This window comes from Euleptes europaea, chromosome 6 (genome assembly GCF_029931775.1).
Source record: "Euleptes europaea isolate rEulEur1 chromosome 6, rEulEur1.hap1, whole genome shotgun sequence".
NCBI lineage: Eukaryota > Metazoa > Chordata > Lepidosauria > Squamata > Sphaerodactylidae > Euleptes > Euleptes europaea.
In genome coordinates this window covers 64,895,320-64,967,408 of record NC_079317.1, presented here as the reverse complement: position 1 = coordinate 64,967,408, position 72,089 = coordinate 64,895,320, and positions in this window count along the sequence as shown.

Below are 72,089 nucleotides of genomic sequence, written 5' to 3'. Positions count from 1 at the left end.
ACTCAGTCTTCTATCCTTCCGAGGTCGGTAAAATGAGTACCCAGCTTGCTCGGGGTAAAGGGGAGATGACTGGGGAAGGCACTGGCAAACCACCCCACAAAACAAAGTCTGCCTAGGAAACGTCGGTATGTGATGTCACCCCATGGGTCAGGAATGACCCGGTGCTTGCACAGGGGAACTTTACCTTTTTAAGTTGCCAAACTAGATGCCCCAGCCATATTTTTCACTCTTAATAATATTTTCAGGGGGGGGGGGAGAGCTGTTTTTCAGCTCTGCAGCACTTCAGCACCATTACAAAATCTGGCAGAAATTATTGCAGCAACAATTATTGCAAAATTATTGCAGCAACAAGTTTTGCATGGAGCCCAAGGGGCCAAACTAACGTCAGTCTTTAGGACCAATAGTCCTATTTATTTAGGGTTTTTAAAAAAAATTCTGGACTAATGCCACACACGCTGTATCAGAAACCTGCACACTGTTTTTTGTTGATTTGTTTTGGGGGTTTTTTGCCATCAAGTTGCAGCAAACTTATAGTGACCCCACGGGGGTATTCAAAGCAAGAGACTTTCAGAGGAGGTTTGCCTTTGCCTGCCTCTGAGTAATAATTCTGGTATTACTTGGTGGTCTCCCATCCAAATATTAACCAGGGCTGACCCTGCTTAGCTTCTGAGATCTGATGAGTTTGGGCTAACATGGGCTATCCAGGCCAGGGTGTGTACTAGTATAAAAATGGGAATTGGCCTTTGTTCAGCACCCAAAGCCAGACTTCAAATAATGTGCAGTTATGCCTTGCATTACTGTTAGCTGGGGCTGTTCATCTTAGCTTGCTCCTGGGACATTTAACAGCCCAATCTGTCGTCCCCCCCCCCAATGAAGTAATATATATTACCATGTAAAGGGGAAGAGCTTAAAAAGTGGACTTACTGAGATGACATCTTCACCTAGATAAAGTATGTACATCCTAAAACAGTACTTTCATAAATATACTCAAGGAATCTTTCTAAACAAAAAAAAAAGTCTAAACTGTAAGCTGATGTTAAAAAGTATAACAGTGGGATTTATATGCACAGAGTACATTCACTCTGTGGAATTCATTTCAGAAAATGAGGTCATTGAACCAAATATGCTATAGGGATTTGTTTGTTGGTTAGAAAGTGGATAATGTAAATGGTTCACATGCATTCAAATATACACATATGATACAAAGAAGACAGGACAACATTCACAATTATTCCAAGTATTCATAGTGTGGAGAGCCAGTCAATGGGAACTAATTTCTGCTGTAATGATCAGAAAGTAATGTTATGGTTCTGTGCCATTTCTGCTTGTATCTATCTTTTTAAATCTCATAACATTATCACTAATTCGTATTACTTGTGCAATGGGAGATCATATTTCCCCTTGTGAGGAAATAATGATAACCTGCACAACATGAGTTGCAGAAAGAATGTGCTACCTTATTTAGCTGCAAGATTCATAATGCAATCCTCTTTTCTCTGTAAAAGTGTTGTGAATGGGGAAAGTTAGATGGCCAGCAGTCTAACTGAGTGGAGACACTGAGCTATGCCTAAGATGCACAATATTATTACAGACAAGTATAAAGGATGGCAAAAACCAAGGCAGATTATGAAGAGCTACAAGAGAATCTCTTAAAATTGTGTGAGTGACAATGTGACAAATAAAGTTCAGAGTGGCCAAATGTAAGGTGGTGCATGTTGGTGATTTGGAGATGCAAGATGCTTTGAAGCGTATGGGGGAGTTCCTGCGATCCTGACAGCTGTTTATTTTCCCAGGGAAGAGAGCTATCAAGTGTACAATAGGTCCGCAAGACAGGAGATATATTTTCACAGAGGGATAATCATTTGCTTACCTGCCGGGGGTGGGGGTGGGAGATGGATAGCTGTTGTAAAACATGATCTGGGTATAGAGATGTGTGGAACATGGGCTCTAGGATGATTGGAGGGAGATTGGGGTGAGCCTTCTAGATGATTGTGCACTGGACTCTAGGATAGTTAGGTGGATAGGGAACTGGATAGAGAACTGCACTCAAACAGTAGTTGTCAATGGCATTTCATCTGAATGGAGAGAGGTGTCCAGTGGGGTGCCATAGGGTTCGATTCTAGGCCCTGTTCTTTTCAATATTTTTATAAATGATCTGGATGAGGGTGAGGAGGGAATAATCATTAAATTTGCAGATGACAACAAATTGGGAGGAGCAGCAAACACCCCAGGAGATAGAGATAGAATTCAATGAGATCTGAACACACTGGAAAAGTGGGTGGATGTGAACAAGATTCAAGACTAGGCAGATCATAAGAGGGAGGGCAACTTGGCCATCTTCTGGGCATGAAGTAGGGGGTCACTGGGTGTGTGGGGGGAGGTAGTTGTGAATTTCCTGCATTGTGCAGGTGGTTGGACTAGATGGCCCTGATGGTCCCTTCCAACTCTATGATTCTATGATTCTATGACTACTAGCCATAGTGACTGAAGGGAGCCTCCATCTACAGAGGCAGCAAAACTCTGAATACCACTGCTGGGAAGAAGCCACAGGGGAGGGCCTTGGCCTCTATGACCTGTTTGGGTGGCCCTCTAACACAGCTGGTTGGCCACTGTGTGAAATAGTATGATGGACTATCACTGGTCTGATCTGATCTTCTGAGGACATCATTTGCTTTCACTTGCCCTCATTTTCAATGTCCCTCACTTGCCCACAGTGACACAGCGAATGATCTCTGTAGCCATTGTGGCCTCATTTTATTCACTGATCTGCCTGTGCTTGGAACAAATCATCCATATTACTAATCCAGAAATGATAAAGCATCTTCAGCAGTGCAAAATAAACAAATTAATAAATGGTGCTGAAGCACAAGCAGACAAGGAAAACGGTATCAAACAAGGTGTTTACAGACTGTAAGTATTTTTAAAGACAAAATTCCTGTTCTCATAAATTGCTACTTTGTCTCTTAAGACTGAAATTGAAGAATATTTGGAATTGTTTATTTCTTCAGCATCATAATAAAGCTATTCTCGTTTCTGTTTCTGAGTATCTGAATGTCCCTCAGCCAGAATGAAACTTTAACCTTTGATTTAAATCCAAGGTCATAGAGAGTAAGTGGTTCTAAATGGTCATTATAATTTCCATCATTGGACCAATTAACATATCTAGATGTCAGTATCTAATTTTGGTACTGTCCTTAAAAAATACATTGAGATGCATTGATCTGTGTCCTAACTACTTCACAGAAAGGAAAATGGAAAGAAATAATGATAATTTTCACCGAATGTCAATCTATTAAACAAAAATATGAAAGAAGGGGGGAAATGAAGAGCATTCCTGTGGTCAAAATTGCCCTTCTACTCCCCCAAACCTCATTAAATGCAAACATGCTAATAGTGTCTGCCAACCTTATTACCTTGACCTTTGACTATGTGACTCCACTTTGATCAGTAAAGTAACCCTTTGCAGAACTGCTGAAGAGCTTCCACATGCCCTTAAGGATTGTACTGGAGTCCAGGGGTATGACTGGTACTATTGTCATGTGCACCTTTTCACAGGTGGGTGAATTTGGTTGCTTTTCAAAAGAACAAACCATAGTAATTGAAAAACTGAAGGTCAGTACATGGCAGCTAATCTAAGCTGGTTAAAGATAAAAGCTGCAGAATTCTCTTTCAGTCTGTTAAACTGGTATTTCAATCTACAGTTTTGAACAGTTGCAATCAGTCTACTAAATGCCGATCTTTAAACATTTCCTCAGGCATCTGGTATTCATGACAAGTTAGCAAGCTAGAGTTATCATTGTGAGACAGTTACTAAGTTAACATAAGGACATAAGATGAGCCCTACTGTATCAGACCAGTGGTCCATCTAGTCCAGCATCTTCTCTTACATAGTAGTCTACCAGTTCCTCTGGAGGTCCAACAACAGGGCATAGAGGCCGAGGCCTGCCCCTGATGCTAGTATTCAGAGATTTACTGCCTCTGAATGTAGTGGTTCCCTTAAGTCATCATGGCTAGTAGCCACTGATAAACCTATCCTCCATGAATCTGTCTAATTCCATTTTAAAGTTGTCTATGCCTGTGGCCATCACTACATCCTCTGGCAGCTAATTCCACATTTTAATCACTTGTTCTATAAAGACATAGTTCCTTTTGTCCTTACTGAATCTATTGCCCATCAACTTCATTTGATGCATTTAAGTTCCAATATTTTTGGAGAGGAAGAAAAAGCTCTCCTTGTTAACTCTCTCCATTCTGTGCATAAATGTGTGTGTGTGTGTGTGAGTGTGTGTGTGTGAAATGCCATCCAGTCACAGCTGACTTATGGCAACCCCAGCAAGGGGCTTTCAAGGCAAGTGAGAAGCAGAGATGGTTTGTCATTGATTTCCTCTGCGGTTTCTTCCTTGGTGGTCTCCCCAAGTACTGACCCTGTTTAGCTTCCAAGATCTGACAAGATTGGGCTAGACCAGTGGTTCTCAACCTGGGGGTCGGGACCCCCAAGGGGGTTGCGAAGTGTTTTCTGGGGGCTCGCCACCACTGTCCTGGGACAGCCCCCATCCCGGGCTGTCCAGGACTAACCCAGATGCCCTGTAACCCTGATCCATCCGCGAGGGCAGGGAAGACCCCAAGCAGAGAGGTGAGGAACTGGCGGACCGACAGCCAAAAGGAGCTGGGATGCAGAGATGCGGCGGCATGCTGCCGCACACCAGCTGTAGCCCCGCTGCCCAGCTGAGAGGCGGGCGGGCCAGCCCTGGGCGCGGTCGCACCTGCGCCGGGCGGATGATGCGGCAGGATGTGTGGGAGGCCGAGGAAGCTCCCCTGGCTTGGGCAGGTCAGGTCTCGGAGGAGAAGAGGGCGGTCCCCCTTGAGGCCACTACAGCCACGTTGTTTTTACTTTTAGCCGCGCTCGGGTGGGGTGGGAGCTTCAGCCTGGAATCCAAGTGTGCATGTCTGTAGTGTGGCTTCGCTTTTCTGCCCTGAGTCATCAGTTCCGCTCTGCCCTGAGTCATCAGTTCCACTCTGGAAAGGTCAAGGGGGAGAGAGTCGAGGTGCGTGTGCAGTTCGGGATTTCCCCCTCGAGCGCGCAGGTTCGGTGAGGCGCAGAAGGAGCGGTGACTGGCGGAGGGGAGAAAAAGGCACGAAAAGTCCGAGCGGGATAAGTGGCCCTCAGCTCTTTCCTGGCCCTTTGCTCTCGTGAGGTGATTAAACGGAGCTCCGCTTTGAGGGATAACTGCAGTTCTGTGCACAAGCAGTGTCCCAGTCACAAGAGAGGGGGTTTCCTCGCGAGAGCCCGGGCCTGCTTGGAAGAGTTTTTGGGAAGAGAGGAGAGGACAAGGAACGCAGTGCATGCTCAGAGGCACTCTTTCCTCCGTGCCAGGAAAGGTTGCCGCGCCACACAGTCACAGCCGCTGCGCAAGGTGGTAGTACCGTTTGCTTGTTTGTTTTAAACTTTAAAATTTAAAGTAATTATATATATGGATACCCTGGACTGCCAAAAAAAAGTGTTTTCTTTATCCTATTGAAAATGTCATTTATGCAAATTTATGCAAATATATGCAAATGTGCCGAGGGTCGCAGGTTACTTGGCAATTGTAAAAGGGGGTCGCGAATCGAAAAAGGTTGAGAACCACTGGGCTAGACCGTGCCACCTTCCCTTCCCATAATTTTATAAACCTCTATAATCCCCCCACTCTTCTCTAAACTGAAAGGTCCTGAATGCTTCATCCTATCCTCAAAGGAAATGTGCTCCAACCCCCTAATCATCTTGGTTGCTCTTTTCTGTACTTTTTACAGCTCTTTGATGTCCTTGTTGAGATTCAGTGACCAGGGCTGCACACGGAATTCTAAATGTGGCCACACCATAGCTCTACACAGAGGCAATTTAATATTGGCCATTTTATTTTTAATCCTTTTCCTAATAATCCCTAACATAAAAAATGCCTTTTTCACCACAGCAGAACACTGGGTTGACACTATTACTGAGTTATTTGCTATGACCCCAAGATCTTTTTCTCTCAGTCTCAGTAAATTCAGACCTTATTAGCTTGTACTTGAAGTTCGGATTTTTTGTTCCAGTGTGCATCACGTTACACTTACCTACACTAAACTTCATTTGCCACATTGTTGCCTACACACCCAATTTGTGGAAATTCCTGGAGTTCTTCACAATCCTGAATAATTTTGTGTAATCTGCAAACTTGCCCACTATACTGCTCACCTCTAGTTCTAGATCATTTTGAATAAATTAACCAGTACTGGCCCCAATGCCAATCCTTGTGGGACCCCATTGCTTACTTTCCTCCATTGTGAAAACTGTCCATTTATTCCTATTCTTTGCTTTCTGTCATTTAACTAATTTTTAAAACATAAGATAACTCATCCCATGACTGCTAAGTTTACTCAGGAGTCTTTGGTGAGGTACCTTGTCAAAAGCCTTTTGAAAGTCCAAGTATATAATGTCTACTGGGTCACTGTTCCCTAGGTCATCGTTGCTCACCTTCTCAAAGAGGCAGGACTTCCCTTTGCAGAAGCCATGCTGATTTTTCCCTAGCAGGCTTTGTTCCTCTATATGCCTAATATTTTGTCTTTGATTATATTTTCTACGAATTTGCCTGGGACAGATGCTAGGCTAAACTGACCTGTAATTTCCTGGTTCCCCCCAAATAAATGTAACATTATTATCCAGTAAAGACTGGACTACTCTCCAGTCTTTTGATAATGTGGTTGAATTTAATGATAAATTAAACATACAGATTAGTAGATCAACAATCTCACATTTGGATTCCCTAAGAACTCTTGGGTGTATGCCATCAGGCCCTGGAGACTTATTAGTTTTTAATTTCACCAATAGATCCAGCACTTAGGGATGCCAGCCTTCAGGTGGGATCTGGGGACCCCCTGGAATTACAGCTAATGTCTAGACTATAGAAAAAATTGATGCTTTGGAGGGTGGGCTCTATGGCATTGCACCCCACTGAGGTCCCTGTCCTCTCAGGCTCCACCCCCAAATATCCATAAGTTTCCAAATCTGAAGCTGACAACTCAACTTCCTTCCCCCATGCCTGGCTAGTGGCCAGGGAGGACCTGGCAACCTTATTAGGACTTCATCTCTAGGGTTGCCAACCTCCAGGCACTAGCTGGAGATCTCTGCTATTACAACAGATCTCCAGCCTACAGAGATCAGTTCACCTAGAGAAAATGGCCACCTTTGGCAACTGGACTCTATGGCATTGACGTCCCTCCCCTCCCCAAACCCCACCTTCCTCAGGCTCCACCCCCAAAATATTTCACTGGTGGGGAAGAAGGACCTGGCAACCCTATTCATCTCTCATCACCTCAATTTGACTCAGTTCTTCAGATTCCCATCCTGAAAACAGTGGCTGTGGCATGAGTACATGCCCCATACTTTCCACAGTGAACACAGATGAAAAAGAAAGAAAGAAATTGAGCTCGTCTGCCATCTCTCCATATTCCTTAGTTCCTTAGCTTGAAGCAGGCCTGTGCAACTGACCCTCCAAGCAAAACCGAGGGCACTGAGGCAGCCACCTGAGTACAAACCGAAGAAGTTGAGCTAGAAAATGCTAAAATTACAAATATAGAAATTTTAATATGGTTCATAGTAAAGTTAAAAACATAAGGCCAATAACATAGGCAAGTCATTCACAGTCAATAAATACATGAAAACTCATACACATTTGATGTAAAATCTTCCAATGACCAGAGTAGGACCCAATAAGGACCAAATGCATTTCAGCCTCAAAAAGGCCTTCTTCAGTGGTCAGACATAGAATTGTAGTCTAATATACATCCTAACAATATAATAATATCATAATGCATGGTAGAAAATACATAAAAGCCCTTCTAGTTTAATGAGGCTTCTTGTAAAGTTATTTATTCCTTGTATAGTAGAACATGGCTCCCATGTTCCACTTTGTGTTTCATGTTGGACTTCTAAGGATGTGTATACATCACACAGTGTGTTAGGTAACCTGAGTACTTCGTAATGCATTTGCATTTCCATACAGGACGCAAAAAATGAGATTATGGTGGATTGTGGTTGGTTTCATTGGTCACTAGTTGCACAGCCTTGGTTTAAGAAGAATATTGAGTAAAGTTGAAATAAAAGTCACTTTGGTATATTTATGGATTTGATGCTTACTTTTCTTTCACCAATGTGTCTAGCCAAGTGTTCTCCTGGGATGTGATTTCATGTTGTAAGAGGCTTGTTACATCTAGGCCCCTGCGAACAAACAACAGATGTTTGGGCAGCTTGCTGTGTGATCAATTTGCAAAATAGGTTGTGGATAAAAATTGATCGTATCCAATCTGATTTAGGTTCCACATTAATTAAAGAGGTTCTGAATGTTTCTGGAGTGTCAGTCAAGTCTTCATGAATATATTTCAGCTAGCAGAGCCCACAATACTCTTCTTTGACCCTGCTAGTGTAATTAATGGAACTGAAGTGAAAGAGATCAGGTTCCAAGCCTTATTCTGGACCTAGCTCTGTTCAATAAAGCTTTCGTTGCAGGCCTCTGTCTTTATAAATTAAGCACGGCTGTGAGTTCCTCAAAATATATCAGATGTCCACAGCCCTGGATTTAGTCTGAAGCTTCCTGCCTCTTTCGATTTCACAGACCACAACCTTGCTCAGCAATGGAGCTGGTGGAAACAAAGGGCGAAAACGCACAGTCGCTTTAGGCTCCTTTATTCCCTGTTTCAGCTAGGATTCAGCATGTGTTTTCGCTGGACGTGTGTTCGATCCTGGCTGAATCCTGGCTGAAACAGGGAATAAAGGAGGCTAAAGCGACCATGCATCTTCGCCCAAAGTGTTCAAGCCACAAACAATACTGACCATGCATGAGCATGGCAACAACAGAAAGTAAAGTGAACAGTTCTTAAGAGAGAGGGGTAGAGAGGTTTGTGCCAGTCGAAAGCTAAGCACAGATTTTATCTTTACAGCAGTCCTGCGACTCCTGGGTCTTTTATGCATGGCTGTTTCACTTGCCTTCTCCCCTCTGATGACTTCAGGTCTTTGTGTTGATTATGCATACTATTTCCAACCATCAGAGATTGCCTTGCTCCCCCCCTTGCATTACACCGCATTTGCCTGCATTTTCGGAGACCGATTTTATCTCAATTTTGAAAACGCAGCAAAACAGTGTAAAGCAGGAGGAGAGTGAGGCAACCTCTGATGGTCAGAAATGGCATGCATAATCAACACAAAGACCCAAAGTCATTGGAGGGGTAGTGATGATTAAAACAGCCATGCATAAAAGACACTAGTTTCCCCTCAAATTAAATTGAACTGTTGAAAGATTCCAATTTTTTCACATTCCGATTTTTTTTAAACCAAATGTTTTTATCTACTATTTGTTTGCTTTGTATATTCAATTTCCACTAATCTATATGAGAAGCACTTAATCTGCTTATTTTTGTTGCTAAACTTTCCCCTGTTTTAGTAGTCTAGCATTACGAAGTGATTACCTCTAATGGTAAAGGCCAACAGCCTATGGACTTTTTGGACAGGTACTGAATAAAGTAAATAACATTTTCACTTAAAGCAATCTGAAATAGGAAAATATTGATTCATATGTCATTTGGTCCACACTAACAATCACTCAAAATTCTGGGCAACATAATAGATTGCTTTGTTGGGGACAGCGCAGTCCATGATACCCGGGAAACTCCATGCAAGAGTAGTTGTTCAAATAAGGGCATGCAGCAGAGCACACAGGTAATGGGCCCCAGGTTATCTCTGAACACTTTAATTCATCTCACCTTTCCTTCTCACATACCTACAAAGTAATAATAGGTGGAATTTATAGTAAGGTGGAATTAGCTGTGAAAATAGGGAAAAGATAATATGTGGCAATGTTATCAAAATGTTAGTCTTTTTGGTACTGTATTTTAGGATTGCCTGACTAGTCCAGTAATGACACTGATGAGCTGCAGGACCAAAAGAAGAGGAAGAGAAGAGTTGGTTTTTATATGCTGACTTTCTCTACCACTCTACCACTTAAGGAAGAATCAAACCGGCTTACAATCACCTTCCCTTCCCCTCCCCACAAGAGACACCCTGTGAGGTAGGTGGGGTTGAGAGAGCTCTAAGAGAGCTGTGACTAGCCCAAGGTCACCCAGCTGGCTTCATGTGCAGGAATGGGGAAACTACCTGGTTCACCAGATTAGCGTCTGCCACTCATGTGGAGGAATGAGGAACCAAGCCTGGTTCTCCAGATTAGAGTTCACTGCTCCAAACCACCACTCTTAACCACCACACCATGCTACAGCAAATATTAAGGGACAATACTGAGAAAATATCACAGAGATAATGTGTCCAACAGCCAGGTGAAGGATCTACCCCTTCTAGAGCCAGGAACTCCTGCCAGTATCTAATTAGTATCTAATATCCAGAAGAAATGAGCAACCAGAAGGAATATACAAAATTACTATTGAGAGGGTAATCAATGTCATATGACACAGTTGTACAAATTATGCAAAATGTTTACAAACCACCAGAGGCAGTGTTTTGGGAGAGCCTATAAAAACAACAGGAAGCATCAAAGAAAGAAAAGAAAGAGACACACCTGGACGCTAATTCACCAGAGCATGCAGATGATCTCCATATGAAGTTGGAACCAGACGCAGAAATGAGGAATGGGTTTTCCTAGTACCAGGATCAGAATAATTTGTGGTATCAAGGATCATTCCACATAAGAATAGCTGCTTCAGTAAGGAAGTGCACCAGTATCTGAGAAGAGCAGAGCACCTGAATGATTAAATAACCTCTAATACATGTAAAACCTCCAGCTTGGGTCAATTTTTGCAAATCCTGCTAAAGTGAGCTGGAAAGGGGTTGGGCTGGACTTTGTTGATATTTTTGGTCAAATTATTGTAAATTAACATGATTAATGAACTTAAGTTAAAGCTTGGAGGGCTTTAAGAGGGGAGTGGACATATTCATGGAGGAGAGGGGTATTCATGGCTATTAGTTAGAATGGATAGTAGTCATGCTGCATACCTATTCTCTCCAGAATCAGAGGAGCATGCCTATTATTTTGGGTGCGGTGGAACACAGGCAGGATTGTGCTGCTGCACTCATCTTGTTAGTGGCTTCCTAGAGGCACCTGGTTGGCCACTGTGTGAACAGACTGCTGGACTTGATGGGCCTTGGTCTGATACAGCAGGGCCTTTCTTATGTTCCTTTCTTACAGCAAGTTCCATAGGGGAATGCTTTTTCTAGGGGAACAGTTCCAGCCTCATTCTGGATCCCTCTCTCTGTTAGATAAAGCTTTTGTTGCAGGCCTAACTTTTAATGAATCGTTCTCTCTTTATAACTTAAAAACCCGACTCCTTGAAAATCTCTTCTGAAAGATTCCTGACAAAGCTCTATGTTATACTTTTTCAGAAAAAAAGGAACCCCTTTTTTGTTTAGTCAGATATTTGATGATTCAGATTCTGTAACTTTGTACTTTTGTTTTAAAGGGTAGAATATAAATGTATAAATAAATAAGATAGCTAGTTTTGCATTATCCAGCAAGCTTGAACAGTTTTGAAGTTCATCCATCCTTACTGAAGGACAGTAAATTGAATGTGATGTCCCAGCGTAGGCTGGAAGCCAGTTCATGTACTCCACAGGCCATCCTGTTGCGTAACTATGTATTGCCAGATGTCGTGACTAGATATTATTTTATCTATTATTTTCCATGAACTGTGATAATGGGAGGCACCTGGATGTTAGCATTTTAATCTTTTTTTGTCATTCTCTCTGTTAAGGGAATGCAATAGTAGACACAGGAACAGGCAGGATAGTGGTGGCTATCCAAGTCAATGTCAGTCCTACTGGCTTGTACCGACATAAGAAGAAGCAATTTCTTGAAAAGGGCACCTTTCCTTTTATCTTGCCTACTGAGCCTCACAGATGAAACAGTCTCAGGTGTATTGTCCTGTGGGCATGCTTGTAAAAATTCCATTACTGTTGAAGGGAAATTACACAACTGCTCGAGGGCAGAGAAGCTCTCTTCCTAATTTAAAACTGAGCTTCACATTTTTCTTAATCTCGACTCTGTTTTTGTGGGGGAAAGTCATTTGCTGGCTGTACCAGTGCACAAGAATTAAGGAGAATGGCCAGTTTGAAAGCCCATGCTGAGGTTCCATTGATGAACTTGGGGGGCTCAGGCCTTAAGCATTGCCTGGAATGTCACATGGGAGCCATAAACAAGCCACACTTCTTGGAGGAAAATACTGTTAAAGTTAAATACTGTTGAAGTTAAATACTGTTTTTATAAAAGGATTTGCTCCATTAGAGGGTCAAACTTGACTTAGAATGGCATCGTAACAGTGCAGTCCGAAGTAGAGTTATACCTTTCTAAATCCACTGAAGTCAGTTGGCATAGAATGTTGTAACTCTGTTCAGGATTCCACTGTAAATCTGGAGTAAGACGACAAACCTCTCCAAGGTTTTGCAGTGCTAGGCATGATTTCTTGCAGTGGAAGATTATTACTTTCACAGGGTAGGAAATTTGACATCAGAATACCTGGGGAAGAACTGCCATATGCTGTAACAAAATGTCCACGCTTGTATTCTCCCAGTAGTTTTATATCTGCATCATGTTAATAGGTGCATTCACTGTGCAGCAAATCAGCAGCACATGATGTCCACCTGTTTCTGCTCTGATGAGAACATAAAGCACCTTACAGCCTCATTGGCATGTGCATCAAGTTATCTCAGATTAAGGCAATAAGGCATCCTAAAATGAAAGAGCACCTGATTCTCTATAAAAGGACCTAAACCATTGTATCAATGTTACTTCTTTGTAATGGAAGGGTGTGCGTGCGGGGAAAGCTTTCCAGAGATCTGCATTTCCACATGGGAAATGGGCACAGCTCTGAATATACATGAATATGTACCCACTTTCCAAAAGAAATGTTAAGACTCTGATGGGAATGCAGATGAACCTCTAGCAATCCATTCCCCCCTTCTGAATGTTTCAAACAACTGGATCTTGTTTATTGACAAACACTAGCATTAGCAATCTGCTAGTCTTTTTTCTTTGTTTAGCCTGCTGTGCACATGCAGTTTGTGGCAGTATTCGGTTTGCATCTCTCTTCCCTCCCACCCCCACCTTATATTTTACAAGTTCAGGTGGTCCTTAAAACACTGCATGAGAAGAAATGTCAAAGGGACTGCAAAATGGCTCACTCTGCTTAGCGAGCCATAGCATACGAGAGGCTCAGCCATGCAGGGCGCTTTACAGGGGTCTCCCTGACATACAACCCTCAAGAGTAGATGCCTGCACAACAATCTGGACAGGGGGAAACATTCAAGTTCAAAATTAAGGATGCTATCACATTTTTTTTTATCATCTGGATTTTCCTCTGGATTTTAGAGTTCTCAATAGAATGTTTCTGAAGTGAAAGAGTAGGAATTGTCCATGGCTTCATTTTATGTTTCCGGCTCTTTTTCTTTCAGGGAACTGTACATGCATGAATTGCTGTGATATTCTGTTCCTTAAATCCATGTCTGTATTTTCCCCTTCTCTACATTACTGATACTACAATGGTGTGCACACACATGAACAGATGAAGCAGCCTTATACTGAATCAGACCCTTGGTCCCTCAAAGTCAGTATTGTCTACTCAGACAGGCAGCGGCTCTCCAGGGTCTCAGGTAGTGGTCTTTCACATCACCTACCTGCCTAGTCCCTTTAACTGGAGATACTGGGGATTGAACCTGGGCCCTTCTGCATGCCAAGCAGATGCTCTACCACTGAGCCTCAGTCCCTCCCCTGGTGAGATTAAGACTGGAAAACTTAAGTTAAAATTTCACACCCGGACACAGAACTCCCTGGGTTACCTTGGGTCAGTTACCCGGTCTCAGACTAGCCTAATTTACAGGATTGTTGGAAGGATGAAATGGAAAGGAAATCTTGTATGACCCCTGAATGCTAAGGAAGAAGGGTGGGATAAAATGTAATAAATGAATAAATATGTGTGCACCAATAAAAACCCTTCTTGGATGGGGACCTCATAACTTGCAGGACTCCCAGTATGTTTCCCTGCAACGAATGCATTCCTCTGATGAAGATTTGTTAGTGATCCCCTCTATTGTAGGCAGGTAAAAATGGTCACAGCCTGACCATTTCTCAGATGATTTTATTATAGCCCCCAAATTCTTGAATAACCTTCTTGATGACATTAGAAAGGCACCTGTTTTGTTGAAATTTTGTAAGCTCTCTAAACTAGAACTGTTCCATGTATGATGACTGAGTTGTAGTAAATTAGCAGCTGATTTTGTGATTACGCAGTCTTTTGTGTTAGCATTTGTTTGCCTGAATGGATTTTAATTACGTGCTTTTACCTGTCATTGTAAACCACCTTGAGCACATATCTGAAGAAAGATGAGCTAAAAGTACCCAGAATAAATAATAAATAAATAAACACTGCCCCCCCAACCCAAGAATAAACTATGGGTGAAAACGCATGGTCACTTTATCCTCCTTTAATCCCTGTTTTAGCCAGGATCGAACGCACATTAGGTGAAACGCATGTGTTCGATCCTGGCTGAATCCTGGCTGAAACAGGGATTAAAGGAGGATAAAGTGACCATGCGTTTTTACCCTATGATTGCATCAAGATTCTTTTGGTGTAGCATTCCGTTGATCCCTATATGTGCTTGTGTACATCTGTAAGAACACTGCGACAAAGGATCTTGATGCTGTCATATGTACAATCACACCAAGATTGTTATTCTGCAATCTTTTAAAAATCAATATGCATATGTGCATAGTATCAAAAAGGAAGTTGCAAATGAAATGAAACTTGAGCTAAACTACCAAGAGTGCACATGTTGCAATGTCAGAATAAATTCTACAACCTCTCCTACTGAAAACAAGAAAGAAAAATAAAATTCAGAACAGAGCAAACTTCTAAAACAACACAGATACGAAACAGTAAGAAATGTTTGCTTAAAATACATATATGCTGCATCAGTTTTAAAAGGTGCATGTGCATATTACTTGCTACCTGTGCTTTTAATACCAATCTCATTTTTACCGTGCCCTTCCTCCAAGGAGCTTAGGATGGCATACAAGCTTGTCTCCTTCTTCATTTCTCCCTGACATCAATCCTGTGAGGTAGGTTAGGCTTAGAGAGAGTATTGGGTCCAATGTTATCATAAGAAGATTCCTGCTGTATTAGACTAGTGGTCCATATAGTCCAGCATATTGCTTCACAAAGTGGCCAAAAACCAGGTCAATAGAGGCCAATGCCATATTCTGAAGTTGTCTCCTGGCACTGGTTTTCAGTGGTTTACTGCCTTTGAATGTGGAGATTTCCTTTAGTCATCATGGCTAGTACCTGCTGATGAACCTATCCTCCATGATTCTGTATAATCCCTTTTTAAAGAATCTGTGTCTTGTGACAATCACTATGCCCTCTAGTTGTGATTTCTGGAATTTAATTACTCATTGAGTAAATAATATGTATTTGTTGAGTAAAGAAGACCAAGGAAATTTAATAGCTGAGTGGGGATTTGAACCCAAGTCTCCCAGATCTTCCTCTGACATTGCATTGGCAGTGATTACACGCCCACTTCCAGTATTTTAAAGGGACAAGTGGTGAATAATAAATGCATCTTCTTAACCACTATGGTATTTGTCCTTTGTCTTTCATTTCAAAGTGATGCTTAAGAAGCTGCCCTAAAAGTTAGTTAGTGTCAGTAGATTCTCTAGAGTGTCAAATATGAGTTCATCTTTTGCAGACATCCCACTGATGGAATCAGTGCTGTCAGACATTTTGGATGTCGCAAAGGTCAAAAAAGACATATTCAGAAAGTTGGCATACTAAGTGAAAGGCTAACACCTCAAGAAATTAATAGCTGAACAGCTAAATGTACCTTTCGGATCAGTGTGAGGATTGAATGAGCATAACAGTCCAAAAGAAACCTTGACGGCAAAGGAAGGAGGAAATAATGTCATACTTGTCATCTCAAAAGGCTTTTGAATCAAGAAAGAATGAAATAGGAATGCTGAGAAAAGGGAAATAGTTCATGGCGTGGCCTTTGAGTCCCACCTTATAGTGAGAGTAGATATTGCTGTGAGGCCATAGAAAAGGTCAAGGATTTGGCATGCATCCACACTCAAGTCACTGAAGGGCCTAAAAGGGTCTGTAATGGGATAAAGGGGATGCTGTTACAAAGGATCAATAGAACTCTCAGACTCCGACAGAACTCCTATAAGTTTAGGACTTTGCTAAACGCTACTGCTTTACTGTTTTTGAATGTGTGGATCATGAAAAGCTATGGTTGGTTCTAAAACCAATCAGTGTGCCACACCATCTGATTGTTTCGATGCACAACCTATACTCTGGATAAGAGGCTACGGTTAGGACAGAATACGGAGGAACAGAACGGTTTCCAATTGGCAAAGGTGTCAGATAGGATGTATTTTATCTCCCTGTCCATTCAATCTATAGGAGCCCCATGGTGCAGAGTGGTAAGCTGCAGTACTGCAGTCCAAGCTCTGCTGATGACCTGAGTTTGAACCCCAGGGAAGTTGGTTTCAGGTAGCCAGCTCAAGGTTGACTCAGCCTTCCATCCTTCCAAGGTCAGTAAAATTCAGCTTGCTGGGGGTAAAGGGAAGATGACTGGGGAAGGCACTGGCACACCACCCCGTAAACAAAGTCTGCCTAGTAAACGTTGGGATGTGATGTCACCCCATGGGTCAGGAATGACCCGGTGCTTGCACAGGAGACTACCTTTACCTTTTACTTTTCAATCTATATGCAGAAGATATCATAAGGAAAGCTGGAATAGATTTAGATGAAGGTGGAGTGAAAATTGGTGGAATGAACATAACAATTTGAGATAGGCAGAAGACACCACTTTACTGGCAGAAAATAGCGAAGATTTGAAGCAACTAGTGATGACAGTTAAAGCAGAAAGTGCCTAAACAGGATTATAGCTGAACACCCAGAAGATAAAAGTAATGACTACTGAGGAATTGCACAACTTTAACATTGATAATAAAGAAATTGAAATTATTCAATATTTCCCTTGGCTCCATCATCAACCAAAAGTGAGACTGCAATGAAGAAATTAGAAGGAGATTGATATTAGGAAGGGTAGCCATGAAGGAACTAGAAGATATTCTTAAGTGCAAGGATGTGTTGTTGGTGACCAAGATCAAAATAATTCACACTATAGTAGTACCCATTCCTATGTATGGGTGTGAAAGTTGGGCAATGAAGTAAGCTGACAGGAAGAAAATTGATTCCTTTGAAATGTGGTGTTGGAGGAGAGTTTTACAGATACCATGGACCGCCAAAAAGACAAATAAGGGGCTTCTCAATCAAAACAAGCTTTAACTCTCTCTAGCAGGTAAAAGACAAAACAGAGGCTATCGTACTTTGGTCACATGACGAGAAGACAATAAAAGACAATACAATAGAGGAAGACCAAATATAAGCTGGATTGATTCAATCAAGGAAGCCATAACCCACAGTTTGTAAAGCCTGGGCAAAGCTGTGAATGATGCAATGATTTGGAAGTCATTAATTTCCAGGGACATGATCAGACAGAAGCAACTTGGTGACACGCAGAAGCAACTTGATGACATGCAGAAGAACTTGATGACATGCAGAAGCAACTTGATAACACACACAGACTGCTTTACTTATAACAGCAGCACAGATCTCCTATCCCATATACTACTGTAGCTTGATTCACCTCCAGCATCATGGAAGACCACTGGCCAGAAAGGATTGGTCCACAGATGGTGGCCACAGATTTGTCCCCTACATTTCCTGTTTTGGAATGCCTCACAAACAGCTGCTAGAAGCCAGGTCACACTCTGAAAATGTCAGGCCATTTTTTTGCATGGTAATTAGCAACGTGTTCCAGGCTGAATTGCCATGCATATTTTTTTGAATTTTTCATGCTGAACCGTCATTCCGGAAGTGACTGCGAAGCCAGTGCATACCTGCTTTGCATTACTAAAGAGCCCATTTAACATGACCTTTGGTGTTTGCCGCAAAGAATCCCCCTCAAGGGACCATGCAAAACAATAACAGCACGTTAGTTATGCACATGCTAATGACTATGCAAACAGGAACGAAGGAGCAGGCAAGTGGGCGGGTGGAATTTCTCCTTTTTGTACCGGGACCGTGAATAGGCATTTTTAAAGTCGCATTTTAAAAAAGAGCTGTGAGTGAGCATCAAAATTGACCACGCAAAAATGGCCTTAGTGTCATTTTGGCTCGCTTACAAGACTGAACAGGAAGCATATTGTGGCAGGTACATTTTTCTTCTCAAACAGTTTGAGCATCATAGAGAATCATATACCTTGTCTAGACTTTGCAGAAGTAGAATTTCTGCATTTGAATTTCTGCATTTCTGCACAATATGAAGCATATTGTGGCAGGTACATTTTTCTTCTCAAACAGTTTGAGCATCATAGAGAATCATATACCTTGTCTAGACTTTGCAGAAGTAGAATTTCTGCATTTGTATGTGTGTGGCAGCCTTTTAGATAACTGAGAACTTCTACCATGGGTTCCCCCCCCCCTTATATTTCATTTGTGCCAAGGGAGTTGTTAGTGCAACTCCTGCCCATCAGTAACACTCCTCCTGGAATCTGGAGAACACTAATGTGGAAAGTGGCCACTAGGAAAGCTATTAGATTTCCTATTCCTGCTGAAAATCTTTGTTTTAGTTTTGCTCCTGCTTTACGCAAATAAACCTATGAGTCTCACACTATTTTCTGTATCCTTATGTCATTTTGTTCTGATAAATTATATTATTTATCATTATAAGTGTGTCAGTGCCTGTATATTGTAAGTATCAATGAGGTACATATTTTTTAAGAGTCATCAACGTCTTTCACAATGATGACAAACAGAAACAAACATTAGAATAGAAAAGCAGAATAGCTTCCCATCCCCAGGACCCAGCAACAGGATCTGCCCATGTGTCCTAGGCTCTCTCATGTTAAGAGCGGTAGGCTCTAATCAGGATAACCGGGTTTGATTCCTCACTTCTACACATGAAGCCTGCTGGGTGACTTGGGCAAATCACAGATCTCTTTGAGCTCTCTCAGCCCCACCTAGCTCACAAGGGGTGAAAACGCATGGGAGGTTTTGCCTTGGATTTGCCATTCTTTAAATGCACATTTTCCCCAGCCAAATTCTCAAAACTCAACAATAAGCCTCCATGCAGACTTTTGAGAATTCAGATGGGGAAAATGCATCTAGAGAGCAGCAAATCCAAGGCAAAACCTCTCATGCATTTTAACCCAAGATGTCTGTTGTGGGGAAAGGAAGGGAAGGAGATTGTAGGTTGGTTTGATTATCCTTAAAAGGTAGAGAAAACTGGCACATAAAAACTAACTCTTCTTCTTCTACCTGAAAAGCATGTGAAGTGCTTTCCATAGGCATGGAGAAGCATTCTCCAGTGACTTCCATAGTGAAATGTACTGGCAAAAAGGAGAATATATTTATCGTAAACTTCTTTAATTGTGATTGATGTACATGCCAAATTCCAGGAGTGGACTGGAAACAGCCTAGGGGAAAACCAAGTTGAGTTGTCCCTGTGGTGATGTGAGGCAGCACTTCAGAGGCCATTCAGTTCATATCTTGTCAGCGATGCCAATGATGGATGTTGGCTCACCTATTGCCCCAACCAGAAGTGGTACAAGAGGAGGCAACTGGTTAGCTGATAGTGATTATCACTACATCTGAAGGGCCCAAGCCAAGTGGCACCTGCTCAGCTTAGCTTGATCCTTCCCACCACTGGCTGTTCAAGGAAATGGTCCACTATGATCTTTCCCAGTAAGTTAAATGGTCCATTCACCTCCTGTCAAATTCCTTCAGCCTGTCCTCATGTGTTTGCCATTTATTATCTTGCATTGCAACACATCAAGTCTAGCTTGCCATCTTAAACTGGAGTACTTATTAGCCTGGTACAGATGACCCTCCCATTTGTTGATGTAATACACGAGGAAGGAAAATAGGTATGAGCATGCTTGACCTGACCCCTGCCTTTGTGTGATTGCCTAGTCATCTGCAAAGTGCAACTACCCATAGGAAATTGCTGATCATGTGGAGGGAGTGTGCACAGGGCTACTTCTTCCATATGGTCACACACTGCAGATGACCAGGCAATCATGCAAGGGAAGAGGGTGGGAGCAGTGTGCTCATGTGCACTCTCCTTCTCCATACTGTGAGTCATTGTGTGGCAGGAGATCACCTGTGATGGCCCATTGGGTCTTGGTGTAGGAAGGAGGAAAGCAGGAGACTCTTGGCAATGGTGCCCAGCATTGGCTCAGGTAAGCATATACACTGCATTCTGTGGTCGGCCCCAATAGGACCAATTATATGGCATTGGCTGCCCCCAACAGGGCCAATTATATGGCAATGGGAAGGGGCAGGAAACTTGATGGTCAGTGGCTCCAATTCTGTCTATGCTGGGTGTTTACAAAGAAGGGAGCTGGAGGCAGACTGGGCATTCAGTTATTCAGAAATGATGAGCTATGACACCGTATATATTTTGTATTAAAACTGGACAATTGCATACACAACACAAATGAATCTACCAAACCTACAGCAGACAGCAGAGAATGAAAACAGTTAACAAAATATAAAATACACTGACACACAAATAGGCTACAACTGCTTATCCTTAGCTGTCATAACACATGACAAGTTATTGTCGAAGGCTTTCACGGTCAGAGTTCATCAGTTCTTGTAGATTAGGCCTTTTATGCACAGGATGTTTCCACTGTGACCTCCGCTCGACTACTTCCAGGCTTCATTTTCATTATGCATGTCTTTCCCGACCTTTAGAAGTCACTTCACTCTCTCCCCACGTTTCCTCCGTGTTTTCTGGATGCTGTTTCTGGCAGCATCCAGAAAATTCAGGGAAAACATGTGGCGAGATTGAAGTGACTTCTAAAGGTTGGAAAAGACGGGCATAATGAAAACGAAGCCCCGAAAGAGTCAGGGGTTGATTGCCACAGAAACAATGCATGCATAAAAGACCATAGACTTCTAGCTTAACGTTACTCATTTTGGCTTTTAGTGGCTCTCCGGGGTCTCAGACAGAGCCCCACCCCCCGTTACTTGAGATCCTTTTAACCTGAAATGCCAGGGATAAATCTGGACCATTCTGTGTGTTGACCATGTGTTGAGCTATGCCCCCTTTTCTCTTTCACTAAGACACATCCACACAGTCCCTCACACTCTCGTTCTCCCCTCGCTCACCGATAAGGAAACAGTTCCGTATACTATCACAGGCTAAATATTGAAAGAAACAATTATATGTGAACCACTCTTAGAAACTTTGCTAGTTTTGTGTAAGAACTCTTCAGCACCTCTGATGCTTTGTGAACACAAGAACCTCTAAAATTACCTGACACTTTATTTCAGTCAAAATAGATATTGGAAGGATGCTTTACGAAAATGGTGCTTTGAGTATCAACTTCTCCAATTCTTATGTATTTTCTTAGGATGAAACATAGATGTAAAGGATAACTAACAGATGGGTCCATTTTCAGGTTTAGACAAATTCGTTGAAAATGGCTGTCTGCCATCATGACCTGCTTATGGGTTTCCAAAGGGCATCTGGCTATCCACATCTAGAGGTAGAGTACCACACTATGTGGAGGCTTGGTCAGATCCAGAAATGTTATGTTTTTAATTATTATAAAGAAATATTTCTTTTCAATAGAAAGGCAGGATATAGATGTGCTAAAGAAAGAAAGAATTTCCTTTGCCTGGAGAGAGACAGCAGCAGTCTTTCAAATGTTACTTATCTCCCAAAGCAAAGAAACTGGAACAAAACTGGTTGAATGCTGCTTTTCTCCGGACTGGTTGGTTGCCAGGCACAGTGTACAAAGAAGGCCAGCATTTATGCTCTGTTGTCAGGACAAGGGAGAGAGAAACTGACTGAGGGAGCGCTTTCTTTGTTTTACTCCTGTGGGGGTGGCACAGCAATAATAGTATTATTAATAATTCAACAAGTTTCCCTGCACTGTTTAGTTTCTGGCTTTCTTTCTCCTTGTTTCTGAATCTCATTTTACTTTTCCTGTATGAACACTTGAATAGAAAGATACAGCACCCCCTTTTCCCCATTGTATCATCTTTACAACTATAGAATCATACGGGTAAAAAAAAGTTTCTGAGCACAGTAGCACTTGAGAAAAAAAAGTGGCGCGTCAACAATTAACCAGAAGGTACCATAATCAGGCAGGTGTACAATAAAAGTTATAGAGTTAAAAAAAAAAAACCTTAGCACTAGAGAAGCAAACTTGTTTTCTGTATTTTTAACGTTAAGCTATACAGTTTGGCATTGATAACAAGGTCATGAAAAAGTTGAGAAGTGCCTCTTCTATTCATTTTCTGTTTTATAAAACTATATAATCATAACTTGTTGATGATATTCACATACACAGTCATGCAGTCAACAACTCTGCAGTCCTCTATGTAACTACAAGATAACCACAACAGTGCTAATGTCAAATCAATGTGCCTGTTATGAGACTACGTCCCCTGGGGGTTGGAGTTTGGGGTGGGTGCACCCTCCAGCCTCTTCCTGTCTTTAGTACACCCCCCACACACATCTCAGCAAAAAGGGAGAGGGGTTGCAACACCCTTAGCCCTCTGTATCCAGGACACCCTCTGTTTGTAGGGTTGCCAGCCTTCCAGGCGGTGGCTGGAGATCTCCTGCTATTACAACTGATCTCCAGCCAATAGAGACCAGTTCGCCTGAAGAAAATGGCCGCCTTGGCGATTGGACTCTATGGCAATGAGGTAGGGTTGCCAGGTCCCTCTTGGACACTAGCAGGAGTTTTTTTGGGTGGAGCCTGAGGAGGGCAGGGTTTAGGGTGGGGTGGGACTTCAATGCCATAGGGTACAGTTGCCAAAGTGGCCATTTTCTCCAGGTGATCTCTATTGGCCAGAGATCAGTTGTAATAGCAGTAGATCTCCAGCTATTACCTGGAGGTTGGCAACCTGACATTGAAGTCCCTCCCCAGTCATCTTGCTATTGTTTACATCACCCACTGTTTTATTATTTTGTATGAAGGATTATCTGGTTTCTATTGTATAAGTACCTCAAGAGTAGTAAAATTGCATATAAATTAATCAGTGATTGTGTACTGATATTCTTACCTTTCCTTTCCTTTCCTTTTATCCCTTAGAAGCTCCTTGATCAATTGATCTTGAGCAGCATATATCTAGTGTTGGAGGGATATAAGGACTGAAACAAATCTTGCCACTGACAATGTAGCCTTGGGGTCCCTATCGCTTAGTAAAAAAGGCATTATGTCAGTCACAGAGGCATTGGATTTGTATATTAAAAGGGGGGAAATATAGTGCGATCGAAGTTCCTCATAAAAGTGGCATTCCAAAAGGGCATGGGCTAATGAGTCAATAGAGCCAGAAGAGCAAGGGGATATTCTTACTTTAGTGGGTTTTTTTGCACAACCTTCCTTCAGTACGCTTTAGTTTGTTGGAACCTCCAGGTAATAGCAGAAGATCTCCTGCTATTACAACTGATCTCCAGCTGATAGAGATCAGTTCACCTGGAGAAAATGGCTGCTTTGGCAATTGGGACTCTATGGCATTGAAGTCCCTCCCCAAACCCTGCCCTCTGCAGGGTCTGCCCCCAAAACCTCCCGCCAATGGCAAAGAGGGACCTGGCAACCCTACTCCTATCCCTGGCCTGCTCTAGCCTCCTTGACATGCGATGGCTGGGTCAAACTGGCCAGCTGAGTTGGCAAGGCTTCCTTCATGCTCCACCCAGGCTGCTTCTGACAGATGAGAATGCCTGGGCTCACCTTGCCTGCCTTCTCTGGCTGCCCGATTTGCTGCTGCTGCGGCCCTCCAACACTATTTTGCCTGGCCATATGGGTGCCAGGCCATATTGGATTTCTTGCCCCACTGATGTTGCTACAGCCACCTAGCCTTGTCCTGGCAATACTGATGGCTGTTGGGGGGTTTCTCCAGCTCTGATATAACTATGGCTGCCCGGCTAGCCCCAAAAACTACAGGGAAGTGTGGGGAGGGCTTTGTCAGCCCTGGACACTTATATGACATGGGTGGGATGTATGCGTTTTGAGGACCATGAAACAAGGGCTTCTGAAATGGGAGAGTTCATGTCTGATGCCCTCCCAGCTTCAAACTTTGAAAGCATCACTTCTGTTAGATGCACATAAATCAGTCAATACTCATCCTACCATTCCAAATGACTCCAATTATATACCTGTTATGATTATCTTATAGCTTTGTCATCCACATGTAATAAATCCTTCAAGTGTATCAGGAAATAAAGCGAAATCATCAATAGTTTCATATTTATTTTTGATCCATGCAATGTCAGTGAACTCTTTTCTATGTTGTACACTATGAATATTTTAGAAAATGTCATCGAGATTTCTGATTGGCAGCAGTTTTCTTCTGAAACGATGCCCCAAACTTACAGAGAGTGAACCTCCAGATCAACACTCCTTTCTGCAGAAATTTCTGCAGAGGAAATGAAAGAAGCAATGGCTATTTAGGTAAATCTGTCAAAACCCAGAGAGCAAAGCAATCTGGTCAAGCAGTAAATCACTGTGGGAGTATACATGCAGTGGTTATGAATCATGCACACAGTCTAAAAGATGTACTGATACAGTTTACCGCTGGGCATTTTACACCAAGAGGTTGGTAAGGTAAAATCAATGTCAGCACTGTTTTAATGGCTACCTCAGGCCAGTGCTTAATTTCCAAAAAGAAAAAAAAATGCCAGTTAATTCTTGCCTGGATGTTGGACTCTGTTCCAGAAATGCTCATTCAGTGATGATAAAGAGTTTTCTCAGCAAGCTCAGAGACCCTTTCTTATGAATTCACATTCCCAGGGCTGAACTTTGGCTGAGCAATGAGAAAATGGCCACTTTGGCAATTGGACTCTATGGCATTGAAGTCCCTCCCCTCCCCAAACCCCACCCTCCTCAGGTTCTGCCTCAAAAATCTCCAGGTATTTCCCAACCCGCAGCTGGCAACCCCATCTGCCATCATCCCCCCTCCCCCCGGTAAGGTTTGGATTCAATAGCAGATTTCCACTGATGGGAGGGGGTGCGCAGCCTTCGAGAGGCATCGCTCATTTCACCACTGTTTCAACTCTCCTATAGAATTAAAGGCTGAATCATTCCCAGTCCATTTTGTATCTGGGACAAGAAATATTCTTGAGACAGTTCTACTGCTGCAGTGGAGTGCATTCGTTTAAAACAGGGATGGGCAGACACTCTTCAAGCATTTAAAAGTAGCTCCTCACCCCCTCCTATGATTCTTTTCTTATCCTCCCTTTAAATCTACTCCAGCAGCTCTTCTGTTTTCTTTCCCTATTGTGTGAAGCAGAAAGAGGCACAGACCTTGGCTCTGGATAGGAAAACAACAGAAGCATCACCCTCTCCCCTCCACCACTCCTCTTCCTCTTCCACATACACTTATAAGCTCCCTTTCTCTGGACAGGAAAGGAGTGTGCTGTTGACTCTCTCCCCCTCCCTGCCCTCCCGCATCAACGCCTGCTATTTTCTTCTTCCAGACTTGCAGGGCCGGATTTAGGTCTGATGAGGCCCTAAGCTATTGAAGGTAATGGGGCCCTTTATATGTCCAGCTGTCCTTTGTCAACAACAAATTGTCACTGTTTTTTGTGTTGAATATATGCTATATGGTAATTTATGGACCTAAAGCCATTTGCACATAACAAAATATGCATATTATCAAAGTAATTGCTGAACTGAAATACAATTAAGTTTTTTATCTTATATTTTGGAAATGTAGATGTTTTTTTTTCCTTTAAATTTTTTTTTGGGGGGGCAAGAGAGTGGGGCCCTAAGCTTATACATAAATTCGGCACTGTTCCAGAGAAAACAAATAAATAATTGTGTGTTCGCCCCACCCCTGCCACAGTTACAATTTGTGGTGGTTTGCTTTGGGAAAATAGGAGATGAAAACTTTCCCACCTAAGTGTTGTAGACCTGTTCTGAAATGCTGTAATTTTTTGTACAAGCCGCCATTTTGTATGAAAAATTGTTCTACCCATTGACTGCCATTTAGTGACTAGTAGCAACCAAGGCACTTGGAAAAATATTACTAAGCTCCTAGAAACCTAAAGACTATCCTACCCTCCCCTGGTTTAAAAGATAGCTAAACAAGCACACATCTGAGAGATTACTGCATACATCAGTATACAGCATATTGTGTTCCATTGATATGCCTTGCTTTTAGAAGCCTGCTCTATGCTACCCAGGCTTCCATCTATTTACAATCAAACCTTCCTGATTCCGCTTTAGCGCTGCAAACTTCAAAACATCCCTACTGCAAAACAATTTGGGTAAAGCTGTGTTGTGATGTCTCCCTTATCTTTCACCAGTCCATAGCTCACTTAGATGGGTTGGATTCACCATTTCATTGTTGCACATGAATTCCTATAGGGTAAGGTGCCCTCTGCTGACTCAAGGTGATCTTGTATTAACGGAAAGTGTTCTTTGCTAGAGAAATATGCAGTGGTGCTAGCATGTGGGACATATGGTCCCTCCTATATGTAATATCAGTGGAGGAGCTGAGTTTGCCAACACATACTCATATAGTCTACTATGGTACTACAAGACAGCATGGCCTATGACTCAAAAATATTGAGGTTTGATGCTTACAAAGGCTAATACAGGCTGGAAAGTTTTACATCCCATATGCATATGCCATCAAACCATTCTCTCATTGTTTATCCCACACAGCTCTCTGTTTCCTCAGCCTTCCATAAAGCCTTGGATTAACTTTTAAACATTTACTGAGGCTACTCAGGCATAATGGCTAGGGTAATGAAATAGATTCACTTTCAATATTACCAGCTCCCATTCTACAGCTTGAATTATGCCTTGAGCAAATGTCACTAGCTTGGTATGATGGAAGAGGCCTTTGAATTTTCTCCTTCTGTTTTATAAACAGTTGTTTTCCCTTTTTCTCATCTAGATATTGATGTTTGCTTTCTACCTTTGCCTATCTGTTAACCAACTTACACTATGAAAACAGAAACGTTCTAGTCAATTTCCCCCCTCTACCACATCTTAAAAACTACCCATATTGCAAACACTACAGACTGGGGGGACAAAATTCTTTTGAGCCAAGTCATCTGGAAGGCCACTGAGGCCAGCACCATGCTGTATGCAGTTGAGGCATTTCAATTTATTTTACCTCTAATGCATTTCTGCACTGCAGCCACTAGGGGAGCAAGGAATGCAGAGCACAGTAAACAGCAGTAGCTCTGATTATCTGCAGCTATGTCTTTCTGCAAAGTTTACTACACTGAGGCAAACATTTGCATGTCCTGCTAAACTAATCAATGAAGCCAGCACTGGAGCAAGGCAAGACAAGCCAGCACAGCTCATGGCTGCTTCAGTCACAGCCAGGCTGCAGCCTCCTAACAAGGTTGTTGTTTTCAGCAGACACTTGTCTTCTTCCTTTCCTTTTAACGAACTCCATAGTTTTACCTGCTCAGTCAGATCTTGCAAACGGGGTAGCCCTGTTAGTGTGTTTTAGAAAGTAAAACAACTTTCCCTCTTTTAATGTTTCTTCGTCTTTTAATTTCTCTTCCCTCTTTTCCTTCAATTAGCTTTCTTACTTTCATGATCTGCCTTAATTTCTCTCCCCTTCCTTTTAATTTTTCTCCCTTCTCCTTTAATTGTCAGTCTTGGTTTCAACTCTTTCTCATTCCTGTTTGGCAACCTATAACATAGTTAATAGTAGTATAGCAGCCCCCATTTCACCCCCCCTTTAGGATTGCACTGTACGTAAAGGAAGATACTGGATAAAGAACTGAGGAATGGAGGTAGTACTTCATTTGTCAGAATTATAGCTGCTGGTTAAACTAATGTTTATTCAAGTATGATCTAATTCTGCCCCTCGCTCCAAGTTCTATCTTAGATGAATGACTTCCTGAATTGTAATTGGTGATTTTTTGCAACTGTTTTGTTAGCACTTTGCAATTCCTTTTGAAAATTAATAAAAATATTTTAAAAAGCATTGACACATTTGCAACATCCTTGGGAGACTGAGCTGGCCATTGTCAGCACATATCCTTACTATGTCTCTGGCTCTTTACCAACATGTATATCTCTGATTCATATTTTACACCAATGCCACCAGTATACATAAGATGAACAAATTCTAGCATAAAGTATAAATTAGTCACAACAAGTTTCTTTGCCTGGCACAACAGATAATTTGGCTTGACATTTTCAGTTCATTGATTTGTCCAGCATCAACAGCTATGTCAAACCCATGCAAACCTTCTAGGCGTACCTTCAAATGTTCCCCTTTGAAACATTTTCTCTTTGTAATAACTCTACTCTTTCCCCTAGTATATAATTGAAGTAAATAGTGCAGAACTGTACTCAGGGTGTATGCTTTTGGTCTCTGTTGGCCAATTCATTTTAGCTACAAATTTAAAGCTGGATAGTGATGAATATTAATAGTGCTATCAGCAAGTAAAATTGCATTGATATTGATGCATAGCTGAACGTACAGAATAAACAACAAGAGAGAGTCCATCTATCTGTTATTTCTATTCTTTTAACACTTACACTTTCCTCCATTCCATATTAGATCCATAATCCCACTGTTAAAAACAGTTAAGGATTGTCCACACTATCCATTTTCCAAGCTCTTCACTTGTCAACCTTCTTTAGCATATAGGGAGTGTGGGGCAGGGGGAAGATGCCCAATCTCATCTGGGAAACAATGGGCAAACTATCTGGCTGATTTGGTTTGCATATATCATACAACATTTGTGTCTAGTTACCAGTATCACGTGTGATGCTGTGTCAAGATAGAACTACAAAATATATACCACTTATGCTACAATACAAACTGTAATACAACCAAATAGCATAGCATACCAAGATAGGGAGTTATATACGACAAAGGAAAATCCTTATTAACAAGTATCTAAATATATCTTTAACTTATAATAAACTTTTTCTTCATACTACAGACAGCATTTCGTCAGGTAAAGTAGAAAATGCATGTAACCACATCAAGCTGCTGTTTTATACACAAAGCAGGCAGAACTTCACCAGGTATAGATTAGCATAATTGCTAACTACATAAAATTGCAAATGTCCATTCTTGCAATAATCTTCAAGACTCCTTGTAGTATATGAATAGACAGGTATGGTGTCTGGAAACAGTCCATTTCATATCAATACTTCATCAGCCCGTTTCATATCATTAGCTCAAATCTGAGGACCATAATTTTGAAGTCCTTCTAACGTAAGCTGCTAATACATTACTTATCCTTATAGAGAGTTAAACTTCCTTGTCCAGCCACCAAGCTTCTCCATTGCTCTCTTACCCCTCTCCCACCCTTTCCATGCCCCCAGAGTTTTCTCTATATGGAAAGGGAGGGATCAGAGTTTGCCAAAAAACCCTCAGACCAGCCCTGACCATGAAGACTTCTTACAGTCCTGTACCACTTCAGAATATAATTGGAAACCATTTGTTTAGACATTCTGCACTACAAAAGCTCCCTGTTTCAAGGATGCTAGCTAGGGATGTGCACTTGGGTATTGCCAAGCCAAAAATATATATATAAAAAAACCTTACCAGCAGGAATCGTTTGCTTTGCTTAGCTTAAGAGATTCTCTAATACGTGAAGGTAGCTAGCCAACTGAAAGAGCACCAAGTGCTTCAAATGAGCTTGGATAAAATGTACTATTTGATTATTTGACTTCAAACATCCAAGTTTGGTTGAGCTTAAATCCTTGGGGGGGGGAAGTCACCAAATTATGGTGGAATGCTGCCTTACCAAGGTATATTGTTGTCCATTCCATACTCCACCTTTCATACCCCATCATCACATTATACTGATGTCAGTGCAGTGCCAATGGCTTTGCATAGGGTTGCTTGCTAGCCAGTGCAACCGCCTTGAGGAACGGGGGGGGGGGGGTTGTACTTACAATAGCAGACCAGATGTGAAGACTACAGACTTCTGCAGTAAAATCTTGTTGACACAAAATTCTTATAGAGGATGGTTTTGAATTGCTCATCCTTGCTGATTGAACTAAAAAAATTCTCCTTTTGGTTTCTCTTTTCTGTTGTGTGAATCAACATTGTGTTTCTTTGTTTTCTTACCACTTCTTGTTTAGTCAAAGTGCCCCCCCATAAAAATCAACATAATTTTCAGTGTGATTTGTGCATCAATAAATCACATTATACACACATATACAAATTAATGATGTATGATGTTCATAAAAATATCGTGCAAGTATGAAAAAGCACAACATTTGTACATGATATGAACAAGTCTACAAAACCAGATGTGCAAATCCAAGAACCAAAACTGGACAAAAATATTACATAGTGAACATTTTCTCATCCCTACAACATAGTAACGGTAAAATGTAAAGTCAGAATGGGAAAGTGGGATGGGATTAACTCTTTCCCTTCTCATCCTTTCCCCACTGAAACCATTTCTGTCTAGTGCTTTTCTCCAATTGGACCTCTAAGACTGGAAGTAGCGGATACTGGGATAAAAATGGCAGGAGATATTTTTTGGGGGGATGAGGCAGTGTGGCTGAGGGAGGGCTCAGCACCCTATTCTACCAACTTTCACATACATTCCTTCTTTGGGGGCTTTTCCTTATGATATTGAAGCAAGATTTTACCTAATTCATACTGATAAATATATTCCCTCTTTCCATTTTTTTCACTTGTCTGTTGTTTTGAAGAGAATTGATCAGATTAGAACACTCAATTGCATTCCTTTTAGAAACATCATGCATTGTATTTTAAATAGCTCCCGTGCTTATTGGCTCAGGACTGCAAAATAATCCAATCAGTTCTCATTTGCCGCAAAAGCACCGATTTTGAGTCCTCCCAAACCTGTCAACCTTGCTTTGTGTCCTAGGCTCCATTAGAAAGTGACAAAAGGGAGCATTATGTCTCATTAAACAACATTGCAAATGGCTTCCGCACCCTACTCCGTATCAGAAAAAAAAAACCATTTAGAAATAAAATGTAATGGCTGCCTGTGGTTTTTCGAGCAGTTTCATATGCCATCACTTAAGAAAATTAGTGATGGTGATTTTGCAGCCAGTCGGTACTGAAATGAATAACTACTTCAGCAGACTCACATAAATACAGCACACACAAATTTAGGTTTTCTTCTTGAAAAATGAAGCGATTCAGAGACAAATGTGCAAGTTGAGACAAAAGTGTGCACTGGGGACAAACGTTAGCCAGAATGTTGGTCAAATAGATTCTTCCCATTAGGGTGAGTGATGCATTTTCTTTAAAAAAGAGAGAGTCCTCTTCAAAATAAGAAATTATGACACACTTAGTTTCACCCTAAAATATATGAAATAGGAGTAGAATAACAATGCAGTCCATGTAGCGTGCAGATCCCAGGGAAGTAGTGGAAACTGTAATCAGGTGCCTGGAGGCAGTTTTGGGATGGATGAGGGCTAACAATCTGGAACTTAATTCCGACAAAACAGAGGTGCTGTTGATGGTGGGAAAGGTTGACCCAGGAACTGGGATGTTTCTTGTTCTGGATGGGGTTGTCCTCCCCTTTCATCAGCTTTGGCTGGTGAGTCAGCTGCAGCCCTTCCTGGGCAGGGAAGATCTCACCACAGCAATGCATGCCTTGGTAACAATCTAGACTACTGCAAAACACTCCACATGGGTCTGCCCTTGAACACTGCCTGAAAGCTACAATTGGTACAGAATGCTATGGCCAGAAAGTTGACTGAAATGGGTCATAGGAACCATATCACTCCAGTCTTGTTCCATTCATACTGGCATCCAATTTCCTTCTGGGCCCAGTTCAAGGTGGTGCTATTGATTTTTAAAGACCTACATGGCTTGGGACCAGCATACCTTAAGGACCACCTGCTTCCATATGAACCTTCCCGACCACTCTGCTCATCCTCAAAGGTCCTCTTTGGGTGTCTTCACCATCTGAGGCCTGGTGGGTGACAACCCAAATAGGGCCTTCTCAGTAGCGGCATTGAAGTTTTGCAACTCCCTCCTCAGGTAGATTAGTCTAACTCCCTCTATTGTTGACTTTCATCAGCAGGTGCAGACTTCTTCGTTGTTGGTGGTGTTCCCTCACTACCTCTTATTAGTACTCTTCCCTGTTTGTGTGTTTATATGTGTTTTTATGTGTTTATATGTTTTATTTGACATTTATTTATATTTAAAATGTAATGCTTGAAATGTTTTAATGTTTGCTGCCTTGGGGACCCTTATTTGGGTGGAAAGGAAGCACAGATGTATTTTCAGTAAAATAAATAAATAAATAAATAAATAAATGCAGCTGAAGTTCAGAACTAGGGAGTTCAGAGTACAAATGTCTTCAGTTCAAAACTGCTGGAGTTGTGGGGAGGCATGCCCAAATTTTTCCAAATTTCAAGCTGAACTCATAATTAGTTCATCCCCCCATCTCTAGCAAGTCCTCTCTCAGCTACAACCATGGACTTTTTTCACACTTTTACTCTGAAACTCATCTGGTGGTGGTCAGAACTGCGTCCTTTACTAGCCAGCAGGAGGCTGAAAGAAGGCCTCGCGCATTGTCACTACCTCTGCCAAATAAGAGTTTTGGGGGTAAATAGTCACAAAAGGGTTGTCACAAAAGTCACAATAGAGACAGTACAGCTTACAGCTTTGTTCAACTTTGTTTGTCCCCAGTAGAGTGGTTCATGAGTAGGGTTGCCAACCTCCAAGTACTAGCTGGAGATCTCCTGCTTTTACAACTGATCTCAGCCAATACAGATCAGGTGATCTCCAGCTAGTACCTGGAAGTTGGCAACCCTATTCCTGAGAGAGTAGACATGGCAGAAGCTTCCAGGCCTTGTCATCTTCATAATGACACAATCAAATACATAATAAAATTTGGACTTGGTTAAAGGGCTTGGCTAAAGCAATCTAAACTAGGCTTGATTCAGATCAATATGAATCAGCCCATTTTAGGTGACTCAGTTCCAGACTGTAAGTTCCAGACTCAATATGAATCAGCCCATTTTAGGTGACTCAGTTCCAGACTGTAAGTTCCAGACTCAGTTCCAGACTAACTGTAATCCTATTGAAAATGCATGATGCAACTTGGGTATATTTACAGTAATCATTCCTCTACTTTCAGTTTTGTTTCCATGAGCAATGTTGATGTGACTGTGGGTGTTGTAAATGGCACGATTTATTGTGTGGACCCCATCCCTCCTGGCTGATGAAATCTTGCGGAGAGACAGTGAGGATCCCTTTGAGTAATATAAATAAATGCTTCTGTAAGGGAGGGTTCCCCTCCCAAAGCCTTGAGAGAGGCTGCAATATGATGATTGCTGCAGAAGCAATCTCTAGATGAACAGGATCTAGCAAATTACAGTCTGGTTTCAAATCTGCAATTTTTGGCAAAGGTTATTGAATGGTAGCAGAAAAACTCCAGGGTTTTCTGAATGACACATCTGCCCTTGGTCTGTTTCAGTCTGCCTTCAGTTATGGTTTTGGATCGGAGTCAACCTTGATTGGAATAGTTGCTAATGGCTGCCAATAGGTTCGAATCAGCAGCAAATGTGCAGTTTTGCAAAAACCTGACACAAACTGGGTTGTGTAACCGAGTAGTAACACTGAAGGACAGTGTCTCTCAGTGAGAGACACTGTCCTTCAGTGTTACTACTCTGAAGATGCCTGCCACAGCTGCTGGCGAAACGTCAGGAAAGAAAATTCCAAGACCACGGTTACACAGCCCGGATAACCTACAAGAACCAATGAACTCTGACCATGAAAGCCTTCAACAATATTCTGACACAAACCTGTTCGGCAGACATTTGTGGCTGTTCACGTCCCAACTCATTAATATCTTTGAACACATTAAGTCTGACTTTTGAACACATTTGTGCTGAAACTTGCAGCAACCCGAGCTCAGTTCAAGGTGCTGGTCTTTATCTTTAATGAGCTTCATGACTTGTGAATTACAGGACTGCCTTTCCTGGAATTAATATGTGCAAAAATCTCTCACAGCAACTCCTTCATATTGTTCTCTTCTGTAGCAGGGTATATACAGCCTGGATTATATACAGCTACAGCCTGTTCCTGGGTTTCCTTTGTTGTAGCACCCCTACACTATGGCACAACTACCCCATGGGAGTGTGAGGAAATCTCATAGGTCTATATGCAGGGGTGTGCAGATGGATACTGCCAACCCAATAAACATGCCTTTTGTTGGGGATATCAAATCAGTCCAGCAATATCCAACACTGCAGGTGTCTTCCCAACATGACTCTCAAATCTGATATTATCATTCCTGATAGCATCAGATTCAAGAATCCTGTTGGGAGGGCAGGAATAGCTGGGAGGAGGGAGTGCCTTATAACTGGCCCTGGCCTGGTGGAATGCTCTGCCGAATAACATCAGGGCCCTGAGGGATCTGAAGGAGTTCCGCAGTGCCTGTAAGACAGTGCTATTTCACCAGGCTTATGGTTGAGGATGGCCGCAGGTGAGATTAAGTAAGATCAGTGCTGGCCTCCCTACCCCCCACCCCCACCCCCAGTTTATTATCTATATGAGGCTGGATAGCCAAACCAATTATATGCTATGGTTGGCATTATCTGCTACAGTATGCATTTATATAAGGCGACCATCTTTTATATTAATTGGGGCTGTTTTATGGTTTCATGGTTTTATATATTTTATTGTTTTATTGTTATAGTGTAAGATTTTAATGTTGTAACCCACCCTGAGCCCAGCCTGCCCGGGCTAGAAGTACGAAAAATAAATTAAATAAATAAATAAACTGTCAGTACCTAGAATTTGGGAATACATAATTGTAATCCATAGGAAACAATGGCTGGGAGATCTAACCTCTGCGGGCCAGGTATACCTGCCATCAGTTGTTTGTCAGTACCTTGGTCCCTTTCAGTTTTCAAGGACCACTATTTTCTATGATGATAGATCTAGCCTCTCAACTCTAGAGGCCAAGTCTTCCCATAGAAAATAATATCCTTTTAAAATTTAAGAGACCCAGGCACTGACAAACAGAGGAAATGTGCTGGGGCCCTTCCTTTCTCTCCTTCCCTCCACTCCCCCTTTTAATTCTGTATGGTGGTGGGGAAGGGTCAGTTCTCCCAATGAAGGGATGTGAGCAGTGGGGTCCCTCAGAAATCTGTGAGGGGACTGGTGCTTTTCAACCTGTTCATCAGAGACCTAGAGTTGGGGGTGAACAGTGGCTAAATTTATAGATGACATCAAATTATTTAGGGTGGTTACAACAAAAATCGGACTGCGAAGAGCTCCAAAAGGATCCCTTCAAACTGGAGGAATGGACATAAAAATGGCAAATGAGATTCAATGTGAGCAAGAATAAAGCTATGCATCCTGGGGCAAAAACTCCCAACTTCACATATACACTGATAGGATTTGTGCTGGCAGTGACAGACCAAAAAAGGGATTGTGGGGTGGTAGTAGATCGCTCGATGAAGATGTCAACCCAGTGTGCGGCTGCTGTGAAAAAGGCAAATTCCATGCTGGCCATAATTAGATGATGAATAGAGAATAAAACTGCTGCTATCATACTGCCCTTGTACAAATCTATGGTGAGACCACACTTGGAATACTGTGTACAGTTCTGGTCACCACACCTAAAAAAGAATACTGCAGAGCTTGAGAAGGTGCAGAAAAGAGCAACCAAAATTATCAGGGGAGTAGGGCAACTGTCCTATGGAGTGGTTAAAACACTTAAAGCCCATTTCTGACCTCAGATGTGGTGCAGTGGTGCTGGGGCTCTGCACTGGTGTAAAATGGCTCTTACTCCGGCATATCTGCCAGATACATCGGCATAGTGGTCAGTCTACCCCCTATGCGCCTTTGCCCCCACCCCCCAGGATTGCAATGTTAGGCACATTCTTCTACATTTGCTATTGAGTTGTTCAACCTTATCCTCAGGTTCTACAAATTTATCGTCATTTCTATGACAAATAGCTTCACTTATTGTGCACTTTGTTTCCAGGATCTCAAATTTATTTTTTTATATTGTCAACCTCTGCTTTCTGCCCTTTTAATTTGTTTAGGCCTTGTAAAACTTGCTCAGTTTTCCTTTATTATTCAATTAGTTGTAACTTTTCCCCAATTTGTACTATAGATTCATCAATCTTTTTTAAAAAAAATATTCTCTTCAAATACCTTATATTCGCTTGATAAGAGAGATCTTATATTTTGAGAAAGACTAGTTCGCTCATTAGGAGATTCATTCCCAGAGAAAGGTAAATATTTTTGGCCATTTTTTTTTCTTTTCTCTCTCTTTTTTTAATCAAGATTAAAATATGCAACTTCAGTTAGTGTCCCTTAGATAACATAAGCGGTTACTATTCCTATATCAGCTATTATATAGGTACTACCAGCTTCTAATTATTGCTACTAATGTCTGTTTCTCTATGTATATATTATCTAGCTTATCCTACAACACTGTTTTAAATGCCTTAGCTAAGCTACACACCAGCTTAGCTTGAAAAGGGCTGAGAACACTTTTAAATCTAATTTCCTATAAACCTTTTAGTAGTATAGTTATTTCTTATATGCCTATATAGCTACTAGTTTATGGATCTATTCTGAGAGAGAGAGAATACCAAGAAGCCTTCTACTGGCTTCAAAACAGCCAGTAGTCTCTGTCCGGTCAGCAGGGTTGCCAACCTCCAGGTACTAGCTGGAGATCTCCTGTTATTACAACTGATCTCCATTCAATAGAGATCAGTTCACCTGGCCACTTTGGTAATTGGACTATATGGCATTGAAGTCCCTCCCCTGCCCAAACCCCGCCCTCCTCAGGCTCCACCCCAAAAACCTCTTGTGGGTGGCGAAGAGGGACCTGTCAACCCTACCGGTCAGACCTTTGGTCCACACCTGAAGGCTGAGTGAGAGGGCTACACAGACTGTAGCTGCAAGAAATAGTTGGGGTCTTCAAAGAGTGCTCCTCTGAAGCTGTCTGGGTGGAGTACTTGTGTCCTTCCTCCTTCCACTGCTAAACGCCAGGTGGGGGAGGCATCACTGTGCACAGGCAGCTCCTTGCTCAGCTGTTCAAATTTCTCCCTGCTGAGCTCTCCTACTGCTCCATATTTCTTGTTACTTCCTGATAAAACATTCCTCAAGGGGTGGCCACAGATTGGATTCAGGCTACCTTCTCCACTAACAGAAGGTACCTATGTCAGTATGTCACTACATCTTGTGAGGAAGGAACTTCCTTGTTTCTTTTTATGTCTTCTATAAGTTGAATAGCAATGCTCAAAAGTTGTAGGACCATCAAAGACACAAGCAGATATGATTGTAGGGACATTGTTATAAAGGCTACTCAGAACCTCACATTTTGGTAAACGATGTAATGTCAACCAAAGAGGGTTTGCTCCCAAAAACTGCCTGTCATATCATTGTGCCTTTACCTCTGTGTGAAGATATGAATGGCAGGGCATGGAAACTAATTCAAACAAATGCAGAGACCACAAAGGATAAGTTACTGAAAGTTTTAGAGTGTTTAATGCAATGAACATACTATGATTTTCTCAATAATTGAAAGACGGAACTTTTTTCTTTCTTTCCTGAAAGCAAATTGAAGCTGATAGGAATAAGAACATATGACTTCTGGATTTGGGGGGAATCGCTGCGGCCACGCGACTGATCGCGGGCCAGCTTGAAGCTGCTGGGGGACAGGGAAACCCCCCCCACCACCTGGCAAGCGGCACCCCTTGTGAAAGAGGGGATGCTGAACAGGACGCCAGTGAGCTCCCCGTCCTAGGAGTGGTCATTGATGCAGAAGCGGCGACGATCGCTCGGACAGGTGAGCTGAGGAGCGGGTGCCATTATTGTCTGAAGCAGCCGGGAAGAGCGGTAGGGAGACCCAGATCTTCACATAGCAAGTTTTTTTCTACATTTCATTTATAACCAAAAATTTACACGACTGAGGTGTCTGACAGTGATTGTTTATAAAGGGAAAGCACTCTGGACTTTATCTAAAACTCACTAACAGCTCTAAATTGAAACTTGGCTTTTTGCCAGCTGTGGCGCACTTAAAATTCAGTCTTGCCAGCTCAGCCAACCATTTTAAAGAGCTCAAATAAGATTTCCGTGCTGAAGAAAAGCTGGCAAATGACAGCAGACTGAAGAAACTGATGTGCTAAAGTGCTCTCTCGGGTTTGGACTATGAACTAAGTTTGATTTCCAGCTCTTTATGTGATTTTTAAACTGATAATTTAAACAACAAGTGCCATCACCCCTCTCTGGATTACAAACTGCAGCCAATCTAGGCTTTTTGGCATGTGAGGCAAAGCCAAAAAAGATACAGAAAAACATCTTAAAGGACTCCTTAAAGATACTAAGCAGCTCCAGATTCAGCAAACTTCACTACCCCAGAGAAGAGCCTCTGAATCTAACTGTTCCATTAACCACTTCACCAGTCCAAACAGGGATATCTGTGGCTGTAAAGATGACACCTAAACCAAAACCTGAAGTCACCCTGAACTCTTTGAACTGATGACTAAAACATTTCAGGAGGTGTCATCAGTAAAGCAGGAGGTGGAATCAGTAAAAAAAGAACTGACTCAAAATACAGTGATTATTGGACAAAATATGGCCGCCATTTCTGCTCTGAAAGATTCCATTTCATCTTTGACAGTGCGACAGGACAAGTTGGAGGCTAAACTTCAGAAACACTCAAAGGATAACAAAGAAACCAGAAAAAGAGTTGATACTTTGGAACTGTCAATGGAAGCAAGACAAGAGAGAGAAGAAAAGCGTGATGACCATTCAGCGATGTTGGAACTTAAAATAAAGGAAAGTTGCATTCGCATACGCGGCCTCAAAGAAAAATCTGAAGGGAAAGATTTAAAAAATTTCTTAAAGGTGTTGTTGGCTGATTTTCTCCAAGAAGATGAAGCAATCGTGGAAGGAATGATCATAACAGCTTACAGAATCAACTCTGCTTACGCAACAAGAAATAAAGTTCCAAGGGATTGTTTAGTTCAACTTTTTTCCAGAAGTCATCGGGATCTGATCTTGAATAAACACTATTCAAATCCACTAACAATAGAAGGTACACCGGTGAAGCTAATGAAGGAGATTCCTGGAAGACTACTTAGGAAAAGAAAGGATTTTGCAGAGATTGTGGAACGGCTGAGATTCATTGGAATTCAACATAGATGGGAATTTCCACAAGGTATATCTTTTCTTTTCAAAGCTAAAAGATTCAAAATTACAGACACTGTCAAGGCTGAACAATTTCTAAGAAGATACGAAGGAGATCTCCATAAACCAACATGTCATCCATCCCAAGATCTTTCAGAAAAGGATCTCCCTGAAGAAAATAAGGCGGCAGAAGCAAGTGGTGGGCCAAAGTTACCAGAAACAACTGAGGAGGACTCTCAGTCAGATGATGGCTGAACTATTAAAAATAAAAATGATACTAAAAGAAGTAATGGGGGTGAGAGGGGGGTTTAGATTTTTTAAAAAAGTGTTAAGAAATGAAGTTGATTGTAAGTTAATATGCTATAAGTATTGTCATGGAATATTAATGGTTTAAATTCTCCCAATAAGAGGAAAAATATATTTTACCATTTACAAAAATCTAAGGCTAATGTTTTTTGTTTACAGGAAACTCATATTTTACCAAAGGATATCATAGGATTGGAACAATCAAAACTGGGTAAACTTTTTACTTCATGCAATGAAAAGAAAAATAATAATGGAATAGCTATGTATGTTCCTTTGATATTGGAACCTAAGATTTTATACAAAGATAAAGATGGGAGGATCCTGTTGATAGAAATTGTAAGTGGTTTTCAAAATATATTGTTGGTGGGTATCTATGCACCTAATACAAACCAAAAACTATTTTATAATAATTTGGCATCGATATTAGCTGAATATGCTAAAGAAAAAATGATTTGGATGGGAGATTTTAATGGAGTGATGGAACCAAGGTTGGACAGATCTGCAAAGAAAAAAAGTGTAACTGTGAGGTAAATCACCCAGTATTTTTAACCATCTTATAGACCAGTGGGAAATGTTTGATATATGGAGATTGGTAAACGGTAATAAAAAGGGATATACATATTATTCATCTAGACATCTTACCCATTCAAGAATAGACATGTTATGGCTTTCTAAAGGAATTATAAACTTGTCAGAAAATCTGAAAATTTTACCTAAGGTATTATCTGACCACAATGCTCTTTCAATCAGAATTAAGATAGGGGACAAGAGAAATAAACCATGGTCTATAAATGATTTTTTATTAAAAAAATTAAAAAAAATTGTAGATAAGATAAAAATAGATATACAAAATTATTTTTCTGAGACTGAAGATAAAGGAATTTCAGATGAAGTAGTATGGGATGCTGGTAAAGCAGTAGTTAGAGGACTTTTGATACAACAAAATTCAAGATGGTTTAAAGAGAGGGAGGCACAAAAGAAGATATTCGAAAAAATTAAACTGGGAGAAAGACAGCTAAGAAAATCACAAGATAAATCACTCAAACAAGAACAGATAGATAGGTTTAAAAAGTTACAATATCAATATGAATTTTTAATAACTTCAGAAATAGAGAAAAAATAATGTTTAACAGACAGAGATTTTTTGAACATGCCAATAAACCGGGTAATTTATTAGCTTGGCAGCTTAAACATAAAGAGAATAAATTACCAATATTAAAAATTAAGAAGGAGGGTAAAATAACAACAGACAAACAAAAAATTATGGAAACTTTCATAGATTATTATTCAAATTTATATAGACAAAATGTTGTTTCAGAGAGGGAAATGGATGTCTATTTAAATCAATTTGACTGGGATGGAATATCACAAGAGCATAAGGAATTATTGGACTCTAGAATAACTATGGAGGAATTAAAAACTGTTATAGGTAAAAGCAAATTAAATAAATCTCCAGGCGAAGATGGATTTACAGCATTTTATTATAAAACCTTCATATAACAACTATCTCCATATTTATTAAAGGTGATGAATCATTGCTTGCAGAACGGATCCATCCCACAAACCTGGAAACAAGCAAACATAGTTTTAATACCAAAACCAAACTCGGATTTATTGGATGTCAAAAATTATAGACCAATTTCATTATTGAATAATGATTATAATTTTTTGTAGCTATTTTAGCAAATAGATTAAAAATAGTATTAAATCAGGTTATACATGAAGATCAAGCTGGATTTCTCCCAGGTAGACTGATTAGTCAAAATGTTAGAATAGTAATAGATCTTTTAGAATATGCAGAATCTGTCACTACTCCTATAGCAATGTTTCTTGACTAATCCTATTGGTCAAATTGATAATTGGAACAAAACGGTTGAGGTTTATGGAAAACTTGCAGGTTTTAAAATAAATAAAAATAAAACTAAAATATTGGTTAAAATATGACACTTTTGCAGCAGCAAGAATTATCTCAAAGGACAGGCTTCTCTATTGAACATAAAATAAAATATTTGGGTATTTGGTTAACTTCAAACAACCTTAATTTATTCAAAAACAATTATATTAAGTTATGGCAACAAATTGTTATAGATTTAAAAAATTGGGGGGAAAATACCCCTATCACTATGGGGTAGAATTTCGGTAATTAAAATGATGGTATTACCTAAAATCCTTTTTTTGTTTCAAAACTTACCAATTATAAAAGGGGCTCAAATATTTAAAATTTGGAAAAAAATATATTTTAAATTTTTTTATGGAGCAAAGAAAGACATAGAATAGCATATAATAATTTAATTGAACTGAAAGAACTGAACTGAAAGAAACAGGAGGTTTGGGGTTACCAGATTTGAGAATGTATTATTAGGCATCTTGTTTTGTTTGGTTAAAGATCTGGAATCCCAAAATATTGGAAATAGAAGGTTTTAATTTACGTTTTGGATGGCATGCATATTTGTGGTATGATAAGGAAAAGGTAAACAAAGATTTTAATATTCATATTATTAGATTTGGTTTATTTCAAACTTGGAAAAAATATAAAAGGTTTTTGGAAAATAAAACTCCAGGATGGATTAATCTAGTAGAAGCATTTATGAAGAGAGGGATACAATTAAATTTAGATATGGATGTATATAGAGAAATTATAGACTATAAGGAAGGAGACTGGGTTTTAAGAAGTAGAGAAGAACTTAATATTAAAGATTGGTTTATGTATTATAAATTAAAAGATATATTTAACAAAGATAAACCATATATATCCTTCCTATCAATCCTTTATTTCCCTTTATTAATATATTTTCTAGTTTGGATTTATTTTTATTAAATTCAAACTAGAAAATATATTAATAAAGGGAAATAAAGGATTGATAGGAAGGATATATAGGTTATTAATTGAAGTAAATTTAGAACAAGAAAGAATTAAACCAGTAATGGTGAAATGGATGAAGGAGTTAGGATAGAATATTGATTTGGAAACATGGGAAAACATATGGAAGAAAGAATTCAAATTTACAATAACCAATGAAATTAGAGAGAACTTATATAAAATGTTTTATAGATGGTATATAACTCCAGTGATGATAAGCAAAATGAAAAAAGGAGACATGGATTTATGCTGGAAATGTGGAAAGGAAAGAGGAACTTTTATGCATGCATGGTGGATATGTAAAAAGTTTTTTAAAAATGGAAAAAAGTAATAAGAGAAACTAATAATTTGATTAATATGAGAGTAAAAAGAAATCCTGCATTTTGTTTATTGGGGATTCCTCAAGAAAAAATGGAAAGAAATGATAGGGTCATTTGTCAATATAGTTTTGCTGCTGCAAGAATTATAATAGCCAAAGTTTGAAAGCAAGTAAATAAACCTTCAATTAGTGACTGGAGAGAGAAATTATGGATGTATATGAGGATGGCCAAATTAACAGAATTCCTACATGGAAAAGATATGGAAGAATTTTAAAAAAAACATGGGCGAAGGCCGTCACATATTGGGATAAACTGGCAAAAATGGATTTTACTATTTTAGTTAATGAGTTATAAAAATAAGTTTAACTTTTTAAATCTTATTGTCAATAATGTAACTTTTAAACTGTTTAGACACTTCTCCGGAAGTCTGGTGATGGGTCACTTTCTATGGTGGGTGGTGGGTCAAAAGGATATTTTGAATTTTGTAATTTTGCATTTTTGATTGTATTAAGCAGATTATATAATTGATATTCTTTTGTATTTTTTATTATTGTATTTGTTTGTTTTGTTTTGTGTTATGTTATGTTATAAAAATAAATATATATATAAAAAAGGAATATGAACACATAAATTATCCTATATTCATTAGGTAAATTAAACATGACGCTGTCAGGACTGTGACTTGAAAGCATTACAATGTAAGCAAGATAAATAAACAGAATGTTGCAGGGGGGAGCTAGAAGAATAGTTCATGCACATCTGTTTCATTAGAACAAGAACAGACATGAGGCTTATAAAAGGACAGGTGAATAAGGGAACAGTGAGGTTTAACCAATAGATGGCATCCATATACTTCTGCCAATATCAATTTGAGACGGCATGGCTAGGGATCTTTTCTGAGGACTTTGATTAAAAACCCTATGTTTTCATGGACAGCGACAGAAGTTACCAGGACACTAACCAAAACATGTTACTTTGTGCTCCGTAAGTTGTGTGTGTGTGTGGGGGGGGGGGAATAAAAAGGCCATGATTTAGCTCTGCAATTTGCAGGTAATTTGGGGGCAATACAATTTCAGCCGTACTTCAGGAAACAAGATTTAGCATCGTGGTCAAAAGAGAAGCGGAAGAGAAGCTTCAAGCTGGATCCTGGGTGAAGTGCAAAGGTCACATGTTGCAGAAATCATACAAATGAAAAGGAAGGAAGGAAGGAAGGAAGGAAGGAAGGAAGGAAGGAAGGAAGGAAGGAAGGAAGGAAGGAAGGAAGAACATAGAGCTTTTGAAATGCCTAGAGCAGGTGTGTTGAATTCATTTGTTATGAGGGCTGGATATGGCCTGCATGGCTGTTTCCCTCGCGGACATCCCTCCAGTGACTTCAGGTCTTTGTTTTGATTATGCATGCCATTTCCAACAGTCAGAGATCGCTTCACTCTCCCCCTCTGTTTCCCCGTGTTCTATCTTGAATTTGGAACTGTTTAATCTAGAATTTGAAAACACGGGCAAAATGCAAGGAAACGCAAGGGGAGAGCGAGGTGACCTCTGACAGTCAGAAACAGCATGCATAATCCAAACAAAGAGCCAAAGTTGTCAAAGGGGTGACCGCGAGAGAAACAGCCATGCATAAAAGGCCTATGACTAGGGTTGCCAGGTCCCTCTTCGCAACCAGCGGGAGATTTTGGGAGCGGAGCCTGAGGAGGGCAGGGTTTGGGGAGGGGAGGGACTTCAATGCCATAGAGTTCAACTGCCAAAGCAGCCATTTTTCTCCAGGTGATCTGATCTCTATCGGCTGGAGATCAGTTGAATTAGCAGGAGATCTCCTGCTACTACTTGGCAGTTGGCAACCCTACCTATGACATAAATGTCACTTGGTTGGGCCATGTCTCACCAGCCCAGATCAGGAGTGGAGGGTGGTAGCTGCTTCAGCTGGCTTGTGTGCCAGCTAAGAGCTCTCAAGGGGCCAGATCAAATCTGTGGTTCATATGTTTGACACCCCAGCCCTAGAGAATTGGGACACCTGCTTCAGAATAGGAAGTGATATCCTGATGCTCTATGAATTAAAAAAAAATCTCTATGCTTTTTACTATAGAGATCTTTAAATTCCTAAAGTGTTGTAACACAACTTCCAAAACAGGAATGACATCTTAGAAGACTCCACCCCTCAATGTTCCTCTATTGCCAGCCAAAAGCTGGTAACCTTGCACATGGATAATTAAGAAACTTTATACTTTCTCTACAACACTATCTATTAATGTAAATCTTATAAAAGCTATTGTACTTTAAATTCACAAAATCTTCAGAAAAGAGGGGAAAATAGAATGACACCAGGAAAAAAGGGCATTAGTGGAGTTTGTCAATGTAAAGGATCCAGCACAAGTTTGAGAGGGAGCACAAGAAGAACACCGTCTTCCAGCATAGCAAGATTCAAGTCCAGTTGCACCTTAGAGACCAACAAGATTTTAGACGTATGAGCTTTCGAGTGTCAAAGTTCCTTTTGTAAGATATGAGCTTTGACTCAAGTCAGCACCCCCCATAATTTTTTGTGGGCTACAGACTGTGCAACTGGGCATGACCCAGCCAGGAAGCCAGAACCATGCAGACTTTTCCCAAGGAGGGAAAGTTGAAGATGGGGGAGGGGCAGATAAAGGTAGGTTGGCTGGTGGGGAAGAAGAAGAAAAGAAAGCTGGAAAAGCAGACAGAAAGAAAAGTGGAAATAGTGGGGGGGGGAAGGGAAAATGAGATGCCCCCACAAGACCTTGCAGGTCCCCCACTTATATTATATATTTTCCTGCTTCCAACAGCAGCAGGCAATGATGCTGGCTGGGGAAAGGACAGGAATTATAGAAAATATTACTGAATAATGATTCAACAAGGCTGCCATGTAGCTGGTAGCAACTTTGCTCTTTCTGTAACGTTTAGAATCACCCTCAGTGGTTTAAAGGAGGCCTAGACTGTCAGGGCATTCCTAAACTCTATGGGCAAAAGCCCTTAGGAGTCCAGGAAGGCACTGTGATGGCATCTGGAACCCCCGCACCGGCGACCGGACAACTTACACCAGCGTTAGTGGCCCGAACGCCGGTGGGAAGGCCCAGACACCAGTTGTCAGATGCTGCCACAGCAGCGCCGCCCCGGGACGCCGACAGGGCCTTTCACTGGCATCCCAACGCCGTCAAAGCCTGCGCTGGCATCCTGCGAGGCGTTCCTGGGACGACCCGGTGTCCTAGGAGGTGTTCCCGGGGCGTTCCAGCGCCGGGCTGGGGGAGGAGCCGCCTTTAGGCAACCTCCAAAGCCCTTCTGGGCTGGGAACACCACTTTTTTATTTTCTTGAGATACGCCACCTTTTTAGGTGGCTTATCTCCCATGCAACACAATGACGGGTTGCATGGATTTTTAACGCCATGGGGAGGTTTCGGCCCTGCCAAAACCTCCTTTGGAGGCCTCCTATGACCGGCGCAGGCATTCCTCTCAGGAATGCACTGTGCGTTAATTATCCAACTAAAATGAGATTACCTCTGAAGAAATTTACAACAGATCTTTTTATTTCCGATAAAACGGTTACTCTCATTCCAGAAGAACGCCTCGCCATCGGCATCCATGTGTCTGATATGGCCTGTGTTCGTGACTAAGGAGATTTCCATATATTCATCTGGTTTAGCAATATTGTGTCTCATACCATCTCTAATCATGGCTAAGTAGTTTTCAGCATATGCAATCTGGCAACTGTTCCTCATCATGAAGTGCTGGCATTCTCATTAAGCTTCTCTTAAAACAGCAGGTGAGCTAGTTTACATATGGAATACAAAGAGCCATGCATTGCAGTCTGCGTTCATAAATGTAAATTGTTCTGACTACTACCTTGCACTGCCATTTTCAACGCTCTGAAATGTTATCTTCAGCCGCAAAGGCAAAATCAGCACAAAATAGACTGAAAATAATTTTACATTTTGTTTAGTGTAGTGAAGTCCAGCCTTGCCCTTCAGTTCATAAGCTTTACGTGGCTGTATCTCAGTTTAATTATTTTTCCCCTCAGTACATGTCCAAGAACAAGCACTGTCAGCCTGTTTGGCAATGACCACAACACTAACTGTGCAGCATTCCTGAGGGGGGGGGAGTCCTCTTAGAAGGTGGTATGACCTCGCCGCCAGCGTAAGTGCATCTTATCATGGGACAAGACGCACTTAACGCTGGCGGAGAGGGCAGTTTTGTTGGTGCCCGAGTGCCGTGGAGCTACACCTTGCCCTTCCGCTGGCGAAGTCTCCCCGTGGCGCAGGCCACGACTGGGACTTACAGTGCCGGTGTGGGGCGAGGGGCTATGCCCTTTTGGCCGCGGACTCCGGCGGCTAGGATGGCGTTGCTGCTCCTGCTTTGTAGCAGTCACAGCCTCACTGTTTTCAATGGGGTTTTTAGCCCCGTTGAAAACGAAAAAAGCCTTTTAAAGGCTTTTTTCGCCCTGGCAGCGTGCGGGAAACGGCTTAGGAGGAGGCGCGGCTGCGCCTCTTCCCCGCTGTCTCTGCACGCCGGCATCTCAGGAATGCACAGTAATTCAATTAATCACAAATGTGGATCAGAAACTACCCTTCCTGATCCCACTCAAGTCATATAAAAATTCAAACAGCAAACTTCCTCAGAACAGCTAGTCTAATAAACTGAAAATTAACTGCTACATTTAGGACAGTTGATTCACTTTAGGTAGCTAAAGGTTATTTGAAAACGGAATAATGGAGGTTCACATGAAAAATTTGGCACAGATATTTTAAAAGTTACAAATAAGAACAGCCCCCTCCCCATATGAGAAATGCATGGATTCCCCAAATTCTCTTCGTTTATTGTTCCAGTAGCCCAGTTCAGGCATAATGCAAAACCACTGGTTTGATTAATTAATTATATTTGTTAATGATGTTTTCCAAATACAAGCCACCCCACTTATTATTGGTACTTAGAAGTATGTTTAAACTTGCCATGTCTGGGTTGTGAAATCCCTGGAGATTTGGGAGTGGAGCCTGTGGCAGGGTTTCAGGGAGGGTATAATGCCATGGAGTCCACCCTCCAAAGCAGCCATTTTCATAATGGGGACTGTAGTCTGGAAATCAGTTGTCATTCCAGGAGATCTCCAGGCCTGGAGGTTGGCAAGCCTAGATCCTCCAATATGGTCATGTGCATTGGTGAATATGCCCTCTGTTCAATTTGGGGGGAAATATGGAACAATGCAGGATTCCTAAATGCATTGTTCTCATTTTGTAAAGAAAACCAGGTAATACTCCAGGATCTGGAGAGGAATTTGGATAAGAAGAATGTCTTAGATAAAATAGTGTTTTACCAGGTTGATACTTGCATACACATTCTGTATGGGAGACCAATACAGCCCAATGTAGAACAACTTGTAGGCATTCCAACTAGAGGGGTTTATAATTTGAAATTTATTTAACACCCTACATTCAAACCTGGGCTGATATATAGTGGTCTGTATATGTTGAGATATTTGTAAATACTTGTGTTTGCATTACATGGGTTCTATTTGACCACTGATGAATGCCTGCTGGCTGAAACACATTTGGCATGTGGTTTAGGTCTATCAACCTTATAAGATGCCATTGTGCCATGTTTTATCATTTTTAATGTTTTTAATCCTTATACAGCACCTTAAAATAAAATATATTTCCCTAATATTATTTTATCACACAGGACCGCTGCAACACAATGTGTCTTGTGAACAAAGCACATAAACATCATGTAGGCCTGAATGGAATGGATACATACAGAGAGCTTATGCATGTAAAGGTGATGCCTATAATAACTTGATTATGAAGAAGAGCTGTGTTGTGCAGTGGTTAGAGTGCTGGATTAGTATCTGGCAGACCCAGGTTTGAACTCCCACTCTTCCACGGAAGCTTGCTGGGTCACAGTAAGCCAGCCACTCTCTCCCTCATCCTAACATACCACGCAGGGTTGTTGTGAGGATAAAACAGAAGAGTGGAAAACAATGTTATAAGCAGCTTTGAATCTCCATGGAAAGACAAGTGGGATATGAATATCTAAATTAAAATAACGGGGGCTTCATTTAGGTTTGAGGGTTATTTGAGCAACACAGATGTCCACAGTTGTCAGGCCTGTATCTCAGTTAGTTTCGTTTCGTTTTCTCACCAACTTGCCTTAAAGGATTGTTTTGCATTTTTGGTTTCTTTGAAGTCGACTGTATTCCGTGGGAACCACGGCGCCTCTGTACTGTTTGTAATCTGTAATCTCATGAAGCTGTACTGTACTGTTGAATGCCTTTTTCCAATGCTTTTATATTATCAAGTGCCAGCTAGTTTGCCCCATTGCTGTCTTAGGTTCTTTTGCTCGCTTACCTATGCGACCATTAAACCAGCTTCTTTGGACATCTTCGTCTCCTGCTGTGGTTTGTGGTTCTCAATAGGACAAGTGCTCACAACAGTGCCCTTACATAATGATTCTGTAAATTAGTTAATGCTTTGCTTTTTACCTCCCCACCCCAACCCATAAGTATGCCTCAGGCTAGCAAGCGCCTTAATGTAGACAAGCAATTCCTATTACAATAGACAGATTATCATAACATTTTACCAAATGTTTTGTTACTTTGTTTTGACATAATATCTTCAGGCCTCTGCAGATTAAAATCCTTAGTAAACATTAAATAGAACTTCAACTGAGAGATAAAGAGGTACTCAGCATGAACTCTCAGCAAGGAGACTTGGAATTTGACAGTTAAAAGATGTGTGGAGGAGGGGTGGAAGAGTACTGAAGTACTAAATAGAAGCAACTGATTTTTTTGTATTGTTTGTTTTTTCTGCTGCAACTGGAATTATTTCTATGGATCACCAAACTATGTGATATTTCTGTAGTAAGCAGTCTTTAAGGGCAGATACTGGCAGATATACATTAAACCCAATTCTACCATGTGTGCCATCAAATGGTAGAATAGTGGAGTACAGACAGGTGCATGAATGCATAGACTTTTCCTAGAACAACTTCTCTCCCTCCAAAAAGGGGGGGATTATAACAATTGGACCTTCAATATCTGGACTGACCCGAAAACCAGACTTTTTGAGCCAGCATGCATGCATTACTCACAGGCCCTCAGCAGCACGCCAGTTTGCTTTCTGATGGTTCAATGTACACGGAATTATTTAAAATGTTGTTTAAAATGCATTCAGGCTATGTGTATAAAGTGTATATAAAACATTGATAAAGCCTAAATGAATTTTGTGCTTAGCCTTGGGCCCCATCCCCAAGGTATCTCATTATGCATATGCAAGTATACCAAAATTTGGAAAGATCCGAAATACAGACTGCTTCTGGTCCCAAGCAGTCAGGGATAAGGGATACTCAACCTGTACACTTAATGCTGGCCACAGCTAGAATTCCCAAAATGGGTAGACTGTGGAATAAGGGCCTAGAGAAAATGTGTTTTCAGGATCCTTCAAGAGCTTTTCACAGAAAAGGAATCCTCGGGCTTTGTTATTTGCATTAAGCTGCTTAACAACAGAACGGAAACCGGAGAAGATATCCAACATCCAAAAATACATCAAAAGGGCTGACACATGTGTATGAGTCACGGTACTATGTTCAGACATTATTTAAGGCAATTGCTGAGGTCTCTTGGCATTGTTCACTATACTTCAGACAATATAGTCGTTAGGATGTTGGGATCCTGGGGCAAGGTACATTATTAAGGCCCCTGCACATTTGCAAAGCAAACAAATTATTGCAAAAAGACTGTCCACATTCAACCGTATATCCTATCTTTCCTTCCCTCCTCCTGATCCCAGTAAAAAAATTAACTCATTCAAAATTGTGTCTGAGCTTAACTTTGTGTATTTAATTCTGTACACAAAAAGGATTGGCATATACCTTATCTTTTTGGCAAGCCCTTGGTATCCTGCCTTGTGGTTAAAGACTTGGAGCTGCCAGAATCAGTGCAACTTACATATCCACCAGCTTTGAGCCTCACCTCTGTTCTTTGTGGCAGAGCCACAGCACTCCCAGTGGTAAGGCAGAAGTATTGCAGGGTAGTGAAGTAGGCACAGTTATCTGGTTTCTGCTCTGTCCATTAGGATGGCAACCACCTACTAAGCCTAGCTACTGACCTATATATGCAATATCCTTGCATTCGGCTGGTGCAATGTGCCCCATGTATGTGTTCCCTTGTGTTGCAACAGCAGAGGATTCCTGGGCTGTAACAGTGCTTGTGTATCTTTCTTTGCATGGAGAGACATTTTTTTTGTACTCTGGAGTCAGTGTTTAGCGTGCTTTTTAGCCAACTGAATGCAGTAAGTCATGCTCTTTGACTATAACATTCAACAAGTAGTTTTCACATTAATACAGCTGTATCATGACAATAGGGGGAAACATTAAAGATTTATTAGAGCATGCACGCTACATCTCCTGACAAACACAAGAGGATTGTTGTATTGGGTCAAACCAATGGTCTGTCTATCTCAGTATCCTGTTTACTACCAGCAACTAAGCAGAGCCCTTGGGGGGGTTCATCAGAAGGTTATAATTACAATATCTGTCCCCAGTTGTTAATCTCTAGCATCTGCTAGTTAGAGGAATACTCTGTCTGCAAATGAAGGTTGGCTAAAATGACTCCTCCTCTGCAGAAGTGTTCTCTATAGAGCAATTTAGAAATATAGGCCTTTCTGCTTATGCTTCTGCACTTTTGTAACTTGAGGATATACCCTACTGACAAGGAATGGAGTGATTTAGTGTGGGAGTTTTGTCATGTTGTCATCATTCCTTTCTACCTCCCACCTGCAGATGGTTTACCCAGTATGTTCTGATGGATTGCACTGGGCTGCCATCTGATTGCCCTACTGTGGCCATAAACTTAAAAGCACCTGGCAACTCTGAGACAACTGTAGATTTAGTTCATGAACTCTGGAAAGCCCTACTCAGAGGGAAATAATAGGCTATTTATCTGCTTTTGTTCCACAGATTACTTTTTTTGTTTTTAAAATGCTTTTGTGGTTTCTGGGGTGCAGATTTTTGCTAGTGGGATGGTGGGAGAATTTCAATCACAGGAATCTGGCCCAGAATTATGGGCCAAAATGTACACATTGCTTTCTGGGGTCCAGGCTAGGGTTGCCAGGTCCCCCCTCTCCATCAGCAGGAGGTTTTGTGGGGCGGGGCTGGGGCAATCACATGCGATCACATCACTTCTGGGTTTACCCTAGAAGCGCCGCATCACCACGAATGCCTTAGCACTCACCCCCCCCAAATGCTGGCACATGCGGCCACAGTGATGCAGCTAGGGTTGCCAACCTCCAGGTAATAGCTGGAGATCTGCTATTACAACTGATCTCCAGCTGATAGAGATCAGATCACCTGGAGAAAATAGCCGCTCTGACCATTGGACTCTATGGCATTGAAGTCCCTCCCCTCCCCAAACTCTGCCCTCCTCAGGCTCCACCCCAAAAACCTCCCACTAGTGGCAAAGAGGGACCTGGTAACCCTAGATACAGCACTTCCAGGGATAAACTCAGAAGTGAAGTGATCACGTCACGTGTGACTGCCTGCATATGCGATCCCCGCTCTTGAGCAGCTGGATGGATTGGTGGGCAATTGCCAGCTGAAACACCCACCTGGTTGCCAGGTCCCTCTTTGCCACTGGTGGGAGGTTTTTGGGGCGGAGCCTGAGGAGGATGGGGTTTGGGGGGAAGGTTTTGGGGGCGGAGCCTGAGGAAGGTGGGGTTTGGGGGAGGGGAGGGACTTCAATGCCATAGAGTCCAACTGCCAAAGCGGCCATTTTCTCCAGGGGAACTGATCTCTATCGGCTTGAGATCAGCTGTAATAGCAGGAAATCTCCAGCCACCACCTGGAGGTTGGCAACCCTACTGGCAACACTCGTCCAGGCTGATGGGAAAATACAGGAAAGCCTACACTAAAAGGGGGAAGTGTTATGCCTACAACTATTCATATTGAAGGCCTTAAAACATGTTCAGTTTTAAAAACAAAACAAAACACCTTTCTCTCATGAGGTCGCTTGTCCACAGAAAGAAATTAGGAAGAATCCCACCCCTTGCCTGAATCTCAGCTTGTCAAATCTATTTGTCTGTGTGGCAGGGGGAAGGGGTGGTATATCTAGCCTAACACAGCTATGGGACCGAGCTAGATTCATTTATCTAACAATGAATGTAAAAGGAATGCACGGAGTGTTGTTGTTTAACTTACCCCTTCTGGGATTTCTTCTTTGTTGCTGCAGACAAACCCTCCAATGAAAAAAAAATAATAACCACATACCTCTATCTCACACTGTCACATAGGAAAAAGATATAATTCAACCCTCTGGCTGTGGTTTTTTTTTTTTTTTAAATCACCTCTTGAGACTGAAAATGCAGAGAAGAGCAAGAAAAGCCTGAGCAAGTAAACCAAGTGGTTCCACTCATCCCTATAACAACACTGCTATAATTTATTGATAGTGGCCCTAATCCAGTTTTGTGTTCATGGAACTGCTAAGAATGCAAAAATGGAGCTCAGTTAGCAAAGCAGCAATTATATGGGTCAGAGAGTCAGCAGTTATATGGGAGCGTGAGGGCCTACATGCACCTCTTTCACTCTCTGACCTAAACATTTGATTTATGTCATCACTTTTCTGACTAGAATGATGGTGTGCAGCTTCTATGGCTTGATCAGAGGAAAGAACATGCACAGCATTCATTTCCACACACCGTGCATCAGCCAGCCAGACATGCAAGGATAATATGCTGTTGTGTACCTATGGCTTCTAACCTAGATAAGTTACATAGGTTTTTTCATGGATGGCCCAGGCTAGCCTGATCTATGGTTGCAAACCTCCAGGTGGTGGCTGGAGATGTCCCACTATTACAACTGATCTCCAGATGACAGAGATCAGATCACCTGGAGAAAATAGCTGCTTTGGAAGGAGGCATTATACCCCATTGAGGTCCCCCCCTCCTCAAATCCTGCCCTCCTCAGGCTTCACCCCCAAAATCTCCAGGTATTTCCCAACCTGGAGCTGGCAACCCTAGCCCGATCTCATCAAATCTCAGAAGCTAACAAGGGTCAGCCCTGGTTAGTACTGGATGGGAGACCACCAAGGAATTCCGGGGGCACTATACAGAGGGAGGCAGTGGCAAGCCATCTTTGTTAGTCTCTTGCCTTGAAAACCCTACGGGAGAAAGAGACTTCTTGGTCATGCTGTCAAAATGCTGGAATTCCCTCCCCAGCATTTTGTCTTCTGCACACAGGTGAAGACTTAAAAAATATTTGGGATTCCCCCATTAATTCTTATTACCACACATGGACACACATGAAGCTGTCTTATACTGAATCAGACCCTTGGTCCATAAAGGTTAGTTGATGAGATCGGGCCATACCATGACACCTTCTCGCCTATCTGTCTGTCTGTCTGTCTGTCTGTCATCTGTCTGTCTATCTATTTTAGTAATCTTATATCCTGCCCTCCCCAGCAAGGCCAGGCTCAGGCCGGCTCAAACATCATACCAATAGTTCCATAACATTCCAATAAAATAATTTAAACAGCATATTACAGAAGAGACAGCCCCATAAACATAATAAAAAATCCCATCCACAATAAATATAAATATAAGATGGTGCACCACAATAGCATATAAGCTACAGCAGGACCTGGGAGCAGCCACGCCCCCCGCCCCCCACATAGTTCCTAATAAATATAAATAAGAATAAAGAGGGGGGAAGTATCTATTAATCTATCTATCGAACTCTGAATTGGGTGGAGCGATGGCATGGAAATGTTTTAAACAAGCAAGCAAATAAATAAATAAATACCCGTAAACGTCTTTAAGTGGTGATGTGGTAGAGGAATACTGAAGGAGGCATTGGAGACTGAAGCTGAGAAAATGCAGTTTGGCAATACAGAATTAAGAGTCCCTTTGTCTCTCTCCCTTTCAACAGTGTTTGCCCAAACTTCCATTAATCTCGGAGTTATTATTAGATAAAACATTCAGCCTGCCTTTTCACCACCCCTACCAGCCACAGGCATCACCTTAAATACTCTGCAATTGAACATGACATGTAATGTCAAGCTCGACAGTACTAATGCAATTGCAATTGTCTCTGGGACAACCTGTAGCATGACCTTCCCTCTGATGTATGTGAGCCACACATCCCCCTCTCCTTTTCTGTCTCCTGCCTGTACTACCAGCTCGGATGCTCTGTTTGGCTAGGACTGATAAATTCCCCCTACCTCCTCTTTTCAATTATTTTAATGTACCCTTTTCTGTGCTGGGTAATGTTCTTTAAAGGATGTGCATTTGTATGGAGTCTTAGATGTGAATGTAACACATGCATATGGTGCTCTACCATGTTCCATTTGTAACTCAATGAAGTTTATCCCTCTGTTGCAGCTATATTTAAAGTTGTTTGCTTGGATTTTAAGAAGGACTTCAAAACATCCCTGTTTGAGGCAACTACTACTAGACTACTAGAATATACTACTAAAAGTTCCTTCCTTGGAGTAAATGGGTCCGCAGACTCATCCAACATGAATAAATCTGGGGCGGGGGGGCCTTTCTTAGCATAGTAAAATAAAAAAGTTTCTGCTTGAAGAAAATGAGCTGGCGAGTCTTTTTATTACAAGCAGGGAGTTCCCTCTCCCTCTTTCTCTCTCTCTCCTCCCTTTTTCTGTATCCCTTTTTCTTTCTCTCTCTTTATCCCTATTCCTTTCTCTCTCTCTCTCTCTCCTCCCTCTTTCTCTTTCCCCTCCCTCTTTCTCCCCCCTCTCTCTCCCTTCCTTCCTTCCTTCCTTCCTTCCTTCCTTCAGTCTCTCTCTTTCTCCCTCTCTCTTTCTCTTCTCTCTCTCTTTCTCTCTGTCTTTCTGGACTGGGGGAGGGCTGCAGGCTCGCCAGTCAAGGCATCCCCCCCCCAGTCTAGATCTGAGCTGGTGAGCCTACTGTGAGCAAAGCCTAGCTGGGGGAGGTGTGGCCAAAATATTTGCTCCCAAGCCATGCCTCTCCATACCCAATAAGCCTTGTGCTTATTGATTTTGATTCTATGTGGCCAAGTAAAATCATTTCTCAGCTTTAATGCCATCAATTCCACATGTACCATAATTGAATGACGACCAGACTCCATATGCATCTTGCCCGTAAAAAAGATCGATAGGGATGTCTTCCTATGCTTGGAATTCCCTCTCTGATCCAATAGCTACAAGCCCTCCATTAAGCTGACAGGGAAGGGGCTGAATTCAGTATCCCTTGCTCCTCTATTCCTAAGTGATAGGCAGAATGGTAGCTGTTTTGAAAGGGCCCTGCATAGGCTTGTTTGGATCACAGCAAAAAAAAAAAAAAAGATGCTAAAATATATTGTTGATCAGCTTGCAACCTTGTGCAGATTTCTGATGGCTGAGTTACAAAACCTTGAAGATGGCGGTGGGGAAGTTTATAATGAAAATGCTGACAGACCATTAACAATGACAACTCAAGCTGAAATCTTGACAGCCAGTTATTGGCTGAAAATATTTCCAGCTTTCTTACAGCTGCAGTTAATGGTTTGTACTTAGCAGTTTTGATCAGACTAAACTTACAGGTGGTACTGTAGAACAGTGAATTTTTCACAGTTTACCATGAATAGAAAGCAGCCACAAATATTTTTGTGTTTATGTGATGTGTGCGTGTGTGAGCATGGCTATGTCCACACTTCCTAAAATATGAATTGTAAATAGGCAAAAAATAATAATCTTGAAATACTGAAAGCTGAACAGCCTCATTCAAACAGGTGAACCAGTAATCATAACAGTAGCTGGCTAGCATTTATAACTTTCTGAGGGAAAGTTACAAATGCTAATGAAATTGATTAAAAATAAATATATTACTGTCTAAAAAAAACTACGGTGTGTATATTAGGAATGTAGAAGAACTTTGCAGAGCACATTTCTGGGGGGGATTCATTTGGAGGCGGTGTGACCCCGCGACAGCTAAAGTGCCCACTTATCATGGTATAAGGGACACTTATGCTGGTACGGAGGGCATTCCTATCGGCACCTGGCCACTGCAGATCTGTGTGGGGCTCCCCTGCTGGCGCAGCCTCTCTGGGAACTAAATCCCGGAAGAGAACAGCAGTGCTAGTGCGGGGGGAGGATTCCCAGGGCGTTCCTAGGGGTGGAGCTGACTAACCCCTTCCAGCTTTGTGATGCCCCTTGCTACTGCAGCAGGGCTACGACACCTTTTTTGGTGTCGCAGCCCTGCTGTTTTTAATGGGGGCATTTTCCCCATTTCATTATTTTAATTTTTTAAAAGGCTTTTTTATTCTCCACAGCAGCCAGGAAGCCTCTGAGGAGGAGGTGTGGCAGTGCTGCTCCCGGCCACCACAGATCCTGCCCCCTCAGGATTGGTTCCAGGCAGCGCAGAGCAGTTTAACCTCCCCCCGTGCTTCCCGGTCCCGAGGCTCAGCTGTTGGGCGGGGACCCGCCCAACAGCTGAGCCTCGGGACCGGGAAGCGCCGGGGGTGTGTGGAGGTTAAACTGCTCTGTGCTGCCTGCCCAGGCAGCACAGAGCAGTTTAAACCCCCACCGCCCCCATTCCCAGGAGTCCCGGGAAGGGGGGCGGTGGGTCTTGAAAGTGCTCTGCGCTGCCTGCAGCAGCGCAGAGCAGTTTAACCTCGTGCTGAGCCTCGGGACCGGGAAGCACAGGGGGGAGGGGGGAAGTTAAACTGCTCTGCACTGCCTAGGCAGGCAGCGCAGAGCAGTTTAAATACCCCCCCACACCCGGCTTCCAGGGAGTCCCTGGAAGCCGGGGGGGGGGGTCTTGAAGGTTCTCCATGCTGCCATCCCAGGCAGCGCGGAGGAGTTTAAAGACCCTCCTCCGGGCTTCCAGGAAGTCCCTAGAAGCTGGGGGGGGGTCTTGAAAGTGCTCTGCGCTGCCTGGGATAGCAGCGCGGAGGAGTTTAAAGACCCCCTTGCCGGGCTTCCAGGGTGTCCCTAAAAGCCATGCAGGGGGGGGGTCTTGAAAGTGCTCTGCACTGCCTGGGATGGCAGCGCGGAGGAGTTTAAAGACACCCCCCCCCGCCGGGCTTCCAGGGGCAGTACACCATTTGATTCAAAATATATTTTTTCTTGTTTTCCTCCTCTAAAAACTAGGTGTGTCTTATGGCCAGGTGCGTCTTATGGAGCGAAAAATACGGTACCTATTCTCTCCAGGATCAGAGGAGCATGCCTATTATCTTAGGTACTGTGGAACACAGGCAGGATGTTGCTGCTGCAGTCATCTTGTTTGGGGGCTTCCTGGGGGCACCTGGTTGGCCACTTGATGTTGATAAAATAACAGTATTATTTTTAAATTTCTCAATTTGATTTTAGCCAGTCCCCGTCTACGTCTACCTAAAGTTTTGTATGGGTTCTGTCCCTGAAGAAGCTCAATATGTTTGTGTAATAAAACTTTTTTTAATCATCTTGCTTTTTCATGATTACAGAATATTACATAACCCTGTCCCGTTTTTGGCATCCCAATGTCCCGTTTTTTTCTCAAGGAAATATGGTCAGCCTATTCAAAAAGGCTCTTTCAGGCTGTGGGCTAAAATACAACCACTGAATATGTTAGACTTACAGATATATTGTGATGGGAAAACTCAATATTAATACCCCTTATTCATGGCTTTGGGGTTAAATTAATTGTCCCCCCTACCTCTAGCTATGATGGCTATTCATTTATTTGTTACGTTGATTACTCTCTATGGTCCACTGTTGTTTTTTTCAATGTGTGTAAATTACTAGGAGCTCATTCCCTAATCACTGAAGCAAGGTTTTACAGTCATTTTGTAAAGTGCTCAAGGTTTGAAGAAGGGAAGGGATTTAATTGATTGGAAACCTGTGGTTTACAGGAAAGTGCTTTGCAGTCAGTTTGGGATTTTCTATCCTCCTAGATAAATTATTGCTATATGCAAACTTTGCTGCCATGCTGTTTCACTTGATTGCCACCATTATATATACTGGCCTCACCTCTTTTTTAAATGTTGCATTTATTCCTCCTCTTTGCTTCCTAATTTTTAACCAACTTCTAATCTATAAGAAGCTTGAATGTCTTACTCATAATTGCTTAGGTGTCTTTGATAAGGGGAAATTAAGCCACACTATCTTTTTTGAATGCTTTGAACAGTCACTCAAGCAACTATGTGGGTACTGATGTGTGTTTTTAAGGTGCTTTAAAAAAAAAAAAAGCTCTACCAGCAGAACAATCATGATGATGACTCAGGATGACTCATAACACCCTCCCTCATAATACCTGCTCTTTGCCTATACACGCATTTATTTTTTTCTAAAGGATTTAATCATTAGCTATGTAACAAGGGATTCAGGTTTTTTTAAATATTGTGATATTGTTTTAAATGTAAATGCCTTGAGCAGAGCTTTGAAGAAGTACAACAGCTATACCCTAAATAAATAAATATCCATAAGAATGGATGGTTAACAAGTTTGGATAAGTCAACCCTTGCCAACATTTGCACAAGCTACAAGCCCATTGTCAGTTATAGAAAGCTGTGAAAATGAGTTGTTGCTGTTTCACGACTGGCAAATGGGAACCATTCACAAACAGAGGATTCTGGGTAACATTTGCGTTGTCTATTTGTGCCCTAACATTTTATCTCAACAGAAAACAGTTTTCTGTTAACTATGGATTTACAATGGGATATATAAGTAATTAACACGTGGGTTATGTGAATTCTTTGCCTTCTTTCTAAGCCAATATTAAAACATGAAGGCAGGGAAAAAAGGTAAAAAACCTTCAGAGTCTTTGTAATTTAATTATCTTGTTTCACTGCATGCAAATTTCTTCTGATTACTGAAACGTGCATTAATGAAGACAATGTAAGCATCAGGTTATTCAAGTTTAGACTAGGGTTGCTATTAAGTTTGGCAAGCAGTGAGTCAAATATGTGATTTAAACAGCATGGGTTTTTAAAATTCATTTGCATGTGCCTAATTTGCCCAAATTATTTTTGTTCCTATCAGAGTGGGAAAGGGGACTCCAGTTTTTCCTGGCCCTATGAGATCAGATCATTTCAGAATTCATGTCTATCATTCTGAATTCACAAAAGATATCCCCCACACACACACACAGACAATTTCACTGAGCTTCTGGGATAGCCTTCTTAACTCTGATATCTATGAATTGGTATAACACACATTTCACATAGACATGGTTGGCTGTCCCAGAGTGATGGATTTTCTTTTCTTAGAACACAAGTCGAAGCCAAGGCTAAGCCTCTTTGGAAAGGCTTCAAGGCCTTCTTATTTGGGATAACCTTTGAGTTTGGGGATTAACATATTATAGGATTTACATTTAATACCTGTTGTGGTCTACCTGTTCTACAGGTTCATTTGTTCTGTAATGTATTGTTATGTCACCAAGAATTTTCAGGACCAGGTAGGTTTGTTTATCCACAGCCATCAACAAATAAATATATTCATGTGATGACTTAACATAAACATTTATTTAGCTCAGACCATGAACAAGCTCTGACATGAACATGGATTGCACTGACTTAATATATGCATTACCCAGAGAGATAGAACAAGTGTGCAGAGAACAAGGAATCTATTCAAATGCTAGTTAATTGGCCGATGCCAAGGATTTTTTTCTCAATTCATACTAATAATTTCAATTATTATAGATATCTATGATCCAATAAGCATGTGTCTGAAACTGCAATCAAAGTTTCAGGCCTGTAGTTATATAGGACATGTGGGGACAATGGTCCTCAAAAATATGTCACCCCTCCTTTTGAATTCCAAGTGTTCCTTTTTAAAGCATAAGGTATAAAGGATAATGTGCAAGCCAAAGGCTGAAGGGACATAGCATCCAGGCAGTCTTAAGTCCCACCATTTCTCACTACAGAAAAATGAGTCAGGTCCAGGGCAGCTGACCATCAATAAAATATATAGTTAAATAAAATACCCTATGTGTGTGTGTGTAAAGTGCAGTCAAGTTGCAGCCAACTTATGGCGACCTTTTTAGGGTTTTCATGGCAAGAGACTTACAGAGGTGGTTTGCCAGTGCCTTCCTCTGCACAGCAACCCTGGACTTCCTTGGCGGTCTCCCATCCAAATACTAACCTGTCAGCCTGAGACCCTGGAGAGCCGCTGCCTCTAAGTAGACAATACTGACTTTGATGGACCAAGGGTCTGATTCAGTAGAAGGCAGCTTCATGTGTTAACCAGGGGTGACCCTGCTTAGCTTCTGAGATCTGACGAGATCAGGTTAGCCTGGGCCATACCCTATACAGACATTTAAAATCCTTACCATCGTTCGTAAATGTTAAATTCAAGACAGTGCCCTTATAAAACTAGTACTGATAATAATTGTGAGGAGAGCAATCAAGGAAGGAGGAGGGAGAAACAGGAAAGGGAAAAAGGAAAAGAATGGGGGAGGGGAAGGAAGGGGGGAAAGGAAAGGGAGGGGAAGAGACAGGGACAGGGAGGTCAGCCAGAGTGAAACCATCCTCAATCACAGACCCGGTGGAACTTAGTCTTGCAGGCCCGGTGGAACTGAGCCACATCCCTCAGGGTCCAGGTCTAGGGTTGCCATCTCTGGGTTGGGAATTTTTTGGGGTGGAGCCTGAGGAGGGTGGGGTTTGGGGAGGGGAAGGACTTCAATGCCACAGAGTCCAATTGCCAAAGCAGCCATTTTCTCCAGGTGAACTGATCTCTATCGGCTGGAGATCTGTTGTAATAGCAGGAGATCTCCAGCTGCTACCTGGAGGTTGGCAACCCTACCCAGGTCTCATTTAACAGTGCGTTCCACCAGGCTGGAGCCACAGCTGAAAATGTTCTGGTCCTGGTCGAGGACAGCCAGACACTTTTTGGGCCAAGGACCACCAGTAGTTACTTGCTGAGCACAATGCTCTTTAGGGGGCATATCGAGAGAGGCAGACCTGTAGATGAGACAAGAATAATTCCTTCCCAAATGCTGAGACTGCAGACACTCTGCATGTAATGTGAGAAGTACTTTCTCCTCGTTACACATTAGCCACATACATCTATCTCCATAGTATTAAGGTCTAGTTTCTAGGCTAGGGAAATTGATCTTCAGGCAGGTATAATTAAGTAATTAATTTTTGTAATTAAGACACTGAATAATTATAATCTCTCTCCACCTATCCAGGCATCCAGTTTAGAATTTTACCCTCAATCTTTGGCCCTTTAAGATCTCTTGAAAAGAGAATATAAATACACAGATTATGATCAGTACTATTCAACGTGACATCACCAGACTCCATTCCATAATTAGGGTTGCCAGGTCCCTCTTCGCAACTGGCAGGAGGCTTTTGGGGGCAGAGCCTGAGGAGGGTGGGGACGGGTTTGGGGAGGGACTTAAATGCCACAGAGTCCAACTGCCAAAGTGGCCATTTTCTCCAGGTGAACTGATCTCTATCAACTGGAGAACAGTTGTAATAGCGGGAGATCTCCAGCTAGTACCTGGAGGTGGCAACCCTAGTCACTGGTAAGCTATCTCTCCCCCCCCTTTGTTCTGCTGTCAGAATTCCTATCTTCCCTATTTGCAATTTAATACTCTTCAAACCCAATTTATATTGCATGCCCTAGAAGAATAGTATGAAAACTTTCCTAGTCTATCCCTTATGGTAAGGTAGTAATTCCTCACTTTCTAGCTAGGCTAACAGCCTGGGTGAGTTGTTTATGCCCTCTGAACAATCAATAGGGCAGCTCATTAAAGAGCCCATATAAGAGCCAGATGGCCAAGAAGCTAGAAAAAAAACTCTTGATTTGCTTCAGCCTTATTTATTGTGTTTGCTTTGGCACAATACATTTACTTTTACAAGTCTACAAAAGTGTTCAAGTGGCACAGAGGCAGATCTAGATGCTTTTTTCCTGGGCTGTATTGAGAAAGAGCAGAAGTGAATGGTCACTTGCTCATTAAAGTAATGTCATTTCCTTAGATGATGAGCCCAGGATAGATGCACTACTTTACCATAATACACATCCTTCAAATTGCAAAATAAAAATAAAAAAAATAATCTTTTTTTCCTTGGAAGTCACAACTATCTCTATTGCTGAAAATTGTCAGTGATTTTTGGAGCCATTAAGAGGAAGGTGTGCAGTCTATGTTTCATTTTCATTGTATCAGAAGCATAAAGCAGTCAGGGAGAAAATACAGCTTTGCATTCACATGAGGCTTTTGCATGATAGCTAGCAGCAAAGCAATCTGCACTGGGGTGGATCCTACTTCTCCACTAAACAAATTTTGAAGACTTCTTCCAATTTAAATGGCTCTTCCAGGTCTGTTGGGTGGAGGAAGCCTCCTTGGAGAATGGTCGGATCCACCACATTACATTCCCTTGGAAAAAGCCACAATGGGTTGTGTTCTACTACTCCACTCAGCTGTGAACTTCACTTTCCTTCAGTGCATGTTGCATCCCAGTGGCAGAAAAGCCTCTTGCATGGGCAGGGGACACTGCATACCCAAATGGAATGTGCCACCCTCAGGTGTGTGGAGGGTACAGTTTACAACTGAAATTACTTCTAAGAAAATATTACTTAGTTGTAATGTACTTTTCAACAAATCAACAGATCATTACTGCCACATATATGTGTACATCTAGCATGCCTGTTGAAATCCATGCAATTTTATTTTTATTCAAAAAGACTATTGCCAATACTTCACTGTTTGTCATGTAAATAGTTGTGTCTGTGTGTGTGTGGATGGATGGATGGATGGATCACAACGTGCTGTTGTCTCACTCTCTGGGATTGCAAAATTAGACTGCAATCCTATGGTCACTTTTGTGGGAGTAAACCCCACTGAATAACATGGGACTTTTTTCCGAGTAGATCTGCTTAGGATTTCTCCCTTAGCGCATGAAGCTTTTCTACCATGAAAAAGCCGCAAAAACAAAAAGCAAAACAAAACTTTAAGGAAGCACTATCATGCCTTGCCGTTCTCTGGCTAGCCATGTTGCATAGGGTTGCCAACCTACAGGTGCTAGCTGGAGATTTCCTGCTTTTACAACTGATCTCCAGCTGATAGAGATAAGTTCACCTGGAGAAAATGGCCACTTTGGCAATTGGCCTCTATGGCTTTGATGTCCCTCCCCTCTACAAACCCTGTCCTCCTCAGGCTCTGCCCCAAAAATCTCCAGGTATTTCCCAACCTGGAGCTGGCAACCCTAATATTGCAGTTGCTCATTACTTGAATTAAAGCAGTTGCTTTAATTCTTGAACAGAGATGAGAGCTTTTTTAGTTATTCCAGGTGTTAAATTGCTTTACATAACTTAGTAGACTCTGTTATCACCAATAACATTTGTTGTGAATGTTCACTGAGCCAACCTTGTATACTTCTGAGCATATGCATAGCAATGACACAGACTATGCATTTCACATTCCTTGGCCCCACTTTACCAAGGCCTGCCCTACAAAGGAGGGAGGGGAGAAAAAAGGAGCCAGCCAGCCCAACAGCACTGTTCCCAGATGACCTGGGCTGGCAGCAGCATTTCCGGGACCAAGAGAGATTTACACTGGGGGCTGCCTTTTCTGGGCCAGGCGATACTTGTGCCAACCTGGCACAAGAAACATTCTTCTTCTGGCCGGCACAGCTCACCTACCCTGGGACTGACTAGCTCAAGTGTGGGGGCAGGCCATCAGGCCACCCCACCAGGAAATTCCCCGATAGGTACAGTTGTCAGTCTGCACCTCACCCTCATCCACAAAAGCTTATGCTTGAACAAATCTATTAGACTTTAAGGTGTTGTTATACTCTCTTAATGCATGGAAATTAGATACACCACTGAAAACAAATAGAGGTTTCTCAGAGTGTGAAAAGAAACCCCTCATGGGAATTAAGCAATATTGTTGAGGCTATTCAGTCTCTTCTAATCACCAACGCCTTCATCACTAGAAACCTCAATTCACTGTGTGAGATTGTCTGGTCCTCCTTATCCAAACTGATTTGCCAATAACAAGAACACCAAGGCCAGGCAAACCATGCATTTACTTATGCAAGCTGTATAATACTGGAAAAGAATAAACTTGCAAACAATCCCTTCTGATGGGTGAATAGTAAAATTCACAAAACATTTCTTAGAAACAAGAAGAGTATAATCCTGAACATACTTGGCTTTTCAATGTTTGTATTATGTCCTTCGGGACCAACATTTTCAAAAATGCCTTTCCTGAACAACTGTAATTTCACTTGGCCCTCTACTTCCACTGGACTGCTTTTTCTGCCACTATTCATTTTCCACTCTCTGGCCTATGTAACTTCTATGTTCTTTATGGTATATAGGGATGCTGTAAATATAGCCACGGACATATTCAACAGTTGAGCTTCCTGTGCTCAAAGGTGTCCGTCTGACAGGAGCCAGTTTGTGCTGCCTGCAAATTTAAACCAATTGGCTGCCATTAGCCTCATAATAGACAAACACCAACGGCTAGGATTTGGGTTTGGGTTTTTAGTGTTAACCGTGAGCTCTGTCTCAGGAAAGCTCCTAAATGTTGTTAGTCTTTAAGATGCTGCCAGATGCTGCCTGATGAGTGGTGCAGGTACTCAGCAAGGACAGGTTGACGGGGAGTAGTAGAACTCAACTGGGCTGTGTAAGAATATGCATGAGTGAAAAGCAAATTGTGCTGCACTGCATGGTTAGGATACATTGAAGCAACCTGCCAAACAGTCTTTAATAGGGTCTATGAACAGCTGAACCAATCATCGAAAAGTCATCTCTCTGTTTGTGACTGGAGAAGAGGGCATGAACTGAATCAGTGGGTGTTCTGGCATCCCTAATTGTACCTAGAGTCCAGTAGCACCTTAAAGACTAACAAAGTTTCTGGCAGAGCTTCTTCAGAAGTAAGCTGTGACTCAAGAAAGCTCATACCCTGCCAGAAACTTTGTTAGTCTTTAAGGTGCTACTGAACTCATGCTCTTTTCCGCTGCTACAGACAGAGTCACATGGCTACCCACATGTTAAACTGGTAGCAATTATTTATATTGTGCCTAAAAGTGCTGTAGTAATAGATGTAGTATCAGCCTTTCAACCTGCTGCTTTTGCTGGCCTTGTAAGTCCCACATCTTTTTCCAGCTGCCACCCTCCTTTTTATTTTTGCAGTGAAGACTGCAGTCATTGGCCCTGATGGAAGTGACAGAATTTGGTTACAGTATTTCCTACTTGTGTCCAAAGATTGGAAGTGGCTTTCTGTACTTTTCAAACACAATAGAAAGTACAGGGTTTGAAGTCTAAAGACTTTGCACCTAAAATATCTTGCACCTCTATTTTTTTGTTTCTATCAACTTATAGTATCACCGGGTTTCATTGCCTGGGCACCATGTCAATGTAATGAAGGCATATAGAAAGGTCATCTTGTGGTTGCATCTTTTGTACCTTTATTCAGAAATAGCTTCCATTGAATTCCATGATTCCTCTTCTCTAGTAAATAGAATTATTTGAACTGATGTTAACAGGCTAGAAGGCTAGGTGTAGAATGGCTTTGTGTGTGTTAAGTGCCGTCAAGTTGCTTCTGACTCATGGCGACCCTTGACGGCACTTAACACACACAAAGCCATTCTACACCTAGCCTTCTAGCCTGTTAACATCAGTTCAAATAATTCTATTTACTAGAGAAGAGGAATCATGGAATTCAATGGAAGCTTTAGTCCAGAGGTTTTGTGTTGTAGTGTTTGCTGTTGTTGTTCAAGAATTAACATTTCTTTAGTTTTTATAGTTATCTGACTGAGTCCTTCACATAGAGGAGAGTAAACAATACAAATAAATGCATCACTATGAGTCCTTCACATAGAGGAGAGTAAACAATACAAATAAATGCATCACTAAAAGACAATATTCTTTTAACAATAAGAGTAGGTTCCAGTGCTTACCTAGAGCCCATTTTGCCATTGCGGGCCAGGAAGCAGGGCAGAAGCCTGGGCGGCGAAGAGACGGTCTGTCAGGTGTGGCTGGCCACGGCTCTGTCTTTGCCCGATTGAAGGCTGGGCAGATGGGGGCTTGCTGTGGGCCCCTCCAATGGGCTTTCGGCCCATGGGTTTAGATGGCCCTTGGCCAGTGGGGGGAAGGGGCGCTGGATGGGCGGACGGGAAGTTTTCCCTCAGGTCTGCCTGTTTAGTATTTAGGTTGGTGTCTGCTTTGCTGACCTTCAGTCCGCTTTGCTTTGTTCCCGCCCTGACCCTGTTTGTTACAGTTACGTATATTATATTATCACAACTTTAGCGGGTGGAGCATGGGGCTGGGTTCAGTTTATGGAGGAAAGCGGCCTGCATGCCCCTTTCTTCTGCCTTGGGGGATCCCAATAAGGGATTTTGCGGGGAGGTTTTGGTTTCAACACACCCTTTAGTTTTTATAGTTAACTATAAAGAGGGGGTCCTTAGGATTGCCACCAAGTGGCAAACATCCAGGTGAGTTCCCAGACCTGCCACTCCTTGCTACTCTCAGTGGGCTCGCTGAGAGTAGGATGTGTATATCAAATGCATGGGGTCATTCGATGTCCTTGATCCAGCCCTCATGCTTCGCCAAGACATATTCAGTTGTTGCCAATGGAAGTTGTGGCCATTTTCTCCAAAGTTGTGTAGTATATGTTCTTCATTGTATGTTTCTATTATTGGCATGGGTGGGGGGGTAGGGGAAATGAAACCTTGCAATCGCTTGGCTCTGGGGTGGCAAACACTACATATTTCAATGAGCTTTAGGCAAGGAGAAAAAGAAAGATCAAGTTGTACCAATCTGAAGAAGGTAGTCAACCAGTGTGGTGTAGTAGATTAAAGTACTGGACTAGGGCCAGATAGACCTTGGTTCAAACCCCATCCAGCCAAGAATCTCACTGGCTCACTTTGGACCGTTCACACTCTCAGCCTAAGATAGATCACAGGGTCGTGGTGAAGAAACTTTTTTATTATTATTTAAAACATTTTTATGCTGCCTTTCCACTCGGTTTGATTCCCCACTCCTCCACATGAGCAGCGGAGGCTAATCTGGTGAAATGGATTTGTTTCCTCACTCCTACACATGAAGCCAGCTGGGTGACCTTGGGCTACTCACACTCTCTCAGCCCCACCCACCTCACAGGGTGTCTGTTGTGGGGAGGGGAAGGGAAGGTGATTGTAAGCAGGTTTGATTCTTCCTGAAGTTGTAGAGAAAGTCGGCATATAAAAACCAACTCTACTTCTTCTTTTTCTTCTTCATCATCATCATCCCCTTGGCCTTTGGCATATGGGGTCTTGCAAGGTTCCACCTTGTCCCCTATGCTCTTTAACATCTACATGAAACCACTGGGTGAGGTCATATGGAGATTTGGGCTGAGGGGTCACCAATATGTGGTACTCAGCTCTATCCTGCACTTTGAGCTGATCCTAGGAGACTGTAGAAACCTTGAACTGGAGGCAATTTTGGAGTGAATGTGGGCTGCTACACTAAAGTTTAATCCTGACAAGACAGAAATGCTACTGATCTGGGATTTAAGGTATTACCCATTCTGGATGGGGTTGCACTCTCTTTGAAGGAACAAATCCAGCCTGGGGTGTTCTTGGGCCCAGGCCTACTACAGGATGAGCAGGTGGCAAACCCCTCACCCATACATCATTAAAACAATTCTTGAAAGAGTTTAAAGACAGAGTTAAAATACATACAGTTAAAATACAAAGAAAATATTTAAAAAATGGTTAGGAAGGAGGGATCATTGAAGGAATGCCAAACAAACAAACAAACAAAAAAAACACCCTTCATCCTCTGGAAGAAAACAGCAACAAAAGGGGACAGATGAATCTCTCTGGGAAGAGAGTTCAGGAGCTGATCTGTGGAACTCTGGCACTACCATGCCCTTTCTTGTACTTTCATTAATTTTACTTTCACTAATTTTAGCATTAATTCAGCCAATCTGATTACATTCGATTTTTTTTATCAAGGTGCTGAAGCGGGTCGTGCTGTTCAGATGACAGGCTCTTGGAATGTATCACTTACTGAGACGTGAAGTTATCTTATTCAGCCGTCATCGAGTAAGCAGGACACAACAACTTTACCTACTTTTAAAAAGCAAGTCTTTTTATTGATATACTTCTATTAAACTATGTGTAAATGTAGATTATCAAGTATTTAACACTTCTATAAAAACTCTTGTCAAAGTACAATGTATGTATTTACAATGTATGAAGTAAAAGCAAGCAAGTCTTACATACTATTCAGTTTCAAAATCCAACTTCTAAAATATAACAGTCAAATTATTCTGATTCAGTTCAAAGTATCTAATTCATAAAGTCTAGAGTAATGTATTTAAGCCATACATACCAGTCAGCCTTTTCTTGAGAGCCTTTGGAAGGTTCTCATTCTCTGGGCTTACTGTGGCTGTATTTATACTGTTTCAGGCTCATTAAGAGTGTTGATTTTACCATCAGGAGGGATATCTTCCTCCCCACTTTCAGATAACATGAGCAGTGCAATAATGTACAGTTGCAGCTGTTCAGGTTATTAGCTTCTCCCCATGACCAAATATGGGCTTCCTTTCCTTTCAGTCTATTTTGCTTAAAGTATAAACAATCATTTCTGAGGTCCATGATCACTCCATATACTCAGTTTTCATACCATTCTCATCTTCAGTACAATACGCATTAAATGAGACTATTTAGAAATTTACAATACAATATATAACTGTATAAATCATAAAACACAATTATTGCTCACATTGTAACATGTAACCATTTGGTCAGTAGGAAACATAGCCTTCAGCAAGGTTATAGAAAGCAAGAAGCTTACTGCACTTATAGCCTTGAGGTCTTTAAGTAGACCTTCTCAAGGTTTGAGGATAGGAGGACTTTTCTGCTCTTGAGATATGAGCAGCTGACAGCTGGCAGCTGAATCAGGAAGAGTAATTTCAGATACACCTTTCTGGCAAATAGTGAAGAATGATTCTGTTCTTCTCCTTTCAAGGACAAGACCAGGGTAAGTTAGTTAGCTCTTGAAAGAATTCAGACCTTGAGAGAATTCAGTCAGCCTGTTCTAAGGACATTTGCATTTTGCAAGCTGTTGCCAGGCTTTTAATTACACAAACCTCTGCAGTTTGTGGTTCAGTTTGTATGTTGTGTTCAAGCTCTACATGGAATTAATTCTGCACATGTACACAAAATACCATAATTATGTCACAGACCGTGACAGTGCCATTCTATGATTTGTCAAAAGCAGACCAAAAATTCTGCAATCCTGACAGTTATTCCTTTCTCAGTGGAAACACAAATCCTCTCAGCACTAAAAAGACTATAGATCCCTTCTTGTAAATAGGCCTCCAAAGGTATCTGGTGCTTACGATTGGATCTGATTAAAATTTTTATGGGGTCCATAACACCTTAGGATGTACTTCTAGCTTAGTGCATTAATATTTTATATTCTGAAAACAAAACTGCCATTACTTTCAATGTGGTATTTTGTTTTATCTCAGTCCTGCAGTGCACAGGCTTGTCTTGTAGGATTTAATTAGTATGTCAGAATGGAATCTGCGTTCGTTTTATTCGCTTCTGCATTTTATTTGTTCTTATCTGTGAAAGGTGACATTTAAAATAAAAATCAAGTGCAGCTCATTCCTTTGTTCAAACAAAAATCTCCTAGCCACTACTAAATTACAATATAGTGGAGAGGGAGACTAGGCATGAGGGGCAGACAGAATTCTAAAACCACCTTGGAATAGCAAACATGCGCTCAGTAATAACTATTAATTTCACTCACTTCAGAGCAATCTGAGATCAGTTAATAAAAATTCTTATTTGGTGACAACTTTTAATCTGGAGCATTGTTACAGAGCTACTGTCATAAGGAAGGTTCTCTTCTGAGATCTGTAAACAGAAATTACTATACAGCTCCAATATGCATATAAATATTCCTGAAAACAAGGACTGCCTGATTCACATGCCTATGCATAATCCATGGCATGCAGGGGATATTCCTCAGCATGGGGAAAAATGGGACTGCCTTAAGGTTGCCAACCTCCAGGTGGTGGCTGGAGACCTCCTGCTATTTCAACTGATCTTCAGGCAGTTTAAATCAGTTCCCCTGGAGAAAATGGCAATTGCACCCTATGGCATTAAAGTTCCTCCCTTCTCCAAACTCCGCCCTCCTCAGGCTCCGCCCCAAAACTCCAGGTATTTCCCAACCCAAAGCTGGCAACCCTAGACACCCTCCATTTACTCAGTGCCTCTTCTGATCATTTGAAGCCTTGCAAGAGCACAAGATAGCATGGATGCTTTCCCCCTTCTCTCTGAAGCATTGCTGGGGTGGGCGGGGAGATAGTACAAGAAGTGGAACTATATTAGAAGCTAAACACATTTTTTTTATTTTTACAGTAGATTGGTGGTGCTTTTTTCATGTAAGGGATGATCACCAGATTCTGGGTCACAGATGACAATTTTCCAGCACGTCAGAGTCCAGAGTCATGTCACCAGCATGACTAATATGGCTTCAGGTAGAGGTGAAATGAATTTGCTACCAAGAATTCTGCTCAGATGGGATTTTGTGTCAGACATATACAGATTCCTTGGTAGATATTGGTATTAGAAGTGTTAATAGAAAGAACACATTCTGAAACCTCCTTTGATATAGCGTTGAACATCAGTTATCAGTATTGTCAAATAGTAAATAACTGTAAAAGATGAACTGCTGGGTATCAGATTTGAAATGAATATCATTGGGTGTCAAAGAGACACCCAATATGCAGAGGTTTAATGGAATATTCATTTCATGGAGTTTCATGGGAGGGGGGAACGCAACAAAATGTAGAAACAAGTGAAACAAGACAGTAATTTTCTTTTTCCTGACCCCTTCCCCAATATAGTAACAGCCCAGGAGTAATTTCTGATCAGCAAAGCCATGCAAGAAGGAATTTTTTTTCCTCTGCACAACTCCAGATGGCAAACCACCCCGTAAATATAGTCTTCCTAATCAACTTTGTGATGTGATATCATTCCATTGACTAGGGTTGCCAGCTCCAGGCTGGGAAATACCTGGAGATATTTGATGTGGAGCCTGAGGAGGACAGGGTTTGGGGAGGGGAGGGACTTCAATGCCATAGAGTCCAATTGCCAAAGCAGCCATTTTCTCCAGGTGAACTGATCTCTATCAGCTGGAGATCACTTGTAATAGCAGGAGGTTTCCAGCTAGTACCTGGAGGCTGGAAACCCTAGTAATGACTCAGTGTTTGCAACTTTACCTTTAATGAGCAATACTAGGAAGATCCATGCATGGATTTGCCAGGTTAGACCTTATGAAAACCCAAAATGTAATTTTGAAGTTTGTGAGAAACTGCAAACACTCCCAGAAAGCACCAGAAACGTGTGTGTGTGTGTGTGTGTGAGTGCGCGTGCGTGCGTGCATGCATGTGTTTGTGTTTTTCTGGGAGACCAGATAATATATGATGTTGCAAAGGCTTTTAGTTTTAGTCTATATCACTCCTCCCTCTTTTATTTTCTCAGCCTTT